At 38.2% G+C, this 72089-nt stretch overlaps 1 protein-coding gene across 1 annotated transcript; it reads right to left on the minus strand.

Moving 5' to 3' along the window:
- Positions 1 to 1120: 1120 nt before the first annotated feature.
- ASB4 (ankyrin repeat and SOCS box containing 4) lies at positions 1121 to 54251 on the minus strand. Its single transcript, XM_025380118.1, has 5 exons — positions 54000 to 54251; positions 44478 to 44777; positions 12765 to 13255; positions 4780 to 4893; positions 1121 to 3762 (listed from the first exon to the last, which is right to left on the minus strand). The coding sequence occupies exons 1-5, from the start codon at positions 54184 to 54186 to the stop codon at positions 3574 to 3576; spliced, it is 1281 nt and encodes a 426-aa protein (XP_025235903.1). The 5' UTR covers positions 54187 to 54251; the 3' UTR covers positions 1121 to 3573.
- Between the last annotated feature and the right edge of the window lie 17838 nt (positions 54252 to 72089).

Raw genomic sequence — 72089 nt, forward strand, 5'->3', positions numbered from 1 at the left:
AGGACATGAGTAGTAATAAAATGCTACTGAGTGTCATGGTCTGCTCTACATGTTTTAATCTGTTAATTAACTTAACCTTCAAAACAATCCTACAAAAGTCCTATGAAGTAGGCACCATGACTATTCTCATTTTACAAATGAGAAAACCCAGGCATGGAGCAGGTATGTCATTTTCCATATATTATGAGTCAGATAAAGACGGGACCCAGACAGATAGCATCGGAGCCAAACCTCTGAACGTCTAACTGTAATGCATCTACTTTATCCTCCTAAAGAAAGTAACAGGAATTCCTTCCAGATACTAGCTGCGGTGTTTGTGTTTCAAAGAAAATGAGTGAGTAGTTGAATTCATTTGTAAAAGTTTTGAAAGTGTACCAACTTAGAATTTTGTGAGTTCTTCACAATCAGATAAGTAATAAAAACATAAGGCTCAGCTGTCTTTTCCAACATTGATAACCCACTGCAAATGGTTTGTTACTTTTCTTATCCCTACAATCATCGTTCGACTACTGTGTTTTTATCAGAACCCACTGGGTTTAGAATGGAAGGACGAAGTAGAGACATAACACTCGGTGATTAAAAAATAGAACACAAGTGTGTCTAGTTCCTAAGAAGCAGAGAAAACCAGATAGGTGGTCTTTCCCTCATATCTAAGATTCTTCCTCTCATGTAAGTTTCAGAAGAGAGATAGTTTTTTCTTCAAGATAGTAGATCCTATTTACAGAAAGTTTTCTAAGAAAGTAACAAAGGCATCAGGAGGATATAATTTCCTCTGTGGCTTTGCCCAGGTTTAGTGGACAGTGAGAATGAAGGAAAATGAAAAACCCCAGGAAGACAGATATGGTGAGAGGCAGAGGAGAATGATTCAGTACAATTTCTTTATTATTATTAAAACACCCTGTTCTTATAGCAAGAGTCTGCATTGTATTTGTGTTTTGGTCACCCTTTACTTTCTTTTGAAAACATTATTTTTTTACAGGCACAATCCCTGATTCTCTTTTTCTTTCTAACTGTTGATAAAAGCAATGAAATGTATAGAGTTCTTCAGTGCCATTGCTGAAAAGTCAAAGTTGGGTTAGGGAAAAGAGTCTTATTGGTAAGTAAACAACTTACAAAGATGAAAGGAGACAGAAGAGCTTTATTTAAGTTCTCTAAATAGAAGTTCAAAGTTAAGGAAAAATCACTTTAATTCCACCAATAAAAAAATTACAAACAAGTAGCCATGTATTCTACACTAGAGGAACATGAGTGTTTAAGCACAAGCAAGGTGAATAAGAAAAGTTTTCATTTCCCTCGGCGAGGAACATCTTCTCCTTTGTCCTCAGCATCAGTTTTACCTGCCCCAAGTCAGTGCATCACAAGCTTTTCTGTTAGAATACTCCTTAAGATGCAGGGCAGCAAGCAATCCTCCAATTGCTTCAGGGTATGATCTTGTTTTACTTTTTAAATTACTACTATTTTAAGATTGCAATAGTTTTGGTGGTCCAGGTGGTTTTTGGTTACACAGATAAATTCTTTAGTGGTGAATTTTGAGATTTTAGTGCACCCATCACTGGAGCAGTGTCCCAATATGTAGTCTTTTATCCCTCACCCCGCTCTCAGGCTTCCCCTTGCAAGTCCCCATAGTCCATTATATCACTCTCTATGTCTTTGCATCCTCATCCCTTAGCTCACACTTATAAGTGAGAACATATGGTATTTCACTTTCCATTCCCGAGTTACTTCACTTAGAATAATGGCCTCCAGCTCCATTCAAGTTGCTGCAAAAGACATCATTTCATTCTGTTCTAGGATGTGTTCTAATACCAGTTGCTATCAGCAAACTATTTTTTGAAGGATCAAGCTTTATATGAATAATTCATACAAATTCAGCATTCTATTCCATGATATAGATCTTGTTTTAGTACAAAATATCTCTACCAAAATACCTGAGTAAAACTGATACTTAAAAGAGATTACTGTATCCACCTATGACTTTTCCTACACAGCCCTGGGAGTAAGACAATCCCAGTTGAGAAGCACAGTCTCAACTGGGATTAACCAGTTAGGTGATTGCCAGTTACATTAAATGATAGCCTATTGGAATATCTGACATCATCTCTATTCAACACTCCAGCATCCAAAGTTAAATATGACGGAGAACCACACACATAAAAGAAACCTGCTCACAACTGACAGATTTGTTTGCAATTTACTTCTGCTTTAACCTCTAAAAAATGATGCTAAGAGGCAATGAGCTTATCTAAAAGTGATTAGCAATAACAAAAAAAGTGAAGCAAAATTGACCTCATAAACCACAAAGCCCAGAGCTTAATCGCCTACATTTCTCTTCCTGCAATCCACTAACTAGCTAGCCTGACTGACACATTTATCTTCCCACGTTTCTCAAACTTTTACCATTTTCAAAAAGTCTCTCTATTTACTTTTTGTAGCCCACTGTCACTAGCAAAGTGCTCCTTATCTCTTAGCTACAATGCTATGAAATGTCAGTCTGCTACATAAAAAGACCAAAGTAATCAACTAAGTCCCCTCACACACTTTCTTTCCCCCATTTTCCTATGCTTCCTTTCCACATGCACTGGAGCCATTGAGTGTGCAATATTTTACTCAAGGAGTCTGAGAAAGTGTTAATACTAACAAAGAAACCATACCAAAATGACACACTATCTAGAAAAAACCTTTAAAATACCCTAACAAGAGCAAGAGATCCCTCTACTTTACATAACCCCTTCACTCTTTATCTTCATGCTTAAAAGAAAAATCACACTTCATGTCAGAAACACAACTTTGAAAGACAAGCGTTAAAAATGAGTCTGCACCTGTACTCTTGCCCCGTCACTTTATATTGCAATTAGCTGTGTATATGTCTGGATCCTCTGCTAAATGGTGAGAACCTGGAGGGCAGGAGTCACATGGGACTCATCTTTGCATCTCCAGTCTCTGGCTCAATGATGTCCGTTCAAATGTCCATTCTTGACTATTAACTGGACTGATGTTTCTTTCTCATTTCTAATTTGACTCCAAGATCTCCTTGTTTTGACTATGCTCATATGCTTTCATCACTGAAATAAATTCGAGTAGCTTGGTTTGGGGGGCAGGAGTTTGCAAAACCAGCGACAGTAATTACTGCTAAGGGGTAATGGGGGAAGACATCAAGTTTAAGAGGCCAATTGCAAAGCCTACTATATGGCCATTAGAATGAGAATGTAAACATATTACTGATAAGGCACAGAATTAGATTGGTTGGAAGAAAACCTGGGTCCCATTTCAGATGAGATAAGATATGAGAAGTTTTACAAAAATATTTCAGGTACTTAGAGCACTATACGTATTAGTTATTACTGTCATATCAGTGCATTCTGAATACATCCTTGTCTTTGAAAATTCCTTAACTTTACTTCTTGTTTATTTCCCCATACCATGATATTCTAGGATTAATGACAGTGTTTGTAAAGTGTTTTGAAATCCCTGAAGTGTTATAATCAACCCAAGTACCATTTTATTTATGCAAACTGTGTCTACGCAGCGAGTCCACTTAAATACCTAGGATTGGGAACTGCTGTCTCATAAGGCTTAATAAATAATTCCCTCTGGCTCTAAAAGCAAGTACTTTTTCAATGACAATGGGAGGGAAAGCAAAGGAATTGCTTTATGGCATCTGTTGTGTAACGTTCTTCTAATGGCACATCTCGATAAATGCATGAGAGTCCTTGGAGAGTTACAGCACACAGTAAAGAGAGAGTGGTAAAAATCCCAGTATTTCTGAAAAGGAAGGCAAGACAAATTAAAGTTAGCAAGTCCCCACAGTTTACATCAATAAAAATCAACAAACTAACCTCTACTTTACACATAATGGCAGCTTCCTAGGGTCTCTATTGGTGAGGCAAAAATTAAACGCAATATTGAAATGGGAGCAGTGAGGCGGTGGTATACAAGGAAAGGGGAGGGGAAATAACACTCTACAATTCAGAACCCAGGAGATAAGATAAGATATGCATGTGTGAACTGCCTGGACCAATCTAAACCAAAATAGCAATGTTAAACACATTATATGCTTGGTGTGATGCATATATTCAGATATTTAATGGAAGTGAAGGATTAATGCAGCTCACTCAAGTTAGGTGACTTAAAAAAGTAACACAGCTAATAAGTAGCAGAATAAGATTATACCTAAGCCACAGACCTCCAAGCCCAGTGAACTCTGCACCCTGTGCCTGATACCTTTCATGTGTTAGAGACAGACTTTGACTTCTAAAACCAAGAACCAAGGATGTTCAGTGGGAAGGACTGGTATACATAGGTAGCGAAGTCTGAAAGTCTGCAAGTGAGAACTTGACTCTGCCAATGGCTTTCTGTAGGACCCAAGACAGGGTTTTTAAAACTCTTTCCTGCCTAATAGTCACTTCACAATATTTAAAAGTAAATGAAATAATCTACACAAAACGCTTTAATATTCCAGTAAAAATACTATATGAGTAATCCCAAATGCCATCATTTAACTCATCTAAATTAATCAGAAGAAAGGAAAGCTGCTCCCTTTATATACTTAATTCAACTTGCCCTTAAATGGAGGAATTCCCCAAAACACTCCTTAATGCCACATATTTGATGGAAATATTAACTCTCAAACTCGTATTTTATAACCCTTTGTCTCACTGCATTTGAATAGGCTGTAAAGGCATTCTCAAAACCAACTGTTTTATTAGAATTTTGCGTACTTCTAGAGCAGTCTGGAAGTACTCGATAGTGAAAATTATAGGAAAGGAATCAATTATTTACCTCCAGGTCATCATTGGGGATAGCTCTTCTCCACTTTGTGTTCCATCTGATGTGTTCATAGGCATTGACTACAACTTCAATTGCTTTAGGACAAGAATGGCAGGCCTGTATCACCTGCAGAGGAAGCACAGAGTTTCATTAGCTTGATGCACATATATGGTTCATTCTTTTTGCTCACAGAGACATCAAGAGTTCACAGACCAGTGGGCATGGTAGCATGTTCCTGTAATCCCAGCTACTTGGGAGACTGAGGCAGGAGGATTGCTTGAGCCTAAGAGTTCAAAGCTATCTTGGGCATCATAGCAAGACCCTATCTGTAAGAATAAAAAAACAAAAAACAAAAAACAAAAAAAACCCAGAACCCACAGACTAATTAAGCTCCCTGTATTGCTAAAATGATTTTAAGAAGTCTCATGCCTTTAAGTATTCCAGTACACTGCCACCATGGCAGATAGGCAGATTAATAAAAATCAGATCAATTTCTTTCACCTTCCACGAGCAAGTGAAAAAGAGTCACTAACAAAGAAGATGAGAACCGAAGAATTACTTTGCCTTTGTACATAACTGAAGCAATTTTGAGACAGACTGGACACAGAATACGTTTCCAGCTGCCTGGGAAACTCTTCCAGCTCTACAGAACATTTTATCAAAAAATTCTATGTTAATCAATCAACTTAGATTCGCTGGTGACCATGAGGTAAAGTAAACTACAGAGTAACATGCAAGTTGAGCCTCGTTATCTTCCCAGTTGAATACCTGCAGAGGACTGGTGTCATGTACTAAACCACACTTATTGGTGTTTTACCTTTCATCAACAAATAAAAGACGACATGAAATTCAGTTCGCTCTTAGCACACTCTGCTTAACAGTTTATTGACCAACCAAAAATACTCGAAAGCTGAGTCAAAGTGGCCAGAATTTCCTTCAGGAGACAGAAAGATTTAAGTTTAACATTTAGATCAAACTAGATGGATGTTTATACACTTAACCAACTTTTGGTGTGGCCAGGAAAAGGCACTCCTGAGTCCTAGTTTAATCATCTTTCTTTCCATTGCCACCAGACAAGCAGCTCCAGCCACAGACCTGCTCTTCTAAATTTTCTCATCATGAGTTTCATATCAGTCCCATTTTTCCCTTGAAACTTTGGAAAACATAAATCAACTTCTCCAAGGGGTCCTCCTAAAGCCCCTTTCACTTCATGTTAGGTGAGGAGGAAGCCCATCCTTCACCATTAGAAGAGAGGCATGCCTCTGCACTTAAACAACTTTCTCCAAAGACATTTCTTCCTAATTTCCCAGACCATCTCAACCTCAACTTATTATTGTTGAGCAAAAGATCATAAAACCGACTTTCCTTCCATAGGGAAATGTGATGCTTGACAACCTTCCTCATAGGTGGTCTAGCATTGCCTTTTTCAGTGTAGGGTGGTAAAGACCTAATGTCTTGGGATCGCAGATAAAACACAGACAGAAAGGCTATGATCTTAATACCCAACTAAGTAAGAGTGTGTGCATGTGTGTGTGTGTGTGAGTGTGTCTGTGTGTGTTGACAGTAAAGAGGCCAACCTGGATGGAGTCAGGGAAGGGCTAAAGGTCAGAGCTGGTAAGATGAAGCCAGCTGGCAGCACACCTGGAAGCCAGTCTGAAGAGCTTGGGATTGACTTGACAGAGAACAAGAGGCTATTATACACTCTTAACAAGAAGAGGTGATATTCAACCTATCCATTCTTTAGGAAGCCTTTATTGAGCACAGGTGTAGTACTATGACAGTAATTCTGGGACATTTATGACCTGTTTTTTGTCTTTAAGGAGTTTACAACCTAGTTGAAGAGAAAAGACACAAATAATTTCAAAGAGTTAGAGAGCAATATAAGTCAGTAAGCAATAAAAGACTTACTTAAAGATCATCAAGTGCTGCTTGAGCACCATCAGCAACGCACAGAGGAGAAGACCAGTGCATCAAGGGCAGAGAGTGGAGGGGAGGCTGATGGGAAGTACACCAACCGGCTCCTAGGCTGGCGTCAGCGCTAGTGCTGGGAAGGAAGGGTGGCTGAAGCTGAGAGAAGGAACAAGTCTAGGGCTTAATATTAATCAGATAGGAGGAGGAAAGAATACAACTTGGAAGCCAGAGATATAGGACAAACAGAGTTGCCACTGATTGACAGAAATGAGGAACATACTAATCTGGGATGGACAGATAATGAGGAGAAGGATAGTTTTGTTTTTTTGTTTTGTTTTTGTTTTTGTTTTGAGGCAGAATTTTACTCTTTTAGCCCAGGGTGGAGTGCAATGGCACAATCTTGGCTCACTGCAACCTCCACCTCCTGGGTTCAAGCAATTCTCCTTCCTCACCTCCCAAGTAGCTGGAATTACAGATCATGCCACCACTCCCGACTAATTTTTGCATTTTTAGCAGAGACGAGGTTTCACCATGTTAGTCAGGCTGGTGTTGAACTCCTGACCTCCAGTAATCTGCCCGCCTAGGCATCCCAAAGTGCTGGGATTACAGGCGTGAGCCACCGCACCCAGCCATTCATATCAGCCAAAAATGTACACAATAGCGGCTCCCATGAGAAGGCTAATATATAGTTATTATGTGTCAACAAAGTATGTGCTGGCTAAAGCCATGAAGTTCAGCGACACTCTAAATGGGTATAAATGGAAAAGATAGAGGATCATTACCTACAGCTTCAGAAATCCTAGTAGGCATGAGAGAGGAAGAAAGGAAAATAACAGCTACCATTTTTTGAGGACTTACTATGTGCAAGAGACTGTGCTAAATCTTCATATACTTTAACTTGCTTAACCATTCAACAATCCTATGAGATTGGTCCTATAATCATCCCCATTTCGGAGATTGAAGGCCAAAGGCTGAGAAAATTTAACCTCTGGGTCTTTTAGCTAGGAAATGGTAGAGTCAGGATTTAAACTCAAGTCTGCATGACTCCAAAGTCAAAAGAAAACCAGACACGTCAGAGTAAAAGACACCAAATGAAGAAAGCATTCAAAGTGAGGTTATCACGGGGGTCGTGAAGATCAAGAGATGAAGACAGATTAAATACTAGCAGATTGAATTAGAAGGTTAAGTCACTGGGAGTTGAGTGGACTGAAACAGGTAGGGAACAGATTATGGGGGATAAATAAAGGATAAACGAAAAGTTGTAGCTAGGGCTGGCCTGTCCTCATCTTTAAGACCCTTGGTGTCATAGCATGCAGAGTATTAGAGGCCCAATAAATAATTTTCCCTTCTTAGTGTAGGACCCATTAAAAAATGAAATGAAGATGACAATCAGAGATCAGAATATCATCTTTATTACTGATAAAATAGATTACATATGTTTAGTTAGGGGCCATACACAGATTCTAACACTCTGCCCCTAAACTGAATTTATGCCCCCCAAATTGCAGGCCTCTCCCTGCCAGACCGAGTTTATTATTGGAAGCTTGCCACATGAATGAACAAAGAATTCAAAGATCCTCTAGACCCAAGGTTAAGCAAGCTAACTCAACTCCGCCTCCCAACTCATCAATCTGTTAAGTGAAGTGAGAAGGTTGGGGACAGAGATTAGTGGGGGTTTTATTTTAGTAGCATTTTCCTCATGAAAACATGAGACAAAGGAAACATGAGACAGCAGACTGGTGTGGACCCCAAAGGGAGAAACCACAGCCTCCTTTTGGCCTTCCCAGCCCAGAAAACAGAAGATGCTCAGTAAGCTTCACCTTCATGAGTCTCTGGCGTCTCTATTCTCCCTTCATGGAGGAACAATTAGACAAAAAGAAAAAAAGCTATTTCTACTGTGGTGACTACTGGAGAGAGATTTAGATACCTCACCTCATCATCCAACCCCAAAATCATGGATTAATACATAATCTATTAAAAAAGAGATTCAAGGTAAGTCTCCCTGCCTCTCTTCTCATCCAAACATCATCTGTAAGTCACTTCAGCATAAACATTCTCAAGCCACTTGCACTCTTATATATTGATATATATGTGTTCAGAAAGGTACTTAATGATCAAAGAGAACTGCCTAGCTTCATACACAGCATTGTTCAATGGCAGAAATCATCCTCACCTCCCCCAAACCCTCATGTTACCTTTCCTCCTGTAGAAAAATGTCTTTCTTGCCCTACAAGAAAACCCAATCTTGGCTCCCTGGGGTGTCACTTTCTTCTGAATTATGCTGGGAGGAAAAAAAAAAATCAAACGTCCTTTTGTACCCTGGAAAGCAATCGCAGACCCTATAGTTCTTTTTTCTCCCGCTTATGTAATTTACACATTGGCTTTCAGTGAAATACACCCTCTACAAATTTGCTTTGTGTTTGGAAGAAAGCATCTTCAGCTCTGACCTTGTTCCTTGTAAATAAGGAAACTGAATTCCCCATCCACACAAGAATGAATCACTTTATCTTCTGGATAAATGAGTCAGTCACTTACTTGTCATAAAGATGACTTTCTCTTTGGAAAGTCAGACTGTGGAGTAGTTGTTCTAAATCACTTTGAAGCATCTACATAGTAAATTGAATAGTTTTTCTTTGCTTTTCCTTTGGAAGGGGTCCAGCTCTCCTACACAGTCTGTTGAGTAGCAACGAAAATGTTTGTTTGTAATACCAGCCATCTACCAGTAGCCAACTCTTACCTTAATCTCTTTAGCATACAGCCAAACTAAAGGAACTCAAAGGAACAAAATAACTGAATAAGAAAATGCTAACCATGGACAAAGTTGATTGGAACACACAATTGTATGCCTACTTTACAGGCTGGTGGAGCCATCAAGAAAAGCCAGCAGGGGAGATGCCTATGCTGGACCAAGAGCACATGTTGAGAGGAGGAGAAAAGGAAACACCAGGGTTGAATGCCACTACTGGAGTCCACAGCAAGTTTCAGAATACAACTCAACATTTAGTCTCTGGGCAGGGACTCACACACATACTGTCGCTCCTGGTTGGGAAGATTGCTACAGTAAACCAGGCCCAGGAGCACCAATTCTCCTGCTCAACACATGTGTAAGAATAATAATAGTCATATCCATCATTTGTTTAATGGTTACCATGCCCATGGCACCGTGCTAACCACTTCTCAAATACTATCTCATTTAATTCTCGAAACAACCTTACAAGAAGGCTATTACTAATCATGGATAAAGTGATAGAGTATGTTTCTCTGGCACCTTCATGCCCTGTGTCCCTGTCCATCCTTTTCCCTGGAAGGAAAGTAGTCTTTGAACGACAATATGCAGAAAATCATGCTTTGTGAAGTGAGCTGTATTACAGAGGTAGATGTTTTTGTCTTCTAGAGGTAACATCACGAAGAATGACCAGCCCTTAGCAAGATGTAAGTAAGAAAAAAAGATGGAAGTAAACAAAGATAGAGATGTTTATAGATGCAGGATAAGACTGAAGGGAGGAACTGGGAAAGAGACTCTGCAAGGACTGAAAGAAGTCCAAGAGAAAGAGGAAAGAAATGTTTGGCACCATCCTCTGGGCTTTGAGCATATTTGTGATGTGCTATGAGTAGGAATAACTTCCTTCTGGGGAAGGATTCAGTCTGCATATTATCGCCAAGGCATAAATTCAGCGTATACTCATTCAACAGGGGAAGAAACTGGGACCCAGAAACTTTCAGCAGTTTATTTAGTCACACTCTTAGGTAAGTGACAGAAATCAAGTTTGACCCCAAAGTCTGTGCTTCTCACCACCCTCACTATTTCCGCTGTGAGTCTAAGCTACCCTCATCTCTCATCTAAATTATTACAACTTTGCTGGCCCCCACTCAGAGTTATTCTCTTAAAGGCAGTCTAAAGGATCATTTTAGAATATAAATCAGATTTTTATTTTTCCCAACTCAAAATCTTTCAGTGACTTCCTCTCCCATGCGGAGTAAAACACCAAGAACATTCCCACAGCTTACAAGGCCACATATATGGTCTGCAGACAACCCACATATATACCTCTTGGATTTATCTTCCCCTTGCTCACTCCACTTCAGCCACTGTGGCTTCCTTGCTCTCCTTCAAACATGCTTAGCCCTCTCCTACCTCAGGACCCTCTCACCTGCTTTTCCTTAGGCCTGGAATGCTCTCCACACCTCCCCATCAGGTGTTTGCATGGCTTGTTCCTCCACATCCTTATTTTTTCTAATCAACTTAAAGTAGCACACAAAATCTGGCATTCTCTCTCTTTTTTTTTTTTTTTACCCTGATTTTTCTCCAAGTACCTAACATATCAGAGTATATTTATTTGGTTTTGTTTTGTTTGTTTTCTGTCTCCCACTAGAAAGTATCTTTCATGAAGGCCTTTGGTTCATTGCTCTACCTCCAGCAAATAAAACAGTGCTCGACACTTTGGAGGTGTCTAGTAAATATTTGTTAAATAAACAAATGAGTGAATTTGACACTTACTCTGTGTGACTTGATGAAAATATATTAAGACTATTAGCTTTAGCTTAATCGCCTTTTAAATGTGAATAATGCCAGTGCCTACCTCAGAGTCAATTATAAAAATAAAACGAAATAATCTGTATAAAACCTATTTAGAGCTCAACACAGGACAGTTATGGTAACATTCTTCTTACTCTATTCCTCGTCTTAATCATTTATAGTTCTCTAAGAAAGTTTTGTAAAAATTCATGACATTCTGGGTTTTACATACAATTTAAAAAAAAGAATTAGTTAATCTTCCATCAACATCCTGATAACCAAGAGAAAATTCCTTACTGAGATCACAGGAATTGCTGAATCCATCAAATCTTCATTTGAAAGTTCTCTGGTTTGTCCATCTGGAATTTGTCCTGACTGAATGAACTACCCTTAAATTCTCTAGTAGAACTTTTCTTCTAACTGAGCCTCACACTGCAGGACTTCAGACGAGTCCCTGACATTTTACCCAGGTAAGAAGTAGAACTTAAGCTGTGAATTCAGAAAAACATCTGTTAATTTGCTTTCTGTGGCCTACTTAGTCAGCTGTTGTATACTTCAAACTCTTCTTCTTGTTAGTTAAATTTTTAGAGTAAGGGAGAATCCTAAGTATAGTACTATTTGATTTATTTTCAGATAAAATGCATTTTGGCCTCCAAATTACCAGCAAAAAAACTATGCAAAATTCGCTCTCTTCCATATTTCTGTAGCACTCATTATTCTTCTACCTTATCATTTATCACAGCCTATTAAAATTACCCCTTTATCTGTTTGTCTCATCTGCTAGATTCTAAGCTTCTTGAGGATAGGTCCCATGTCTTAGTCATATCAATACTGTTAGCAACTGGTCCCTACGAGTCTGTTTGAGATTACGACTGTTATTAAGAAAAACTGTGCAGTGTGATATCATAAGAATAGATGCTGGAACCAAAATATCTAAGGTTGAATCCTGGCACTGGCACTGTGGAAGCTCAGGTAATCCACTTAACTGTGCCTCAGTTTCCTCCTCTGTAGAATAGGGGCAATAATAATATATACCTTGTATGATTATTGTAAGAATTAAGAGATACAAAATTCTTGTAACAGTGTGTTTATTTATTATATATAATAAATATAATTTTTAGTACTTAATAAATGTCAGCTTTCATTAAACTGGAAAATCGGGTGGCCCTTTCATGGCTACAAGCTAATTTCAAAGCAGACTGAGTCATCTTTAGATCAGTCATTCTGTTTAAAAGATGGCAAATGTATGCCTGTCTAACACTATTCACCTTTCTGGCAGACTTACCTCAGTCCCCCAGGAAGCCACCAGTGCATTGGTGTTCACACAAGGTATAAAAAATTATTTGCTACTCTTGTTCTCATTCTAGCTGTCACACCCAATTTCAAGCAAACCTAGACTAGGATGAGATGAGGAGACAGCTAGGATTAGGTATGTAATGGAAGGTCAAAGAGGATCAGAAGTAGTTAGCCCAGGACTCAAGCCTCAAACAAGCTTCAGTTACTTGGAGATTTCAGACAGGGCCGCCATTTGAATCTCCCTCAACCTCCTGACCACTGGGCAGAGCCTCACCTTGTGGAACTGGGGAGGGTATATTCGGGCGGCACCATGGTTCAACAGGAGCTGGTAACAGATTTCAGGCTGGGCAGCAGGGCGCACGGAGGTGACCTTCAGCACGTACTGGATGGCAGCACAGCCGTTGATATCCATGAGATTGGCTTCGGCGCCAGCTTCCAGCATCATGTGCATGAGCACGTGGTCACAGTTCCAGGCTGCCTTGTGGAGGGGAGATTTAAAGTCGTCATCCCGGGCATTGACTTCGGCTTTGTAGTCAAGCAGCATGCGGCAGACCAGGTGGTGCTCTGTGCTGTACTCCTGCTCCTTAAAGCGGAGGGCCCAGTAGGCGGCGATGGCCAGGGGGGTCTCCATGTGGGCATTCACACTGTCCACTATGGCCCCGTGTTCCACGTAAAAGGCCACCAGCTCTGAAAGGCCGAAGTGGGCAGCCGTGTGCAAGGGCGTCTCCTCATCTTGGTTGTTGGTCTTCATGTTCACATTCGCCCCTATAAAGGGAAATTGAGGAAGACAATTATTTAAACGGGTTTTGTCATTATTCCTAAGGTTCATTAAATAAGACTTTTCTCACTGTTTCTCTTTTAACTTCTGACTGCCATATAGTATCCCCAGCCCTCAACCCCTTTGTCCCCAGGCTCCCTTCCTGGGCCTGGTGGAAGCCATTCCCTTGAAGCAACATTGCCATCTCCTGGACAACCAGCAAAGGTACCCATGGGAGGAGAAGGAAGGATTTGTGCCAGAATGCTGGAGCCTTGCTGAATTTTGCTTCTTACTCCCAGGTGGACTTGGAAAAACCAAGAGATTTCTATAACTAAGTCGTTTTTATCAATATAACAATGATATTTGCTAATATCATTAAAAGTAAATGTTATATCACAAACTTTGACTCTTTAAAAATCAACCGTTTTGAATATTCCACAAAATAATACTTTTCTTCTCTTTCATAGCAGATGAACCTAAAAGTTTGATGCAAGTAAACTTCAGTGGTATGGAAATTTCCTATCCCTTTGACTGAAATTACAGTATTAGGGCTGCCCAAGTCTGTGAGGCTTTCTTGGAACACAGTACCACCACCACCAAATATGCATGTGCATGCACACACACACATACACACACACACGACTTTAGTCCCCAAACTAGCCTAAAGGTTCTACTTTTCATCAAAAGGTGTAGAAGCTGGTATAGTAGAAATACTCACTGAAAGACAGAAAATGATTCAGAGACTGTAAAATGTTTGATTTATGGTTGACAAAGGATGTTAGAAATATGAACTTTTTGTGCTTGGAAAACTCCTTAGAATTACTTAATCCAACCCACTTATTTAACGGACTACAAAACTTAAGTGAATTTTGTTTTTCTAATTCGAAATGTTAAGTGTGAGAGCGGTCAACTCAAGAAGCTGAAATTTTCCTTCTCTGCCTAATTTAATGAGGTGAACCAAATGACCTCTAGGGGGCCAACTCTAATTAATCAACTCTCCTGGAATTTTTTATAGCTACTTCAAGTCTGTAGAGACTTATTATTATTATTATTATTATTACTATTACTATGCTAGTAACTAGTATTTATTAAACTCTTAACCATGTGCAACATTCTGGGCTAAATGCTTTTCATATACTGCTTCATTGAATCTTCCAAGTAATCCTTTGCAGTAGGTGCAGTTTTTATCCTAATTTGACAGATGAAGAAATTTGTACTCAGAGAGTTTAATAATTGGCCAAAAGTACAACCAGCTAGTTGTCACAGGTGCAACTAGCTGGGGTCAGTGTCACAGGTGGTAAAGTAATTTACCAAGACAGTTCTAGGTAAAGAAAGGCAGTTTTATTAGAGAAGTATGAAAATACATTGCAAGGTTGCAACCGGCAGCACAGCAGAGAAGAGACTGGGTAGAGGCACGGTGCAACTGCAGCGAAGTTTTATAGGGTTGTGCTGGAGGGAGCTGCTGTGCTGAAGGAGGTCATTGTGCCCACAGAACAAGGTCATTGTGCCAGGAAGAAGTCATTGTGATTTCCCATTTCTCAGAACAATTGTTCATTGTTCTTCCCCACCTGGGGCTCTCGCCCACCAGGGACCCCTTCCTCGTTGTTGAACCAAGGTTTGAAAACAGATAGCCTGGCTTGGAAATTCCTTATCACTGTTCTATTTTACCTCATATTACTTTTCTGAAGGAAAATTTTTCTGTAGTTTACTCTCTTTTACTGTATGAAAACCAGAAAGTAGTAAAAAGATAACATTACATTTTGTTAGCTTTAAAAAAATCCGTTCACCATGTATTGTTCCTTTATGCCCTTATTTATGGCATCTGCTGATCATATGGAACATATTTGAGAAAGCCAAAACTCCTACAAGCATGCTCAATATCCTATACAAAATCAGTCCCCAAGGAAGGTACCCAAGAGTACATTGCTCTGTAAACTCTGAGACTGTATTCGTAACTTGTAGAAGGCAGAACTGTAACCAAAGATGGTGTTTCATGAAGCCATCTGTGTTTATCAGTATTCTGCCCTAGAGAAGTTATGGGTCAGGTCTTATTTCAGGTCAGCTCATCTTTGCTCTAGAGTGAAATGGAATGAATGAGAATGTCTTCCCAGAAGCCATGTGCAGGGTCACTTCAGACGCTGGAGAATTTCCAGTAAGGAAGAGAATCAAAGGGTCAGGATGAAATTCTTACAGGCCATCTTGGAACAAACCATATCCTTTACTTTTTAATGCAGTTGGACATTTACAATTGATCTTTGACCTGTTGGTACAACTAGATGTGCTACATGGTTTCCTTTTCTGAATAGGAGTTCCTTATTTTTATACTTGAATTATGTCGCCAGTGTAACTTTTCCAGGAAATATACAAAGTACAATGATTTGACTACTTTTTTATTTTAGATTTTGTGATTTATTCAATAAATTAGAGATCAGAAACATAAATTCCTGGGAGCTTTGAATATATTTTTAATGTGAAAATACAATGTATTAGTTTCCAAGAGCTGCCCTAACAAAATACCACACACTGGGTACTTAAAACAACAGAAATTTATTCTCCTACACCTCTGGAGACTAGAAGTCCAAAATTAAAGTGTCTAGTGTCGGTTTCTTCCAAATACTTTGAAGGAGAATCTGCCTCAGAGCTCTCTCCTACCTTCTGTTGATGGCTGGCAGTCCTTGGCTTGTAGACCTATCACTCTAGTCTCTGCCTTCACCGTCACATGGCATTCTCTCTGTGTCTCTGTGTTGTAGGAAAATCCGGGTTCCTGTCACATGACCAGGTTAATTTGGCATGCAGACACTTTGAAGGATGAGTGGTTACAGACTTTATTCAACAAAAAGGAAAAAGACTCTCAGCAAAGTGAGAGGGGTTCCTGTTAACAGGCCCCATCTCACAGACTGAATCCCAGGTTACCACCCAGGAACAGGAGAGGCCAGGCTGCTCTCCACTGCAAACGGCAGGAACTTCCATAGCTCCATCCCATTCTCCCAGTGTGCAGGTTGGTTGGAGGGTCTCTGGGGACCCCATTATACTTGGCTGTCTCATTTGTGTCTCCACATGGTCATCTTCTTATAAGAACACCAGTCATACTGCAATAAGGAAAAACCTTACTCTACCATGATTTTAACATAACTTAATTACACCTGCAGCAACCCTATTTCCAAATAAATTCACATGCTGAGGTATTGGAGATTAGAACTTGAACGTATCTTTGTGTGTGTGTGTTTTGGGGAGTGGCACACAATTTGACCGATGACACATAACATACATTACACAGTATATAAAAATAAGTATGCACAGTTTTTTAAAATTATTATAAAGCCATCACCATCTAATTACATCCTTGGTCAAGAAATCAGACACTCTTAGACCCAGAAAATCCTTCCATTTTTCAATTTTTGAATTTTGAATAAATGGAATCATAAACACAAATTCTTTTGCTTCTTTCACTCAACATTGTATTGGTGAAAACAATGTACCTTGTGAGGTTTAGTTCTCATTTGTTCATTTTATTATATCTGTCTTTTAGCAAAATTTATCCATTCAACTGGAGGTGGGCATTACCCGTGTCAGGCTATCCCAAGCACTGATGCCATGGGCATTCTTGCACATTCTTGTACTCTGGTGCTCACGTGCAGGGGTTTCTCTGGGCTCTACATCTATGAGTGGAATTGCTGGGTCACTGCGTATGCATATCTTCAACTTCATTAAGTACTGTCAGATAAGCAGTTGTACCAGCTTACACTCTGATAAGCCATGCATGAGGGTTTCTCATTGTACTACAACCTTATCAACATTGGTATTTTCCGTCTATTTAATTTTAGCCAATTTGTTCGTTGTAGAGTGATATCTCATTTCATCTGAATGGTTTCCCTAATTACCAATGAAGTTAGACATGTTAATATTTTTACTGACCAACAGTGCTTTTATGTTACTCTTAGAAGCACTTCCATGTTATCGTATAGACATTTTAAACATAATATAAAATAACTACATACTCCTTAGAGTAAGTTTACCCCACTGTGTTGATTTTTTCCAAACTTTTGATCTTAAAATTAATGCTACAATTAATAATTTTGTATGTGGTTTTAGGATTATTTCCTTGGAATAAATTCCCCAAAATAGAATTATTAAGCTGAAACATTTGAACTATGTTAAGGGTCTTTATTAATAACTACCAAAAGTTACATTTTTATCTCTCTCTGTGATGCATAAGACTACTTACTTCACTAACCAGTATATTACACATTTAAAGAGAAATTCTTGCTAGTTTGGTAGCAAAAATAAAGTCTTATTTTTTTGAAATCCAAATTCATTTGACTATTAGAGTTTAGACACTTTATCTGTAATTATTAACTAGTGGTATTTCTTTTTTAGTTAATTGTCCAAATTTAGTTCTCACATCTTTATTAGTTGAAATTGTTCTGCTTTCTTTGCACTTTTATGAGCTCTTCATCAAGATATAAGCTTATGCTCTCATAATTGCTATAAACATTGTAACCAGTTTGATTTTTCCTAAATACAGTGATGTTAACTTTCGATTGTCAAGTTTTCCCTTGCCTTTTCCTTTGTACCAGAATGTCCTACTCCTTTCATAAGTTGCATAACAATCTCAATTAATTATAATCTAGTTTTTATAAATGTTAAAAAAATGTTTAGCGTTTGATTCGCCTGGATTTTATTTTGGTGTACATATCAATTTAGGAAGAATTGCCATTCTTACAGTAGGGAGTCCTTCCATGCAGACATACTTTCTCTAAAAAGTTTTCTTTACATTTCTATAAACTATACCCTATAAAATTTGCAGCAGTTTTCATTCTAGATGGGCAGAGTACATTGTTTCTTGGGGAGATAAAGTGACTTTTAATGGGAGAAGTTCCTTCATGAATCTTTTAATTTTTGCAAGAGGGTCTCCAGAACTAGTCTAGAATGATAGCAAATGAGACAGATAAAAATTTAAATTTTCTCTGCATGATAAAGAAGAAGGAATTTTCAGATTTCATCTGTAGGCAAAAGAAACACTGGTTTGTGTGCACTGAGAATGGGATGAAGAGCAGAGACAGGATAAGAATTTCAGCAGAGAAAATGGAGACCTCTTCCGGTCCTGATGGTCTTGATTCCTTGAAGAGCCTTTGTGTGGTACTAAATGGGAGGACCAACTCAGATAAGTGCTTCCCAACCCTTCCAGACACTTCCTATGCTGCAGTGCATGCCATAGAAAGCAACATCTACCTTCACACATAATCTTTTAAAAATAAATATAATGCCCTGGCTAACATGTAGAGGTAAACTCATGATTGTTACAAATAGAATAAATAAACTATAGTGATGTAGTGTGAAATTCAATATGTTAATATTTAGGAAAGATTATCCTAAGTGAGATAATGAAATATGATTTGCTCGAACCCATGCATAGAATCCAAACAGCTACATATTCAAACTGATAGAGGTGTTTTATATTGTAATTCAAACACCACGAGCATCATTGCCATCATGAATGGTATTCTAAAATAAGAAAAATTATTGGTAAAGTTCTGAATAAATCAAAGTTCAGCCTCACCTTGATTTATACCATAGCTGCATTTCTAGAAACCTCTATAGTTATTTAAAAATTCAAAATTATTTTGTGTTTATATATAAAAGAGAGAAGTCTGCTGTGTTACTGCATCTAAATATCTATGATTACATCAGCACTAAATCTAAGTCTTTAATGAATTATGAAATAGTCAAACACAGGGAAAATTCCAGAAAATATTGACACCTGTATACCATACCCATATTTGACTGAATTTTATTATTGCCATATTTGCTGTAGTTCTCTTTTGTCCTGTGAATTTTACAGAAAGCCCTAGCCCTTTTCTTTCTTCTCTCCTCCCATGTTTTTTTTCCTCCACAGAGATTACTACTGTTCTAAAACTGATGCTTGTCATTGCTTGGTAAATTTTTGTTCTTTTTACTATTTGTATGTGTATCCATTTAAAAAATATACTATTATTTTGTGTTTTAAAAAACTACATACATTGTGTCTCACTTTTGCAACCAGTTTTTATCCATCACAATATAATCACAATATATCTTTGAATAGAGAACTGATTTTTTTTTTTTTATTTCAACTGCTGAACAGAATTCCCTTGTATAAACCATAGTTTAGCTATTCCTTTACGAAGGTAAAGTTGTTTTAGCTTTTTCCCAATAATAAGTATCTTTCAAATTGTGCAGTAGTTACTTGAGAGGAAGAAATAGAATTACCGGGAAGCAATGTATGAACATTTTCAACCATATTAAATTATATTCATCAGTGTATATATCAATCTGTATGTCCATCAGTAGAGTTTAAAGGTTCAAAATCATTTTCAACATTTGATACTCTCAAACTTCTTAGTGTTTGCCAATTAAATGGTATTTTGATTTAATTTGCATTCTCCTGATTACCAGTAAAGTATATTCTTATATGTATACAGGCCACAGAATCTCACTTGTAAGAATTGTCTCTTCATAGCTTCTGCCCATTTTTCGTTGGGTTGTGCTTTTCTTATTTATTTTTCATAATAAAGGTCATATTCAAAAAGGAAACATTTCTTTATGTATTGAAAACATAATCAGAATATATAAAGATCTACTATGAAGGAAATGATAAAATTTTTATTGAAGGCAAAAGACAATAAATGGAAAGTTTTACTAAGTTCATAAATAGAAAGACTCATTATTGTAAAGATGGCAATTCTTTCAGAATTAGTCTATAAATTCAATGCAATTTGAACATTTTTCCCCACAAAATTTGCAGGGTAAAGAGCAAAAACAACATACCAATTTTGGGAAAGTGAAGTAAAAAGAATGAGAAAGAAATTTTTTTTTAATTAAAAAAGAATAAGATGGAAAGAAAAGACAGTGAATAAGGGTACTTACCCCACCAAATATTAAAGCAAACTAATTAAAATACTGTGGTGCTGATGCATAAAGAGAAAACTGGACCAATGAAATAGAATGTAAAGCCTAGAAACAGACCTACCTACAGAAAACATTTGTAATGACAGGTGTGGCAGTGGATAAATAATGGACTATTAATATAGGTATTGGAATCAAAGACAATCAAAGTTGTAAAAGCACAGATTTCATCTCTAGTGTGTGTGGATGGGAATGGGGGGTGGGGAGTGGGAGTGCGTGTTTAATTTCAGATAAATTAAAAGTAAATGAAAAGCTAAATAATAAGCTTCTAAGATAAAGATATAGAAGTAGGGATTGGAAAAGAATGAGCAATACTCTGTATTCAGTCACTATGTTTCCAGAATACCCTCTCAGCTTATTTACTTTTGATGGGTGCATTTTAAGCCAAGTCTTCTATTAGATCTGAAACAACAGAGCATTATTTTTTTTTTTATTCTTCCACCAGTTGAGCTTGTTTGAATACTTTCCAATAAACCTGAGTTTGTAGACAGAGTGTTAATTGTTTTCATTTTGTTCAGTCTCTTAGCTGGCTGGAAGAGGTGGAGAGATCAGCCGAACAACTGTTAATGATATATTTTGTTTCTGCTCCCTTTGTCCATAACTTCCTTAAAGATCCTGCAGTGCAGTACCCACCACCGTGTCAGAGGCACATGTGCCCCTGTTGGGGGACATTCTCAAAATTCAGAATTCAAATTATTCCTTAACTCAGGGCTATAACATGTTATTGAATATAATGCCCCAGCACTGAAATTTAATATTTTATTAAAGGTTTTTCTGGGTTTAGATGTTTTCATTAATTTTACCAAAACTGAACCTACCCATTTCATCTCTAAACAAAGGCATGTTTCTTAGATGAAGGTTTTTTTTCTTCTACTCTGTTTCGATACATTGTTCATATTCAAAAAGAAAACACTTCTTTATGTATTGAAAACTATAAAACCATTTTTGCTTAAAATATTCACCACCCACCAATTATCAAGTAAGTTATAGTCAATGAAAAAAAAATCCCCTCTCACAATTTTTAACTCCAGTCCTCAAATGCATGACTTCAAACTTAATAAATCACTAATGCCTGCCTTTTTAACATCACCTTAAAAAATTACACTTTTCTTAGAAAAGGGATTAAGACAAATCAGAAAGACCATGGAGAAAATATTATCATGGTTTATTAGTAAGGATTTGAGAAGGAATTTGGTTCCATTTACTATAACTTCAGGTAGAAGTTCAGAATGCTTATTAGTTGTTTATTTTATGTGAGATGTTTGATCCTTGTTGGTTTACACTTGTTCTCATCACCTTGATCTGCACCTGCCTCAGTACAAAACCCTGCTGGGCTGGTATAGGCTTCTGTGCAAATAAAGAACAGCACATTTGTCCTGCGTTCTTTTATGAAAATATTAATTGTGTCTGCTATTTTTTGAGCACTCACCAAGAGTTTTACATATATCATCTTGCTTATTTTTCATAGCACAAATTATTTAGAAACATCTATTGTTCAAAGGTTAGATCCCTTTTATTCTATTCAGGACTTTTCATTTTCTGTGTGTTCTGGAATTATTTCTCAAGTCTGCTTCTTTTTCAAGGATGCAATTTTGTACAGTGTCGAGTATGTTATGAACTGTCACCAAAGCATATTTTCAGTTGGCTGCTTTGTTCTAGTTTCAATTTTGCCCTTTCAGTCTACATTCTATGGCAAATATATTCTGTTGTGTCTTCCATAGTCTTGTCTCAAATGAAATCTTAAATGAAATACTATTTTCCTTAAGTTCTCATTTATCTAATACTCACATTCTCTAGAGTCTGGGGTTGAGAACTACCTTCTTCTAGAGCAACAGGAGCCATTAATTCCTCACCTGTGCACCTCATTCTTTAAGATTTATGTCATCCAGTGAAATTACCCTTTATTTCTTCTTATCTATAATCTTACAAACTCCCAGTGACTCTCCCATTTTCCCTGAAGGCATAGGTATCTGGCTCAAGTCTTCCTTTTATCTCTGTCCTGACGTCACCCTCAGAAACCTTTATGGATGCCCATTCAACACACTTGCACTCACAATTCTAAACCTTCTGGGGCAAACTGTATGGCAATGATAAAAAATCTCATTGGTCATTCCTGCAGTGGACTTCCTGTTAAAGATTTGTACATCATCTTGTTGGACTCAGTTTGAGTTAGTGGTTCCAGTTGCCCAGTTTCATCTCTATCTTACCCTTATTTAGATATCTAGGTCATTCGACTCTTTCTTGAGTGCCAGTATAGTTTATTTTTTTCCCTTAGGTTAGGATTTAACCAGAATAACCTTAATTATGCTGTTGTAAAGACACTCATATTTCAGTGGCTTAGAGCAACAGAGGTTTATTTCTCGCTGTCACATAGTGCACTGCAGTTCCAAGGGGCAATTCAGAATCAAGGCCCTCCATTTGACTTCTCAGGGCTCCGAGCTGCCTCGGTCTTATGGCTTCACCATCTCTACCTGAGGCTTGCCCCACTGTCACAATGCCATGGGGAGAAGAAGGCTTTAAAAATCCCTCATGGACTTTTCATTGTCTAAGCCTGGAAGCCACTCTCATTTCTTTTGTTCACATGTCATTAGCTAGAAGAGACATATGCCTGCTGAACTTCAAGGGGACTAGAAAATGTGGTCTTCCATGAACCTGGAGTGGAAGATAACTAGATATTGGTGATAGTTATTTCTACCATAGCTGAATTGAGTTTCTGTGGGTTTTGGTAAAACAAACAAAAAATGCTGACTAATTCAGCATCTTTACCTTCTCTTTATATTTTAGGGTAAGTGAGATCTCTCCTCCAATTTAAGACCAACACCTTCCTCTTTGCAATGGATCATACACCCAGCAGTACAATGTTGCTCTACAAGTAACTTATCTGTATTATTTACCCAACATCTCCACTTACATGGACTCTTTGCCCTCATTTTCTAAGCATACTTAAGCTTTTGCAACTCTTTTCTCCCGTTTAGCTAACCTCCAATTTCTTTCTGTTGCTTTTTGTTTGAAATCCTGGAAAGGACAGTCTCTGTTTTCTGCATCCACTGTCTCACCATCCATACACTCCTCAGTCCAACAAACCCTGCCTCTGTCCCCACATTCCACTGGAACTGTTCAGACGAAGATCACTAGTGGCGTGTAATTGATTATCTATATTTTTCAACCTTCCAGTTACCACACTTCTCTACTACATCTAATGGTATTGATGACTCATTTCTTGAAATTCTCTTCTGTTTTTTTTTTTTTTTTTTTCAGTTTTCTTGGGTGTGCTTTCTTCTCCCTCTCTGAAAACAAAATCCGAGATGATTTTTCTGTTATTTCTTTCTTCCCACTCCCTAAATTTTTGCTTCACTTTGGGTGTCATCATTTGCTCCTTGCACTTCCTATTATGCACAACTTCCTTGAGCAATCAAAACTACAATTTTCTCTTTATCTGTGAAGACAGCTCCCCAAATTATATCATCATATATATAAGAAAAGACTTGTGTCTAGAATACATAAAGAGCTATTAAAACTAGACCTGGCATGGTAGCTCACATCTGTAGTCCCAGCATTTGGGGAGTCTGAGGCAGGAGGATCGCCTGAGCCCAGTAATTTGAGGTTAGAGTGAGCTATGATGGCTCCACTGCACCTCAGCCTGGGCAACAGTGAGAACCTGTCTCCAACAATAACAACAAAAAATAGAACTATTACAACTCAATAGAAAAAGCCAAATAACCCAATTTAAAAATGGACAAAGTATATAAACAGACATTTCTACAAGAACAAACCACGCAAATGATCATTAACACAGGGATAGGAAACACCTTCATTCTGGACATGGAAAGCTTGAGAGGATAACTAAACGTCCAGTGGAGACAGATTATATACAGTTGGATAGATGAGTCTGGAGTTCAGAGCAGAGGCTCAAGCCAGAGATACCAAGCTGGTGAACACCATTTGATGACATTTGAAGTCATAGGAGCAGATGGGATCACACAGGCTTGAGTTCAGATGGAGAAAAGGGCCTCTTAGACTGAGCCTAGGACATGCAAACATTTAAACATAGAAAAGAGTAACGGATCCGGCAAATAAGACTGAACAAACACCACTGAAGGAATAGGAAAACAGCTCGGCTTTATAAATGCTTATTAAACCAAACTATTTGACACTTGGTCTGTTCTCATAACGAGTTTCTTCTTCTTTAACAGCTACTTGTATTTTTTAAGCCATATTGAAAACAGGAAGCAAATATCACAAACTATTTCCCCTGTCTCCTGAAGCAAATCTTTTTCATATCAAAGCTTACTGCCAACTCCTCAGAATATTGCTTCTCATCCTTTGGGAGACACATTTTTTTCATTGAACCCATGTTTATTTATCATTTTGTTTATTTTTAATTTACTCAACCTTAAAGAAAAGATCTCTTTCTAGACGTGCTGTTGGAGAATAACCAAGATGCAGACACTGAGCTCAGTCACCCTGCATTTATTTTATTTTTTATCTTTTTAATTCCAAAAAACTATTGATTAAAATTTTGCAAAGTAACCATAGATAAGACTGAATAACTCAGACTTTGGAATATGTACCATTACTATATTATTTTGCACTAATCTGTTGAGCTCATGAAATCAGACCATATATTATCATTGGAGAGATGTTTTCACTGAAGGAAATTAATGCTGCTATTATCATTCAACTGAAAAAGAGGTTAATCCTGAGGAAGATTGATTGTTTTCAGAGGGTACAAGTTTGGATAAAGTGATAAGGACTTCTTCCCCCACTCAGGGACAAAATTCTGTCTGTTCTGGACTCAAAGGCAAGAGGAGGCCTGGACCAGCCCTAGGGGTAGAGGTGAATGGCCCTGGCTCATGGAGGTGGACTGGAGTGAAACAGGGAGATGATATGGCATGAAGGAGAGTGGTACCAATGGGGCATTGGGTTATCAGAAGCCACTTGTATGAGAAGGAATTCGTCAAGCAACAGTGAGCCTACATTTTTGAGTGGCAGTAACAGCAGCAAAAGCAAGGGTGATGATGCCCATCTCTGGAGCAGCCAGCATCTTTGATAACAAGAAAGGAGTCCTTTAGTCCAGGGGGAATACCAGGGTTTATTCTACAACCAGTGCCTTACATAAAGAGCAACTGCAGCCAGGCACAGTGGCTCATGCCTGTAGTCCCAGCATTTTGGGAGGCCAAGGTTGGGGGGGTCACAAGGTCAAGAGATTGATATCATCCTGTCCAACACGGTGAAACCCCATCTCTACAAAAAATACAAAAATTAGCTGGGCTTGGTGGCACATGCCTATAGTCCCAGCTACTCAGAAGGCTGAGGCAGAAGAATTGCTTGAACACAGGATGCGGAGGTTGCAGTGAGCCGAGATCACACCACTGCACTCCAGCCTGGTGACAGAATGAGACTCTGTCGAAAGGAAGAAAGAAAGAGAGAAAGAAAGAAAGAAAGAGAGAGAGAGAAAGGAAGGAAGGAAGGAAGGAAGGAAGGAAGGAAGGAAGGAAGGAAGGAAGGAAGGAAGGAAGGAAGAGAAAAAAGAAAGGAAGAACAATTACTTGGACAGCGGTTGCCTCTGCTGGGAATTCATATCAGGAAGGAGTACCTTGAAGAAACAACATTCCTTGCTAACACAGTATGTGGAGGACCACAGCTGTTAAACACAGGGGTACCTAGGTGTGATACCGTCTACTTCACCAGCTGGTGAAACTAGGGCTATGGCTATATAAAGGTTTAAGAACAGCCCCTTAGGTGAATGGAAGAGGGAAGTTTTTTTTTCTCCAGCTCCCTTTGCATTTCTGCCTTTATTTCAGTCCATCGTCTCCTTAGGTCTCATAGAGGCCAAGTCCCCTTCACACTTTGGATGGAATTAAGCAAAAGCCTTCACAATTTTTGTCTGTTTCTTGCAGAAAGACCATTTCAGAATTATCTTCCCCTGCATAGTCAGGGTAAGGCTCCCTCTTTGCTGGGCCGGAATATTTTCGTGGACTCCAGGTTGCGCTTCTTTGTACCGTCTTCATCACTGAGAAATGGGTAAGACAGGCAGTGACTAATCATCTGAGAGTGTCTCTTTGAATACCTGACAGGTTGCATGCCTGTCAGAATGATGAATTTAAGGGGAGGGAGAATTTGTGTACCCTGAAGCCAGACACTGAACCTGTCAGTCAACCTCTTCCTCTAACTCTTGGGGGCGTTGTCTGTCCATTTTGTTTAAGAGGGACATCCAAATTAATTCCCTTTTATGATGTAATGAATAGAAATTTCACCATTCTTTGGTTTATACTTTGTTCATATATTTAGTTTACATAGCTATTGCTAAAGGGCTTTGTTTGGTAAGTTTTTCTGTATTTTTATAGATGATTTAATAGTAGGCAAGAAGCGGTGTATTAGAGGTGTATATGGTCTGTGCTAATCTAGAAGGATTGTACTGTGGCAAAGTGATAGTATCGGTGAGACAGTAATTCAAGTAATCAACAAAGGAAGCCCAGACTGAGTGGAGAAAGAAATGAAATTAAGAGAGGGTGAGAGACCTGTATACAAAAAGGGGCAAGGAACTGGAGTCATGAAGACATTAAAGAATTGGTGCGGTGTAACTGAGAGAGAATGATGGAAAGATAAGAAGAGAAAATACTGGAGCGACATAAAAGGGCCAAGGATGAGATCATGTGAGTGGACAGCTGACCTGGAGTGAAATGCAGGTTGTTAGAATTGTGGAGGTCCAGGAGTTGTGAGGGTGATTTTGGACTGGTAATTTATGTCAGCATCAAAATCCTTTGTGGATGATGGCAGAATTAAAGAAATGAACCAGAACTGAGAGACAGATGACCAAGTCCTCAAAAGGAAGTCACTTACATTATAGCAGATAGTAATGCCTAGGATGCCTAGGGTGCCTAGGATGGGTAGGTGAGAGTCCTAGCTTCTTATTGCTTCTGTCACAAGTTACCACAAACTGGGCAGCTGAAAACAACACAAATTGATTATTTATAGTTATGCAGGTCAGAAGTCTGACACAAGTCTCAGTGGATGTAATGGTTAATTTTATGTATCAACTTGACTGGGCCATGCTGCTTAGCTATTTGGTCAAACAATATTCTGGATGTTTCTGTGATGCTGTTTTTCTGGATGAGATTCACATGTAAATCAGCAAAGTTTGAGTTAAAAACAGATTGTTCTCCTTAATGTGGGTGGGCCTCATCCACTCAGTTGAAAGTCTTAGTAGAACAAAGACTGACCTCTCATAAGCAAGGAAGGGCTCTGGCAACAGACTGTATCTCTTTCCTAGCTCTCCAGCCTACTGGTCTTCTCTTCAGATTTCAGACTTGTACCTTCACACTGCGTGAGCCAATTCCTTAAAATAAATCATTCCCTCTCTGAACATACACACACACACACACACACACACACACATACATACACATACATTCTATTGGCTTGATTTCTTAAAAAAAAAAAAAAAAAACTCTGACAGTGGGCTAAGATCGAGGTCAAACAGAATATATAGAGGAGTCTATTTCCTCACCTTTTCCAGCTTCTAGAGGCTTCCCACATTTCGTGACCATGATCTCCTTCCTCCTTCTTCAAAGCTAACAATGGTGGGTAGAATCCCTTACACATCCTATCTCTCTGACCCTCCTTCTATAGTCACATTTCCTCTAACTATAGCCAAAAAAGGTCCTCTGATTTTAAAGAGACAGGACCAACATGGATAATCCAAGATAATCTCCCCATCTCAAAGTTATTAATTTAATCACATCCGCAAAGTGCTTTTTTGCCATATAAAGTAACATATAATCACAGGCCCCAGGGATACGGACTTAGACATCTTTGGGGGTCATTTTTTCTGCCTAACACAATGATAGAATCTGCCCTCAGAAGAGGAGCTGGAAAGAAGACTGATGTACACAGGGCTAAATGGAGTTCTTGCTGCACCAAATATGAGTTCCCCTTCTAGCTACAGGCCCTAATTTCATTCTTCTAAGCCAGCATTACCCAAAGTGTGCTTTGTGGCATATTAGTATTGCAAGATGCATTAAAAACAAAAGCGCTGTGGTTAAATAAATGTGTAGATTCTATGTACCTTTGTATCTTTACAATTCACATTAGCATATGAAGGATTCTGAGAAGTTTATGATGAGGAAGTCTGTCCCGTTTAACATGGGTTTTCCAGGACTTATTTTTCCAGGGAATTCTCTTTTTGAAACACCTATTAACAGCTCCAGAATCATTGTTTAATACAGTGGACTTTGGGAAATGCATTTCTAGACAACACAAAGATACTTTCACAGGTCCAGGGATGGGGGAAAAGAGCCTTACATAATCCGTAAAGCCTTGCTGGAGTTCCCTAGAATCAACTTGAATTATCCATAGCCCCATTTAGTAGGTGAGGGATAAGATTCAAAGAAGTTAAATTTTGCCCTCATGAGTGGAAGAGTCAAAGTCTGAACCCAGTGTGTCTTACTCCAGAACCTTCAGTTTTAAGCACTGTACTTGAGTTCCTTTTTTCATATTAAGCCATGTCCAAGCCTCCTAACCAGCCCTTGGTTGAACACCACCCCTTGTCTAATAGGCTACAGCATGGAAGGATCAAGTGTTACAGAAGATAGCACCTGTGCTTCCCCTTCATCAGGGACTGTGAGCAAGGCAGTTATAGAAGAAGCTGAGGGAGTGGCAGGTTTGCTGACTGACATATACAGTCTACAGTGGAGATGAGATTCACAGAATAAGGCAACAACAGCAAAGTCCCCTAAGGCAGTCCCAAGACTAAGTTACATTACCAGCAGGACTCTAAGCAGCAAAGGGAAGGCAGCACCACCTAGTGGACAAAACGAGAGCTCTGCAGTAAGGTCACTGCGGTCAAAACCTGATTTCACTATTAAGCAATTTGTCTCAAGCTCAGTGTTTTAATCCGCAAATTAGGATAACAGTCTTAACATTAGAGGATAGTTGTGAGGATTAGTGAAAGCATAGACAAAGTGCCAAGCGTGCAAAATAAATGCCATATCCAGCTGTTGTTATTATTATCTTTGCTTTGCTTTGCTTTGCTTTGCTTTGCTTTTTTTGAGACGGAGTTTTTGCTCTTGTTGCCCAGGCTGGAGCGCAATGGCGCAATCTCGGTTCACGGCAACCTCGGCCTCCCGGGTTCAAGCGATTCTCCTGCCTCAGCCTCCCTAGAAGCTGTGATTACAGGGTTATTATTAATTATTAAGTCCAAGCCGATCTTTCTTCATGGCTCTTCCTCCTGGCCCCACCCAGGTTAATTCAACTATGCTTGCAAGAAGTGCGTGTACTTCCTCCTCTTACCACCCAGGGCTTTGGTTGGTGTGGCCCTCTTAATTGAAGAGTGTTGCTGAGGGCTGCGAGAATTCTGAGGCCTCAAGAAAACAAAGCAAAAGGGGCTGGAGTGATTTGCTTTCAGCGGACTCCCTAACTGGGCCTTCCCTGCAGCGTTCACTTCTTTGTAGCTCTTGGTGGGGGCTGGCTGCCAGCAAAATGTTTTGTCTTGAAAAAGAGAGGGGTCCACCGTTATTCTGTCTCCATTAGCTTTCTAATTAGTAAAAACTTCAAGAAGCTGGCATGTGCTTGATTCTTAGCATCCAATTCTGAGCTTTCATCATTTCCCCTATTTGTATGTTTTCTTGGTTAGCTTAATGGAAAAACCTTCTAAAATTCTTTAGATTATCTTCCATAAGTTATTATTTACAGAGATGACAAAGAAAACACTTGCATTTCTGTTTTTAAGTCTGATATCTTTTGCTAAATGGGTATTTTAAATGTTCAGAAGATAATAAGATCCAGGCTCCCCTAAGTAAGAAACAAATTAAAGAAAAAGTGCTGATAGAAAATAAATAAAGAAGTACAGGCCCACGGAAATTTCATCCTTTAATTTCCGGTTTCAGATGCTTCCAGTTATAAAACAAAGATAATACACCCAGACTGAAAACTCAGAACAGAAGACACATATGGTTTTTGATTGTAGAATTTAAAGAGAGTCGGTCAGAGAAGGAGACCTATAATGCTAACAGGTGGGAAAGAAGGCTGTGATTACTACTTCTCCTCTGAAAATGCACTTGGGAATCACCTGGCTGCAGTAAGCAACCCAAACTTGAAAAAAATTGACCTAAAATTGTCGTATAGGTGAGACCAAAACAATTAGTGTTTGGAGAAAAAAAGAAAAATGCTAACATCTAAGGTTAGTGACAGGGATATTTAACATACACCTAGTTATTTCTATTATTTTAAACCTTGCTATATTACATTGTTGGAGGTAGAAATTAGAAATTGATCAAAGTGTTGCTTTTAATTAAAGAGTTTAATTTTAAGGAAAATGAATTAATGGATTTTCGATATATCTTTTTCAACCACTTATCTACACCTTTGTTGGAGCAAGTCCAGAAACCAAAATAAAGGCATGATACTTAAAAGGAAAGGATCAGTGTCTGTGTTGAGAGTGTGCTTTGCAACTCCAATTCTTCATGTGAGAAAACGATAGAATGAGGATAAACAATTGCCTTGGTGGGACTCATTTCAGAAGAAACATCGACAGTTTTTCATGTCTTTTAATTAAACACACTTCGAATATACCCAGCTGTCTTTTTTATTTTTTTAAGAAAAGCCTTTTAAAAATCTTAGGATAGTTGATTTTTTTAAGCTAATAGAATTCTGATATAGCATTTAAGTTTCTCTTTTAGATAGTGTTAGCTTAGCACAGTCTTTCCTCCTAATTTTTTAATTAGCCAAATGTCCCAGAAGGATAAGCATTATACAATTTCCAGCAAGACACAGTGGGAGCATCACAGACCCAAAACAAATAAAATTTGATCGGCTCGAATCTGACAAGCTTTGTGAACTGAGGCCTGATTCAACTTATCTGAGTCTGTGATTCCTCATTTTTCAAATAAGGAGAACAATGTGCAACCTCACATGGTTGTTGCAAGGATTAAATGAAACATTTTATTTTCAAGTACCTGACATAGCCACATCATAGATGCTTAATACACGTTATTTTCCTTTCAATTTTCCCCTTCATATGCATATATACTGGCAACATCAATTTCCTTTATATGTAGCCCCGATGCTGTTAACTTTATTAAGCTAGATTTTCCATTAAGCATTTATCCTTATTCATTAGCTAGGAGGACTGACGCACAAAGATATTAAATTATTTACTCAAGTTTAATGAATGAAATTGAAAACCCTTTTCCTCTGCTTAACATGAATGTGCCCTTTTCAGTATGCAGAGCTTTGTTGCATTTATTCAGAAGCTATTGCTAAGTGCTTAGTTTGGAACATAGGATTAATGAGCCCGGAGACATGGCATTGGTCACCATGGCAACCAAACTAGCTTTGCTGTGTTCCAAGCTCAAACAACGGATGTGGGATGCTTAACTCTGGCCTGCGGTATATAGCTGGGTGTTCTTTTTCATATGTCTGACTCCCCATTGCTCCTTCCAATTACTCCCTAATTCTCGTGGAAAGATAAATAAAAAGAACACCCCTACTTCTTTAGGGCTTTGCTTTTTCAGCTATACCACCTAATCTCCTTCCCTAATATAATTATCTTCCCATCTGTTTCTTAAGATTTTGGCACCTACCTCACATTACTCCTCTCCTCAAAAATTCCTGACGTTATTCTGGGGGTCTTTAATACTGCATGAATGACCCACCCAATCTCCTGGTCTCCCCGTTTCTGAATTTCATTCCCTTCAGTGACTTTCTTCTACTCTGACTTGATGACTCCAACCCACAGTCAAACCTGGACTGAGTCATTACCTGAAATTTATCTGTCTCCAGAAATCACTGATTCACATATGCAATCCTCTGCCCACAATCTTCTATCTATGCATCTTGCTTGTTCAGTGTCCACTATAACCATTCTTGGACTCCATCAGATCCCTCTCTGTGTTCTCTTTGTCCATTAAATGTTCCTTTCTTCTCTCCTTCTCTATCCAGCTTAGTTCCATGTTTTATCATTTTAATAACTCTTTTGCTGAAACTTTAAATTCCCTTCATCTCTTCATAGCATCTACCTGGGGCCATTATGAGTGACCCTAACCCTGCGTGAGCCCAATTGTCTGCTGTCTCAGCATCTGCACCCAAGCAGCTGAGTGCTGTGTGGCAAAAAACACCTGTGCCACCTGTGCAAGACCAGTACCATCATAAAGTCAAACATCAGAACTCAGCTGGACCCTCCAGACTGCTCAGAAACCCAGTGTTTCTCTGTTTTACTTAGTTTCCCATTCTCTGTAATTCCCTATAATAATTATTCTCTATAATTACAGAAAATATAATATATTCTCTGTAACAATTATTTCAAACCTCTTTTTGCCTCGAATCTTTTATACTTCTTCTCTTTTCACTCTCAACTCTCTTCACTTCTTACTTTACATAAAAAATGCCCTTCGAAGGGAAGCTTCCTTAAAGCCTTCCCACCACACATATCAACTCTCATTCTCTCCTTTTCTGCTTCTGGCTATGATAGAACAAAGTTTTTCCTCTCCAAAGTCAATCCCTTTACCTGCTCTGGATCTCATTTCCCAAACTTCTCAGAATCCTCACACCAAAAATTATCCCTCCTCTCTTCTTTGTCTTCAGTCTATGCCCTACTGGTGGATTTTTCCATCAGCTTTTTAAATGCTCAGGTTTCTACCATCTAAAAAAAAAAAAGTTCAAACCCATTTTCCTCTTCATCTACTTCTCGTCTTCTCTTCACAAATACTCCTTAAAAGGCTTGTTCACACTTTCAGACACCCTCCTTTTTAGTTCTCAATCGCCCCCGCTCTGATTTCTGCATCCATCGCTCAACTGATTGGTATAATCTTCAGTTCCATCCATGTCACTAAATCCAATAGCAGCTGTTTAACTCTCAACTTACTGGATCTCTCCATAGTATTTAACACTTCTGATTTCTCCCTCCTTCCTGACATACTCTCTTCATATGGGAAAGAAGCAATGTGTACAACTGAGCATGATTTTACCGGTAATGATCATGAAATTGCTCTGGTTCAATCGCACTCTTTTCGCTAGTGCTAGAACTTGTTGTCAATTAAGCATTCAATAAATTTTTAACAATCAACACCCAATATGTACTATGCACTGGGCTCTGCCAAGCAAAATGGTCTCTGCTTTCATGAAACTTATGGTTTAGTGAAGGAGGCAGATACTAATCAAAGAATTCAACAAATAAAATATAAGTACCACAAAGGAAAGCTACAATGAGATATGAGAATACAGAACATAGCATAGTGTCCTAATTGAGTTTAAAAGAATGAAGGAAGACTGATCCTCAGAAGTGAAGTCTGAACTAACACCTTGCATAGGAGTTGAAGTTTGCTCAGCAAAGAAGAGGGACAGGGCATTCTAGATAGCAGATATGCTATATTTGCATCCCCAGCCTTTTCCCCTAAGTTAGCACCTGGAATAATGGCAATTAGGTCTTGATTCTCTAGAAAAAAAAAAAAACAGATTTTTCTTCAGAGAATCTGACTAATTCATAAGAGACTATGTCAGAGATTCCTCAGATGAAATGTCCAGCCAGATACTGTACAGCAAAAAAAAAAAAAAAAAAAAAAAAAACCACTCTCCCTAGATAATTAGATTCTGAATCAGCTTTTAGTGACTCGATCTTAAATATAGGCAGACAGCCAAGGATAATAAGACATCTAAGGAAAACCTCTAATATACTTGACGGAGGCAATAAAAACAGAGAAAAACAACCTAGAAAAGATCTCCCAGAAAGCAGAGAGTAAAGAAACGTAAAATGGGAGAGATGATACAAGACAATTTAGAGAAACAGTCCAGGGAGGGTCAATATCCAAATAATAGTAATTCAAGAAAGATAGCATATAGAAAGCAGAAGAAAAGAACTCATGCAGGAAACAATTCAGGAACATTTCTCAGAACTGATAGACAAGCATTGTGGAATTGAATGGACTCAGTACAAAGGATGAAGATAAACCTACCAAGGCAGTTCATTGTGAAATTTTAGAACATCAAAGACCAAAAAAAAAAAAAAAAAAAAAAATCTAAATTCCCCAGAGAGGAAGATAATAAGTCCCATAAAAAAAACAAAGAAGTAAATGGCTTTCAATTTTCCAGCTGCAGTACTGGAAACTAGAAGGCAATGGGGCAATGCCTTCACCATGCTAAAAGAAAATGTTTATGAATCAAGAACTCTACGCTAAGTCGTGGGGTAGAATTCATGCACTGGGGTGCATGTATAGTCTCATGCACCCTTTCTCAGAAAGCTACCAGAGGATTTATCTAACCCAAACAGGCAAGACACCAAGATTTAGGAAGACTTGTGGTCCAGGAAACAGGGGAGAGGAAAAGGGTGTTCCTGGGATGGTAGGGAATGGAGATCCCAGGATGACAGCGGTTCACCAGATGCACATCAACCTGAACCTAGTTGGAGCAGGTCTGAAGACTCCAGAAGGAACTTTTTCAAGAAAATAAAATTGATAAAATACCCACTAAGTTTAAATATTTCAGAAAAGATTAAAACTATTGTCTGACCAGGCACAATGCCTCACACCTATAATTCCAGCACTTTGTAGACATAAGCAGGAGGATCACTTGAGGCCAGGAGTTGGAGACTAGCCTCATCAAAATAGCAAGACCCTGTCTCTACTAAAAATAATCTTTTAAAAATTAGCCAGTCACGGCCCATGCGCCTGTAGTCTCAGCTACTTGGGAGGCTGAGGTGGGGGGATTGCTTGAGCCTGGGAAGTCAAACCTGCAGTGAGCCATGGTCATGCTACTGCATTCTAGCTTGGGTGACAGAGTGAAACCCTGTCTCTAAAAATAAATAAAATAAAATAAAATAAAATAAAACTATTGGCAAAAGCTTTGAGGTTAAATAGCAATGAGTATGTAGAAAATTAAGCCAAAGAATGAAATAAGACAATTTTCTACAGAGATAACAAACATTGCACAAAAAAAGAAGCTATCATAGTTGACCACAAGCCTCATAGTTATAATGTAACTCCATCATAAGGGACAGGAAATGAAGAAGTACTTGGGGAGAGGGACACGGAGAGCGGAAAAGGAGCCAGATCCTCATTTTCCATTAGAATCAATCAATAGATTCTCATAAAGCTGCTTCTATTGCTACTTATTCTTTTCCACTTTTATGGATAAATAAGTGGTATTTATTTAGTAATTTGGAGTGAAATATCAAACTAATCAGCTCAAGGAAGTAAAAGTGGTTGCCTCTGAAGAAGGAATAATCTGGTACTACATATTTCATAATAAACCTTGAATATGGTATCTTCTTAATGTCTTTTAAACAATGTTCATATTTCTTCCACCTCTTTTGCTAAATATATTTTCTAGGCCTCTTAAATTTCTTGTGATATTATAAATATATCCTTTCTTACATTACAATTTCTAGCTGCTTATTTCTGGTATACAGAAATGTAATTGATTTTTATATATTGATCTTAAATGCACTACCTCTGCAACTCAATTACTAGTTGTAACCATTTAATTGTAGATTTTCTTGGATTTTCTATGTAGACAAACATCCTGTTTTAAATAATGGCCATTTTGCTTCCTCTTTTCAATCGTCATACATTATTTATTTTTCTCTTCTCTTTGTGCCAGTTAGGACCTCCAGGACAGGGCTGAAGAGACTGTGATGAGAGCAGAAAAGTTGTTTCATTCCTGATTCTAAAGAGATGCTTCTACAATCTCAGCACTAAATAGACTATCAACTTGAAAGCACTGCTTAAGGTTGTGTTCCCCGAAGTGTGGTATGATTTTTCGTGGAACATTCTTTACGGGACTGGAGTAACTGCTGACTGACCGGGTGTGAGATAGGGACTGCAAACTCATTTCAAGTTAACTCACTCAGAGCAGAATGATTGGAGGCAAAGCTTCTGGAAAAAGCAGTGACCAGAAGACACAGCTTTTTAGAGTCATTTTCTGCCATCCGAGAACAGAGGGTCTCTGAGCAGACAGAGGTCAAGAATTTAATTGCCTTTTATTTACTGTTACTGTTACCCTCAATGTATGTCAAGGGATTTTGGGTTTCGATTTTTTATAGTAATATCAGATTTCCTTTAAAATTGAATTTAATAAGTAATATCAATTTGATGAGAACATTAAATTCATATTGTACAGGTGGTACTCGCAATACAGCAGATGTGGCAAAAATCCTGAGGGTGGTTTGCAAATGACTGGTCAGATTTATGCTATTACAATGTATAACTTAGAAGATGAAAAGATGGAAGGCGATGAGGTGGTAAAAGCCGTGTCTGTCCAGCAGGCATATCTATTTCGGATTAAAATGAAGGCCAGTGACATCTTGCCTTACCAAGTTACACTTCATTGACCAGGGAATTTCCTAACATGTGGGTGAGTTGTGTCACTGTCACATAAAGTAGCAGGGAACAGTCTTTTAAAAGGCATGGTCCCCTTTACATTGCCCCCATGCTACATTCTGCTAAGGAACATTTGAATTTTTATGGCTTTCCTGCAGTAACAAATTTTTCTCCTACTGTCAGGATTTGCTTCATGCAGAGTAAAGCAGGCAGCTTTCATTTTCCTCTTACGAATGGAATAGGTAGCAATAATATGCTGCTTGGCAGCCACCTAAACCTGCCCTGACTCTCTTTATTCATAGGGAAATGCAGGATTCAAGGAGAGGACGTTTTTCACCAAGGTAAATAAGCCTTCTCAACTGATGAACACTATTATACTAACACCAAAGGAAACAAAGGCCAGGAGATGGGGGCATTAAGTAGAAAGGCAAACAGAAAAATAGCAGACAAAATCCAGCATGGGGACAAAGCAGGCTCTGCAACACTGAAAAAACAGGGAAAAATCCTTTAAGAGAAAATTGGATGCAATTTTTTGGCCTCAATTAGCCTTTTCCACAAAGAGCACTTTTCCACAAAGAGCCCATTAAATAGCAAATGAAATTACATCGGTTTTCAGTTGCCATGGCATTGGTTCTTCCTCTAATGGACTTCTCTGGTCCTGAGCTTAATGTTAGCCTGACTTATTTTCCTTGTCTGTATGTTGTCTCAATTTCCTCTGTCCTGCTACAAAATGATGTATTTGAGTTCTCCCCCAGAGTACCTATGATATAATCTAAGAGAGAGAAAATTTAGCCTTTGGCTATATCTCTAGAGACTGAGAGGGTAAAACTGATGAAGAGCAGCATTTCATTAACCATGAACCACGCAGTTTTCATTTATTAGGTGGCAGTGGGTCCCCATCCATGCACTCAGGGCTTCTGGAGCCATTCCCAGATCTGTCAGTAACTTCAGTAACTATTTATTGAGCACTTTCTATGTGCCAAGCACTGTCCAAGAAGCTGAGGCATAAAAATGCAAAGGAAAGAAGACAAGATGCTCACAGTCTTTTAGTTTCCAGGTTAGAAGACCCACCTGCAAAACACTTACTTTCTCCTTCTATTTCCTCATCCATAAGATGGGTTGAAATTGTCCCCAATGATATGATACACAGGTTTGTTTTCTTATTTATATACCTGCCAGCTGCCACACTTTAAAAAATTATTCTAACAGCAAGGATCTGAAATAATACATTAGCCCTTTTGAAATTGCTTAGCTACAGTTAAGCATTAGCTATGATATCAAGTTTGACTCTGACATTTTAAATATTATTTTGATATGCATAGTCACATACAATGTTTTAAAAAATACATCTATACAGTCCATACTGTCCTATAAGCTGCTTTTTACAACCTTCCCATGTGAACGGACATTCTTTTAAACATCGTTTTAAATATCTGCACAGCGTGGTGGTAACAACATGAAATTTTCTATTAGATATGTAAGTGTTTTTCAGTTTTTCAGTAATATAAATGACTCTCTGAGGGCAAATAGGACTCAAGCAATTTTTTGAGACTCTAAATACATTTAAAAATTAAAAGTGCCTATCTATATATTTTCAATTGCAGTACATTTTAAATGATTTTCTTAACCAATCAAAACTTCTAAGACAAAAATATAAGGTAAAATAAGTAAAATATACTCTAACTGCATTATTCTGAAAACTTACAGAAGTAGGAGAAAGTCTCTAATTTCTAGTGTACTGCAGGTCACGTGACCACGCACAATTCTAAGTTACATGATCAGTGTCTCTTTTTCTGTCTCCTCAGTTATCTCTTTGACTTTAGGTAAAACCTAGTTCAGAGATAACATCTCAAGTCTGAATTTGAGGTCCTAAGTAAATGATAGCCCTGGGTAAAAAGGTCCCCTGCCTAGAATTGGTCCCTAATCCTAGAGGTGAAATTTCTAAGTTAAAAGAAAGTTTTCAGCTTTTGATATGTGTTATCAATTTGCCACCCAGGCTTGTACCTATTTCCTTTCTATTAAGAGTGTGTGAGAGCACTTCCCTAAGTGTTTGTCATATATGTATTATCTTTCATATGCTTATTAATGTAATAAACAACAACAAAATATCTCATTGTTATTTTAATTGACATGTTACTGATTACCAATAAATGCTATCATTATGTCATACATTTATTTGCTATTTATATGATTATTCCTTTTTTTCCCTTAAATATTCCTGTTCTTGGTCCTTTTGTTCTTTTTCTTTTTCTTTTTTACCTCTTTCTCTCTTCTTTTATTTTTTAGTTGTTAGCCTCGTTACTTTAATTGAAAAACTTCTGTATATAGTAAGCCCTTTGTCATATAGTCTCAAATATTTTTCCCACTTTTATGATTGCCTTTTAATTTTATGATGTTTGCCCTACTGAAGTTGAACATTTTTGCTTTCTCTAATTTATCTTTATTTTCTATGTGAATTCAGCCTTTGATGACATGGCTTGAAAGAGTAAGTGGATCTTTAATGGACTTCCATTCTCTCTCCTTGACTGTTGTAAGCCTAATTCATTAGTGTCAGCCTACAAGCATTGCCCAAGCTTCCCCCTACCTCTTTCTTCCTTCTCATCTCTAGGTAGTCTCCCTCTGTTGACAGGAACAAAAGAGATGGGGAATAACTGTACCAGCTGGGAAAGGTGACGCCTCTAGGGAGTGAAAGATTTGGCCACTCTGTCAGTTTGTGGTTGATGAAGTCACATAAAAAGGTGACAATATAAAAAGTTAACAAAGTTTCAGTTATGTGGAATGAATAAGTTCTAAAGATCTAATGTACAGCAGGATGACTATAGTTAGTAACACTGCATCATTTACTGGAAATCTATTGAAAGTAGATATTAAATGTGATTATTGCAAAGTAAGACAAAAAATGTTTTAATTAAAAAGTTAATAAATTAATACATAATTTCCAAAATTCCTAAAACTCTTAAAAATAAAAGCTTGCATGTTTAAACTAATTAAATTTAAAAATCAATAAAGATAAAAACTAAATGTAAACATAAATGAATGAGTAAATGTGAAGAGTGGTGATGGCCACACATAGAAAATGTGGGTAAGCTCCAAATGATGCCTAACCTTGTCCCTGTAGCTTCCTTCCTAAGGGGGAGGTTGCAAAAGCAAACATAAGAAGAGCATGATTGCGGGAGGGAGGTCACAGACCAGTATTATCTACAGTTGGAGATCACAGAAAAACCTTGTGTGCCAAAGGAAATGATTCATAGGAAGAAAACAGTTGAAGATGCATGAGACAGGATAACTGAAAGGTTCCAGTCTTTCAGAAGTTGAGATGAGATGAAATCCAGAGAATATGGGATACACCCTCATTTTTAACAGGTGAACCAAAGAAGAAGGAGAATAAGCGGGGCTGAATTTTTTCTTCCCCTTCATTTCCACAGGTTGAAAAGATCATGGTTTTGTTTCTTTTTTGTTTTTTGTTTTTTTTTTGAGACAGATCTTGCTCTGTCACACAGGCTGGTGTGCAGTGGTCCAATGATAGCTCACAGCAGCCAGCCTCAAACTCCTGATCTCAAGCAATTCTCCTGCCTCAGTCTCCTGAGTAGCTAGAACTACAGATGCACCACCATGCCTGGTTAATTTATTTTTCCTTTAGTAAAGATGTGGTCTCATTATGTTGCCCAGTCTGATCTCAAACTCCTGGCCTCAAATGGTCCTCCTGCCTCAGCCTCCCCAAAGTTCTGGGATTACAAGCATAAGCCACGGCTCCTAGCCACACGGCATCTTGTATAAGTCCAGTAATCGTACTACATTTCTTTAGTAAGCTTCTTCTCTCGTTTTTTTTTTTTTTTTCCTCCGGAACTTCCCATTCCTTCTCCATTCTTGTGAAAATGTCCACACTTCCTGCTCTCCTCTCATTTTTTGGCTGATGACTGCCCGACACATTGTTGAGGGGAAAAGCCATCAGAACTCCCTCATCTTAGCGTCATCAAATCTACAAACATTCTGGCATTTAAAACCATCTTTTACTTTGTCCCACTTCTTAAAAATGAGGATGTTCACAGCTACTCGGGAGGCTGAGGCAGGAGAATGGCGTGAACCAGGGAGGCAGAGCTTGCAGTGAGCCGAGATCGCGCCACTGCACTCCAGCCTGGGCGACAACGCGAGACCATGTCTCAAAAAAAAAAAAAAAAGAAAAAGAAAAGAAAAGAGGATGTATCCCATAGTCTCTGGATTTAATCTCACCTCAACTTCTGAAAGACTTTCAGTTATCTTGTCTTGTGCATCTTCAACTGTTTTCTTTCTATGAATCATTTCCTTTGGCACACAAGCTTTTTCTTCGATCTCCAACTGTAGGTAATACTTTCCTGTGACCTCCCTCCAGCCCCTCCAGCAATCATGCTCTTTTTATGTTCACTTCTGCAACCTCACTTCCTTTCAACAACTGTTTACCTGTGACATCTCTGGTTTCTAACCACCCATTTGCACTTTATACCATTCAAATCTGACTTTTAACACTGTTTCACCGAAACTATTTTTGTCAGTGATAACTCTGTCACCTAATCTAATGAACATCTAATTAACCCTGTGTGCTATCACTATAGCTGGCCACTCTCTGCTTCTGGAACCTACTACCTCTTTGTTAGTCCTTGTGTTGCCAAAATACTCTTGGTTTTCTCCAACTTTACTTATCAGTATATCGTACTCTCCTTTATTGGCTTCTCACTATCCTTCTAACATTGAAATGTTAGAATTCATTGGGGCTTATTCATAGATTCACTTTTCTCTGTATATACTCTTTATCCAGGTGATTCCATTGATTTCCTTGGCTTCAAATACAATCAACAGGCTGACAATTCTGAAATTATAGCTTTAGTCCAGGGCTCTGTTCTGAAATCTATACTTTTATATAAAGTGCATCCTTGACATTTTCACCGAAGTCTCAAAGAGAGATGAAAACTGTCATACTTAAAACAGATCTAGGAGGACTTACTCTATCTGATTTCAAGACTTGATACAAACCTATGGCAACCAAGTCAGTGGAGCATTAGGAAAATGAAAAGATATATAGGTCAATGGAATAGGCTGGAGTCCAGAAAGAAACCCAAACATATATTGCCAATTGATTTTTGACAGAAACACTAAGGCAATTCAATGGTGAAAGAATATTCTTTTCAACAAACGGTGCTGAAACAATTGGGCATCCATATCAAAAAAGACAAACCTAACCCATAACTTATACCATATTTTAAAAATTAACTCAAAATGAATCCTAGACCTAAAAGTAAAATCTGAAATGACAAAACCTCTAGAAATAAACATAGGAAACAAATTTTGTTGCTAGAAGGAAAAAAATTTATAAATTGAATTTATCAGAATTAAATACTTCTCTTTGAAAGATACTGTTAGGAAAATGAAAAGCCACAGAATGAAGAAAAGTATGTGCAAACCATGTATCTGATAGCACTAGTGTTCAGAATATATATAAAGAACTCTCTCAAATCAATAAGAATACAGGCAACCCATTTTTTTAAAGGAGTAAAATTTACAGACATTTACCAAAGTAAATAATATACAGATGGCAAATCAATACATGAAAACATGTTCAACATCCTTAGGCATCAGGGAAATTCAAATTAAAACAATGAGATACCATTACAAACATATTAGAAGAGCTAACATTCTAATGATCTACCCCCAGTAGAGGGACATTTAGAATGTTAGCTAATATGTTAGCCATTCTAATACGTTTGTAATTATTGCAAACTGATGTTGCCCATGCTGACCTCAAACTCATAGACTCAAGCAGATCTCCCATCTTGGCCTCCCAAAACACTGACACTATAGGTGTGAGCCACCATGCCCAGCCTAATTTGTTTTTTATCTCACATTATCAAGTTCTGCCAAGCAATTGGAATTCTCATACAGTGCTGACAGAAATACAAAATGATAGAACTACTTTGGAAAACAGTGTTGCAGTCTTGTAAATTAACCACATAGCCATCATCCCACTCCTAGGTATTCACATAAGAGAAATAAAAACATCCACATAAAAACCTGCATGCAAATGTTTATGTCAGCTTTTCTTTCAAAATTGACAAAAACTAAGGACATTCCAAATGTCCCTCTACTGGGGGTAGATCAATTTTGTTATGTGTATACAATGGAATACTACTCAGCAATAAAAAGGTCGAATTTATTGGTCCATGCAACCACATGGATGGATCTCAAATGCATTATGCTAAGTGGGAGAAACCAGATTCAAAAGCCTACATATTTTATAATTTAATGTATATGACATTCTGAAAACAGGCAAAATTATAGGGACGGAAAACATCAGTGGGTTGTCAGTAGATGTAGAAGGGGAGAGGACTAACTACAAAGGGTGTCAGGAAACTTTTTAAGATGATTGGCATGATGGTTTCACAAACATAGTATTTCTCAAAATGTTAAATTGTACTGTTAATTTTGCTGCATGGTAATTATACATCCATAAACTGACTTTTTAAAAAATGGATTTAATTATTATCCCTACATAGGTGCTTCTTCCTCAAGTTTCTTTATCTCAAAAAATGGCATCACTATCTGCTTATTTTCTAAAACCTGAAACCTGGCAATGATACTTGGGACTTCCTTTTTCCCTCACACCCCACCCACATCCAATCCATCTCCAAATCCCAACAATTCTACTTCCAAAATGTATTGCAAACCCATCTCCTAAACTCCCTATCTAAACTTGCCCCTAGTGCAAGCCACCATCTTCTCTCACCTAGACTATTAAAATAGCTTCCCTACTGGTCTCCCTGCTTCCATTCTTGTCCACCTCCAATCTGTTTTCTGCCTAACTCCAGAATAATGACTTTAAAGGAAAATGAAATCATGTCACTGTCTTACTGAAAACTTTCTTGTGGCTCTATTTCAGAGCCCTACACTTTCACCTTCGAAGGCCCTGCAGGATCTAACACATCCAATGTCATCTTGTGACTCTCTCCTCTACCCTCTTGTCCTTCCCACCATACCCCACACCCATGATACTCTGATCATAGTAGCCCTCTTCTATCCGTTTAATATTCCAAGTTTTATTGCTCTCTTAGCAACTTTGCTCAAGTTGTTTCCTATAGCTAGACCCCTCTTCCTCTCGGCTTTCTTTTTTAATGGCTGTCTCCTTCCCATTTGATTTTTGTTTGTTTGTTTTTGCTTTTTGTTTTTTTGTTTTGAGACAGGGTTTCACTCTGTCAGTCAGGCTGGAGTGCAGTGGCATAATCACAAGTCACTGCAGCCTTGACCTCTTGGGATCGAGTGACCCTCCTGCCTCAGTCTCCTGAGTAGCTGGGACCATAGGTGCATGCCACCATGCCTGGCTAATTTTTTTTACTTTTTGTAGAGATGGGGCCTCCCTATGTTGCCCAGACTGGTCTCGAACTCCTGGGCTCAAGTGATCCTCCCACCTTAGCCTCCAAAGATTCTGGTACCACAAGCATGAGCCACTGCACCTGGCCCTCCTTTTCATTCTTAAAGTTTCAGCCTACCTAGCATAATATCCTTAGAGAAGCCTTTACACATTTTATAGTAATTCACTTCTGACATTCTCATTCATAACTCTGTTTTCTCCTTCACAACACTTTCCCAATTTATAATTATATATTTATGAATTTATTTTGCTAATATTTACCTCCCCTGTTAGAATATACTTTCTTTGAGGGAAGGTGTATTTTCTCTTTTTCATTTACTTAGTGCATTACCTGATGCATAATGGGAGCTAAATAAATATTTGTTAAGTAAATGAATGAACTTCCTGCTACTAAATAATAATAATAAGATTCCAATGTGATCATCACTAAATTACCTGGATCAACAGAACTATGTATTTTTAGGGCCTTCTGTACTAGGTGTAATTGCATCTGTATGCTTACTACCTCACAGGGTCACAAAGTCTTGAAACCATGAGTATACAAGCAGACAACAATGTTGGCCACCCAGAAAGGCTTACCTTTCCAAACCAATTGCTTGGCACAGAGAATGGAACTTGGAGTTGTACAAAAGTGCAAAGCTGTATGTCCACTTAAGGAGTAGCAATTGAGCTTTGCCCCACGATCACAGAGGATCTTAACACAATCCGCATTGGCCATTTCACAAGCCACGTGAAGAGGGGTTTTCCCATTGGGTCTACAGTTGATTGTAGCATTGTGGTCCAGTAGCACCAGAAGGCATTCCACATGACCAAACAAGACAGAGAGATGCAGGCCTGTGGCCCAGGAAGACTTCAATTTATAGCTAGGCAACCAATAACCTGAAGAAAAAAAAAAAAGAAAAAAGAAAAAAGGAAAGAAAGTTTAACTTCTTGACCTAGGCTTTCTCCCTGTTTTATGCGGATTTTTACAAGGTATTTTATTTTGGTCACATTTACAAAAGTGGAGTGGAGAGGGGATGACAGAGGTTTTAAAGTAACAGCTAGTGGGTCTGCAGGCATTTTGTTTAATAGGGTATTCTGATGTTCATCAGGGGAACAGGCTTTCTCAAGCTCTCACTGTCTCTACTATTTCTTATTACTGCGTCTTGTTCCTTTATTTACTTTACCTTTCTAGGTCTTACAAGCATTTAATTTTGGGATTTTCATTTAGGTAATTGTATTTTATTTTGCATGGTGAGTTACTTGAGATGCTTCAAGGATATTTTTTAAAGCTGTCAATCATTGAGAGTTTGTCTTGAATGATTCCAAGGCTGTTAGTTGCAAGCTTATAATTTTTATTCTATCCAAAATCTGTTTTCCTATAATTGTTGTCAATCGAACATATGAATGTGTTTAATCTTTTTTAAAAATTATCACTCCAAAATTTTATTTGCCTGCCTGTTGATTTATGCAATATCTCTTTCCAAAGACGAATTTAAGGCAACTCTCAACTTTCACACACCTTAAGATTTTTAAAACGATTTAGAAAATAAGGGCAAAATAAAAAAGTAGGAAAATTAAAATGTCAAAAGTAAGATAAATACATACACAAAATATAAACTCTATCCTGTACACTAGAATGGCATTGCAAATTTGCCTTTGAATTTCCTAGCAGCCAAAATAAACAGGAAAATAAGATATGTTGCATAATTAATGATGTCTACAGCCCTACATAAATGAATTGGGCAGGAGAAGTGTAGATGCGCCTAGAACTGAGATCTTTGATAATTTTTCCCATTGGTTTTTGGAAATGTGCATTCTCTCTCTCAGCCTCTCTCTCTCTCTTCTCCCTCTGATCTCTGACTTCTATATGCTGAGCTGGTCTTTTTTCTATAAGTCTCCAACTATTGCCACGTTTGACAAGCTATAACTATGATGACTTTATAAACTTCCTTTCTATGTCAATGTCAATAGCCATAGCATTTAAGCTTTTATGAGTGGAGAATGGAAAATAGGTACAGAAAGAAATACTGAGGGCAAGAAGATGAAGAGATAGTTATTCAACAACCACAGCATAGAAGTTACTTTAGGTCTGAAACAACAAAATAGATTTTAACATGAGTAAATCAAAAGTTTGCTTATAGGTTATAAAAATTCCACTTATAAGTACAAGGTAAGCAGAATATGATTTAATGGTCATTTATTTGAGAAACAACCTAGGGATTTGAGCTGTAATCTCAAAATAAGCCAACAGTGGGATGGTGCTGCCAAAAAACTAATACAATCTGAAACTACATCAATAAAAGTGTAGTGCCCAGAACAAGAGAAGCAAACATTGTATTCTTCACTGATTAGATAAGACCAGAAGAAATCTAGAATATTACGATTACTTCTGGGCATTGCCCCTTACAAGAAATGATGAACTACTAGAGGGTGCTCTGAAGATGATGACCACATTAAAAGTGGGTCTGGTGATCAGGTATTAAATTTCTCTCATTTAAGTGAAAAACACTAGAGACATGCCACTCCTGTGGATTTGCTATAAGCATAAACACCCATGTGAAACATCCTAAAGGACCACTGTATTGCACAACTCCACAAAGAACACCATTTGTATTGTACTCTGTGAAACATGCTCCCGCACTTAGGAATCTTGACAACCTGGTCTACATATAAGAACATGCACTACACTACAGAATTCTTTGAATGGTTAAACAACCTCCATGTCAATTGATAGGAGACTTCTTAAATAAATTATGATACATCCATCCAATCAAATATTATACAACCATTTAAAAAAATGGGGCAGTTCTGTATAGATTGAAATGGAAAGATCTCAAGATATATTACTGAGTGAGACGAGCAGGGAGCCAAACAGTATACAGACTATGCTATCATAAGCAATTATATTTGTAAACACCGAGAACAAGAAACTGGTTATAGTGGTGGCCTCCAAGAAGAACTGGAGGGTTAGTGGATCAGGACAGACATGCGCTTGTTCTTGAATACCCCCTTAGTAACTTTTAAATGTAGTATCCTGTGCATGTATTGCTTTTTAACAAAAATAAATAAAATTAAAATAAGCTACTGTCTCTCTGTCCGGAGGGGAAAGAATAATTAAATTTGAATAAGCTCTTTACAAGGTTGTGCACAGTGATTAATCCCACAGGAATGAATGAACTCAACCAGAAGTTTGTCTTTCTGCAATGTATCCTCCAACATAGCTTCACACACAGACACACACACACACACACACACAACTTTAATCCCTTTTTTACTCCATTCAGAATTCTAGAGCCATCTTGCTTTCTCTCCCTCCCACCTTTCCCTTTATCCAAATCTACTCTTTAAAAAGAAATCCAGTTATTTCACATTAAGGTCTAATGGACTGAGGATTGTTTAAAGTGTGATCACTCTCAGGATTATCTGAATTTATGGAAAAATCTATATTCAGCTAATAGAATTAAATTCTAAGGTATTAATTTGAGATTCCAGACACTGGGAAGAGATGGTGTTGGATTATATGGACTTTCCGTGGCAGAACTAAGTAATGTCATAGATGGTCTGAGCTGGGGAGTATCAACTCCACGCCTCGTGTGTATGTGTATGCAAACTGATATGCACACACTATGTATGTGCATATAGATTCATTTATACATTTCTACTGAGTTATGTACGTTGAATCTCTGTTCCAAGCAGAGTTCTTAAGCTGTATGTTATGCAGCTTGCTTTTGATGATGAATGAATCATATTAACATCAATACTTAATCAGTCATTTTAATACTCAAATTTCCTCAAAAAGCAATTGGCAAAAACAGTCTTTTCTAACTGCCTAAGAAGTTGGTTCCAGGTCTGAAAACCAGGGTGTGTTTTGCCTGCTGATTAACAGCAAAAATTAGGCAGCTCTCTGTGACAACTGATTGGGAACTTGCGCCTGCTTCTGCAATGGGAAGAAAAATGATCCCAGAAAGGAAGCAGCAGAGAGCTGATTAAGAAAACACCATTTTGATGTAAAATCAAAGAAACACAGAATGTCAGCACTGGAGGGAAGATTATCCAGTCCAAGCCTTTCATTTTCCAGATGAGAAAACTGCCACTTTTTCATCCTGCTAGAGCCATGAGTTGCCTGCCTCAATCCAAACTCATAGACTCAGAATACCCGCAATGCAGAATTTCTATCTGTCTTTGTCTTTGTCTTTGTGGAAGCAGAATAGAATTACCTCCAAGCCTGCTTCGCAAATCACAAGGAAAGGAAGAAAATCCACAATTCATCTGTAATATTTCACATCTCTGATGTGGAAATGCATTTGCTAGTTGAATTTTTTTCCTCCTCCTACCTTGCCAGTAGCACCTAAAGAATCTCTCCTGCCCATGTATTACGTGAATCAGTCATCCTTGGCCTCTCAGTCAGTTTTTTCTGCATCTCCTGTAATCGTAAACATTAACTGGTCAATCAGGCTCACAGACTACCAAGTCCTGGAAATCAGCCAACTCCCAGAATGGAGTTGTGGCTACAACTCACCTCTCCTAAGATAGGAGTGTGTGTAGGTAGGTGGCAACAAGACACCTTGGCTGCTGCCCCTGGGGAGCTGAAGTGGAGAAATGGGAAGAGGACAGATTGCAGGCTATGGTTTAGGGTGTACTGAAGTGTATCTGGAGGCTGTGTTGCAAAACTTTGGTAGTAATGTGGGGGGAGGGATTGTTGAATAATTCAGCCCCGAGCATATCAGGAAAGCCTGCTGCTTTGAGCAGAGAAAAGAGCAGCCCCTGGCAAAAGGGACATGAACGTACAATCATAACTTTAAAATGAGGTGGGGCCTACAGGTCGTTGTGTAGTAAGTGTGGAAGTAAAACACACTTACTGTCATGGAGGGCCAAACCACAGGTAAAACTATCTTCAAAAATCACAGAGGAGGCTGTGCCTGTTCACAATCTTGTGCTGATGCTGATATGTCAAGAGATCAGAATTCGTCCCCCAAAATATAATCACCAATGATCACAGCATGCTAGAAACACAATTAACTGATCAGGCAGATTCATTTTTTACACACTCCCTTCTTCCCACAGCAAAATTTTCCCAGGACTTCGGAACCTAGAATGTGATTTATTCCTAGTATTTGTCTTTCAAAGCCCCTCTCTGTTCACCTCTGCAGATTTCAGGTTGCCCTTTTACTATGTGTTTAGACTGCGCAAAGGACAGAGGTGAGGCAGAACCAGGAGACCAAGCCCATGGGAGCTGGGGATGGGAGGTGAAGGAGCGGCTGCCTCCCTCTAATGTAAACCACTCACACACTACCCCATGTCTACAGTCTGTGTGCAGTGACAGCTCCTTGCAGAAGAGTTCTGTTTGAGTAAGAAGCTCACTAAAAAGAAAAGAAAAATACAGATTATTTCCCCTATGTACAAACCCCACAGGAACTCCCAAATACAGGCCATGCTCATGTGGCTTTGACCATGATACATAATCTGTTTACACAGCTTCACCTGCATAATATGATTAATTATCTGTATGCAGGAATCTGAACTTAGAGAGGGTCTTGTCAAAGTTTCCATTTTACAAACGAAGATAATTAGTCTGGAAGAGGTTAAGTAGTATAAAGTGTCCATGTTCATATAACAAGTACTGACAGAATCAACTCGAACTCTCAAACTCCATTGCCCCCAAATCTTTAAATAGCCATCTATGATCCAAAGGCTTCATGCAGTTTACCTCCAAACTGATATCACTTGTAGCTAAAAGTTCTAAAGGAATTTTAGAAGTTTTATCCCTGGAAAAAAAATATGCAGACTAATCCTGTGTGTGTGTATGTGTGTGTGTGTGCACGCACGCGTGTGTGTGTGCTTAATTTAAATCTGAAACCAAAGAGATATGCCCCAATAGCTGGGTAGAAAGCTGCCTAGAAATATAGCAAGGAGCAAAGTGTTTGGGCCTTCTTTTGGAAGAGGGGCTTGGTTCTGCTCCAGCGTCTGGAGAGGATGTACACATTTCTGGTAAACCTTCAGCTAAGCCTGGGCTCTGCAACAGTTATCAGCTATAATGTTATCTGAGTCAAAAGAACCCCACACACGAGAAGCCTCTGTTATTACAGCCAAAGGTTACATGCACTGCTCGTGGCTGGATTAGCAGACATTTGCTCTGCCTGTGTCCACGTATTTACACAGTCCTGAAGGATTACAGACTGAAGCACAATTCTTGGCTATTTTTTAATAGCTAATATTTTCCAGATAACTCCAAGTTCCCCTGAGAAGCAGGGGGAAAAAGCAAGTTTGAAGTGTAAAATGTAAAAGAAAAAAGTTTGAACATCGAAGAAAGGAAAAGAACCCTAGGATGGAAATGGGAAAGCAGGAGAGTGAATTTCTGGCAAAGAGGAAAATTAGGTGATAAAGAAATTATTCATTCGGAGAGTGGAAATAAGAGCTTTCACAATATTTGGATGTAAGTTACTACTTAGTAAAGTAGATAGAGTACCTGCCAGAAAGTTTTCAAGTGAAATCATTCATTGGTTATTTTAATTAAAAATATGACCACCAACCAAGGAATCAGTGCCTATGGGCCATAAACGAAGTACTTAAAGTGCATTACCCTGATTAATAAAAGGACTCCGATGAACCTTGCTGACTAGGGAGTTTCCTACCAAAGAGATAAGTATGAAATTTTGCCCGTATCATTTATGAGCCACAGCTCATACATCTGAAGGAAGATCAAGCTGTGTAGTTGGTAAAGCCTTTGACAACAATTTTATGGACAGTCCTTCATGTTTCCAGTATGGAGTTCACCAGTGAAAACCAATAGAAGGGACCTTTGTGTTTTCTTTAAAGATTTATTTTATGCTTGGCTCATAATAAATTTTATATCACTGACATCCCTTGACTTTCAATGACGTATCGCATTTGGTAGTTAGAAAGTTGTTCTTTACATTTTCTTTGTATCATTTTTATTTTAAAGTGATCACCTGGTAAACACAATTTTTGCTTACTTGTTTTTGCTTTTAAGACCCATTCTCTCCGCCACTCCCAGGGAAGTCTCTCAAATGCCAACCAGTACATTTTAAATGTTTGCTTTACAAAATGTGAGGAAAATTTCTTTAAATTAATAAAACATGATTTCATCTGAAGATTTTATTATGAAGCTTAAAATAACTTAGAAAAGTAAAGTGAGAACTCTCTAACTTTAAGTATCATGATTAGGTACTGGAGAAAGATAGTATCCACAGTTTGAACACGAACTCTGTTTTCTGTCAAACTGGAAAGAGAAGATACTCAATGAGATGGGCCCAGTGCTACAGAGGAAAGCAGAAATGAGCTTCCAGACTTATTTGTACTCCAATAGCTTTATTCGGTCTTCCTCACAAAATCCACATTTCATATTTGCTTATGAGCTCAACTTTTGATTGCTGGTGTGCCAACTAGATTGTAAATTTGGGGAGCACTATTTAGATTTTAGGTGATTTATTTGCCAGCAGAATTCTGAGTTCCTTTTTCAAAAATTATACACTGACTTTCATATAGCCTTAGATGGACTATATTTCGGGATAAAATTTAGTTAATTTTTAAATCGTATAAAAATGCTGTATGTTCTAAATAAATAAGAATGATTTAGAATTGATTGTACTACTTTTCATTTTCTATAGGACTATCAAATGTTGAATACAGAATTTTAGTATTGATTACACAAGGAAATTTAAGAGTAGCATGAGATTTGTTATAGGTTTTGCACATTGTCTTTCTTATTAAGCCAAAAATAACTGAAACCTGAAGATTCCCACACTTTAAAAGTAAACAGGAATGTTCTGTTTCCTCATCTGGATGTTGGCTAGATAGGTTTGTTATTTTGTGAAAAGTAATCAAGTTGCACGCTTATTCATGCACTTCTGTGTAGAGCTTTTCAAAAGTGCTTTAAAAACAATCAAAGAGCAGTATGTAGCAGTTCAACAGCGTCCAATGGCCAAAACTTCTCCTTTGATTTAATAAAGTCTCACAAACTTTAATCCAGCCACATACCCTTTAAAACCACATAGAAATGGGTCCTGTTCCTTTGAACTATTTAGAAAATAACTAACTAACCACTGTAGACTGCTCAGCTCCAGGCTGTTGCCTGACAATGACTTTATGACTTAAGAAATTGATATAACCACTTAGATCTCTAGCAGCTAGGATTCTATTTATCATTTCCATTCCTAACTTTCCATTCCTAAGTTTAAAAGGATCGATGATAAGCTGGAAGCATGTGAAAAAAAATTGAAGAAACTTTTAAGATGAGGTCTTAACCTGGATTTAAGACTAAAGAGACAGGTCCTTATGCCCATACTCATATTAAACAGAGTAGTGTGTTTCTTTCTACACCTGAATGCACAGACACAAATTTCCTGCATAAACCCTAAAAGTAAGACCACAAATTTTACTAGTTCTGTGCAAACATCCACCTGGCATACGTAAGAATGGAACTATTCTTTTCCTTTTCCAGAGGGTGTAATTTGCTATCTCCTTAATTGAAAGCCACATCCCACAGTCCTAACACTATGAAAACACCTCAATTCCTGTGAATGAAAATTTAGCTCTATGAGGACTGTAGGAGTCAACTCACATTGACAAGAATAATTTAAAATGTATTTTCTTTTCCTTCAAGGGTGATGACACCGGTGGAAGCAGGAGAACCGACCCCCCCACTCCCCTCCACTTCCCTAGAGCCTGCACCTAAAACTTCGTTTCTTATATCCTCAGAAACTTTGCACAATCTGTGCAACTTGACTTGCTCAGGAGATGAGAGTAGACAGTCTTTGCAATTCACGGTCAAATAACTTACCCACTGACTTGAACCTGAGTTATTTCGCCCTAGGCAGAATTATAAGCTTTTTAAAAACATCTTTAAAATTAGTTTAGCATTCAGACACTCTATCACTGAACAAAGTTACAAGATGAAAGCAATCTAATTAAATAGTATATACAAATTTTCTTTCTAACAGAGACCCCATAAACTTTTTAAAAAATAGATCCCTTCTTTGTCTTCCCATCAATATATTAATGCCACTAATGTGAAAATATTATAAAGCCTTTGAGTAAAAGTCTTAAACACAGGAAGTAGCTTCAACTCTTCTATACTTCCCTCAGAACTGACAGAGGACAGTAAATTAATGAAGAAATAGATAATGTACCATTAGCATTTGTATTTGGAAATGGATTATAATGATGATTTATATATGACCCGAAATAATCTTTAAACATGAAAATAATGACTGTCTCTAAATGCTATACACAAGACCTTAGCATCTATCTTGTATTAAACATTAGTGATGTTGAGCAGCGTGTTTGCAGTATGCTCACCAGATGATCTAACTGCTCACGTTCCCCTCCATTAGCCAGTTGATTTGGGAAATCAGAATCAGTGGAACTCTAATTTATTTCTGATTTATTAAGCATGGGTTCCAGAAAATTTCTTGGTAAAAAAAAGTTCTAATTTTTGTTTTCCTTAGGTCTTTATAAGGCAGGTAGTCTGTATTAAGCATATCTACAATTTTGAACAATTATTGTAGTCCAGGAAAAAAGTTAACTTTTTGGTTTTGCTGAATTCAGCTTTTGTGCCTGAACTGAAAACTCATTAAAATGATGAAGACCATCAAGGTGCCTATGACACTGCTTTATCCATTTATTAACCCTCCAAATGCTGGGGAGAGTCCTCTTTTTCATCCACATGGACATAGAGAGGATATATCTTTAAGTGGCTGTTAATGGAGAATTAGCAGCCTGTTCTTAAACCAGGTACATTGTCTAAGATAGGGTTTCAACAATCTGCTTAGCCATAATCTAGAAATGTTTTCTTCCTTCTATATCATCATAGTCAGAAGAAAAGTTAAAAACAGAGAGTGCGTTGCTAAAAATGATTGTCTGACATTTCAAGTCCTAGGCCCAAGGGTGGGAAAAGAAAAGGAGAGACACAACTTATACATATATATCAGTCTACCATGTGTTTTAGTTTAAAAAGAAAGAAAATATCAATTTAGAAATATTTTTAAAATGAATACTTAAAGAAACAATACAAGCTACTGTTTAGAGTGGATAACTGACACTGCATTTAAAAAAAAATCATTTTCTACCAGTTTTACAATAACACCTATATGTTTTTACCTTGTTTATAAGATGCCAAAACCATATTCTCATCTTCGACTTCAAAAACAGTGTCCACATCTATTTGCCTTTGGATTAAAATAGCCTTCAATTTTCCGAAGTCATTGGACTTTAGAGCCTCAAGGAAATTTCTCTTAACTAACTTGGCAGCTCCAGATTTAGTAACAGGGGCAGTGGTGCCGTCCATCCTTCCTCTCCTTCTGGAAGCTTTGTTGTGATTTATCAAGAGAACAGCACCAAGCAAACAGGCGCATGCTGGAGAGTCCACAAACTGTCGGCTAATTTTATCCCAAAGTTATGCTGATCCGTTCTATTTATATAGGGATCATTTCAAACTTCAAAATATCCTTCTTGGCTGTCACTACATTTTCAGGTCCTTTAAACTGGTTATATATTAACTGATCCATTCAGTAATATATAGTGTCAATATGAAGGAAAGCCCCCGCGATACATTTCCAAGCACGAAATGTCACAATTATTTCTTATATGATCAAAGTAATAACATAAGATTTAAAAGCTCTTAATGCTCTTTTTTTTCCCCTCAATAAAAACATCTGGTGCCTGGCTGGAGATCCAGTGTCTTGCTCTGACTAACCAATATCCAAAAATGAAAATCTGTTACAGTTGGTGATACATGTGCTTCTAAAAACCTGTAATAATTTTACAGTATGAGCTTGTAAAATCAACCACGGTCATACATATTTGAAGACAAACAGGAGGTTTTCGAGCGACCTAGACTTGAAAAATTTTAATATCATGAAAAGCTGGGTGCAGGGGGATGGTCAGGGGCAGAGACTATTTTAGGTAAAAAAGAAACTGAAGAGATAAAACAGCTAAATGCAACATGTGAATGAACTTTATTGAATCCTGTTTTTTAATCAGCTAGAAAAGACAGTATTGGGACAATTGTGGAACTATAAACGTGGACTAGATATTACTTGACAATATAGAAGTGTAATGATAAATGTGTTGTGGTTATGTCAAAAAATATTCTTACCCTTAAGTGATACACTAAGGGATAAATTGTCATGATGTCTAAAACTTCTTTAAAAGTAGCTCGGAAATGCAGATAGATAGATGTGTGTGTGTATATATATTCTATTTACACATGCGTGTGTATGTATATATGTATATGTATACGTATATATGTATATGTACTAAATATATATATGTATATGTACTAAATATACATATATACGTATACATATACGCACGCATGTGTAATATATATACACACGTGTATATATACATATACATATATATACACGTATGTATAAATAGAAACAGAGAATAGCAAGTGTGGCAAAAACTTAAAGAGTTGGTGAATCTAATAAGGGATATATTGGTGTCCATTACACTATTCTTTCAGCTTTTCTGTAAGTTTGAAATTTTTCAAATAAAAAGTTGGAGAGAAAAGTATATACTTAATTTTTCTTACATAAAATCATTAAAAATTAGGAAAATTATAATGGCAAGTACTAAAGAGAATGCAAATAAATTGCATTTTATGTTGTTTGTGGAAGTCAAAACTAGTGCAAACTTTCTGCAGAATAATTAAGAACATGACTTTTAAAAAAACTTACAATGATGCTATTTGATTCTTAGAATTTACTTAAGTATGTAAATGATGTTTTTTTAACTTGTTTTATTGATGTGTAATATAAATTCAAGAAATTGACAAGTTATAGGTATACAGCTTGTCAAATTTTGAGTGAACACACTCGTGTAATCAACAATGAGGTTAAATCATAGACTAGTTCAAGTTTACCTGAAGCCCCTTTTATGTCCTCTTCTAATCAAAACACCTGCCTCACAGAGATAACAATAAGCCTTAACTTCTAATACTGTAGATTAGTTTTGTTTGTTATTTTATTTTGAGACAGGGTCTCACTCTGTCGCCCAGACTGGAATGGAGTGGTGCAATCTGGGCTCACTGCAACCTTTGCCTCTTAGGCTCAAGCCATCCTCCCACCTCAGCCTCTGGAGTAGTTAGGACTACAGGCATGCAACCGATACACCTGGCTAAATTTCGTATGTTTTTTTGAAGAGATAGGATTTTGCCATGTTGCCCAGGCTGATCTCCAACTCCTAAGTTTAAGCGAACCTCCTGCCTCGGCCATCCAAAGTGCTAGGATTACAGGCATGAGCCACTGTGGCCTGCCAATTTTTTTTTCTATTTTTTAATGTTAAACATTTTACAATTTTTGAAGATTTTAAATTACATAATTTTTGAAAAATAGCAATAACAAAAAGAGCCATATCTGGAAATACTTCCTCAACCAAGGGATTGGCTCCCAACTCTCTGTGACACACTGCTTTTGTTGAAATTGTATTGGCATTCTTAGAGAGCACTTTGCAAGTCTGTTTTATGCTATTGTTATGATTCTTTCCACATATACTCACCGAGTATATATTTGCCAGACACTTATTCTGGGCACTGCAGATACAGCAGTGAACAAACACAAAAATCCCTGCCCATGTGTAACTTAGCTCACTAACAGATGTAAGTGGCAATGGGAATCCCTAGATCGTCTCCATTTCCTATACACTAGAATTTGTCACAAAGTTGCAAATATACTGAATTTCATACAAAAATAATACAGTTTGTTTATATCTAATCATTTGATCTGATCCCCATTATGGGTCTCCACACCTAACTTAGTGGCAAAAAGAAGGACAATTTAATTTTGGTCCAACCTGAGGTGTTAATCTGATCCAAATATTTAGCAGTCTCTTTAGGTAAATGACCAGTCTCTTTGAATAAAATTCTCTGTGTTTGAGAGTTCAGGCTTTCCCCCTAAGAGAGTTTCAGGGAATATGGGATACATGGAGGAACAATATTCACAATGCTAATATTTAACAACTGGTATTAATTGGAAGAGACTTTTGTCATAAATTACCAGCATGGCCAGACCACGTGTATCAAGTGAATAGCAGTCAGCAGTAAGAATGCACCTTACAAAACTTCATGGTGACTGAAAGGCAAAGGGGTCCTCAGACGGACTCATTGTCCTCTGGACCCTCCCTGATATCCCCGTGGCAGAATGAGTCCTCACTAACTTGGTCTTATCTGGCTACTGGAGTGTGTGATTCTGGTTATTTGACTACAGTTTTGATGTCCTCAAACACTGCAGCCCATTGGCTGACAAGGACGATGAAGAACAAGTCATCTTCTATTGTGCCACCTTCTTGCCATCTTCTTAGGGCCAGAATAGACATAGACCTAAGCTAAGGAATGAAGTTTCCAAGGGGTCTACATTCTCTCTAATGCTGAGCCGCTAACCTCAGTGGCCTCGAAATTCCTCAGGCATATCTGATTGTTTCTAAACCATCCTCCATCCCATCAAAGTTCAACCTTGGAAGAAGTGTGTGAGGAGGGCTGAGTACATGCCATCTGACCCCTGGGTGAGCCTATATATCCTCTCACAATCCATCAAGGCTTCTAGCCTTCCTAGCTACAAGGGTCCAGCTGGACTATTTACTGCCTCTCTAGCTTTTCCTTTGCTCCCTATGTCAGCAAGCCTATTGATCTCCCTCCAGAGGTGGAATGGTTATCATCTTTGCCTTGTGAAAGAAAGCCTATGACGCGAGTCCTTCAGGCATGGTCCTTGAAGTGCTAAATAAGGAGATAAGGTGATTTAGAAATATCCTCGTTTTCCTAATGCTTGAGTCTCACAACGGCTATCTTTCTAAGTGTCTGCATTGAGACTTAAACCTGATCAATGCACAGATGGTCCTTACTCAGGTTGGCAAACTTCAAAACTTGGCCCTCAAGGTCGAAGGCCGCAGGGAACATGACTTCAGAATGAAATTTTAAAGCATTGCTTTAATATCTGGATACAACTTTAAAATTTTAGCCTAAAGAGATGGCTATAATTTTTCCCACCGAAACTATTTCAGTCTTGTCCCATAGCTATATAAATAAATCCTAGATCTAAACTTGGTGGAATAATCCAAGAAAACAAAGCAAATTTTCATTTAAAAAAATGTATCAAGTTGAAAATATTATCTATGTAATTCTGCTAAAAATCAATTGATTGATTTACCTGAGCAGCAAAGGATACAACTTACAGATTATTTGCACCTACAAAGCAAATAGCAGCTTAATTAAATTGCCCATCAAAATCCTTCTCACATAGGAAGCAATGCCACCAATGCTAATAGCAGGTTTGAGACCTGCCTCCACTATCCAAGCCACTGCTTCAAGTCACCTCAGGAGGTCAAATTACACAGTGGTCATGTTTCACACTGTCTAGTCAGGCTTGTCAGAAATTCCTGTCTCCTCAGCTCTTAAAAATGAAAACTCTCCATCCTATAAGATGAGCTTTTTATTACTGTTTCATGACATGTCCAGAACAGTGTCCTTTGCTCTTGAAATAGTATGAAGACCTTTCTGACAAGGCAATGATGTTGAGGCAAGTGGCCCTTAAGACCCTGGTGTACTCTCTGGGGACCCATGGCTGAGACAGCAGGCACGAAGTCCCAGCTGCTTGTCTGTGTACAACATAATCTGTCTACTTGGAGTATCTTCTCTGGAACACAAATGGCTCCTTGGTTTATCATAGCATTTAAACATGAATTTGATGCTACTAAGCCACAATCACTTATCAAATGCAACTATAGGGAAGAAATTTGAAGCCAGTTAGAATTGGAAACTAGAATTTCTGTGGCAACAGAACCCCTTGGGCCTCCTGACTTTCCCAGCAGCTGAATTAGGATGTCCTTGCTATTACAGAAATGGATGATGGTAGGTGTCTGACATCCCTTTCTTCTTATCTGTTATACTTCTCTAATATGTAGCATCTTACTCATTACACGTCATCGGGTTGGGTTTTTTCTTTTTTCTTTTTTCTTTTTTTTTGCTATTCTTTTATATGTTAGTGTTAGTGCTTAGTATAAAGATGCCTTTGTTTGTAAGTAACACTAGCAACTGGAACTGATTTAAACAGTAAAGATTTATTGGTTTCTATAATGGAAAATTCCAGTTGTAGTGTTTGGGTTTCAGCGGAGGTCTGATCCAGAAGTTCACAATGTCAACAAGGCTCCTCAAGGCAGCAGGTATTATTTGTGATGTAATTTTAATTGTTATTATTATTTCTAGTTTACGGATCAGGGGAACTAAGAATCAAAGACTATAAATGAATTATACAAGGTCAAATAGCAAATAAGCAGCAGATATAACACTCAAGCCTAGATCTTGAGACTCCAAACCAATGTTCTATTGCTTAAATGGATTTTTATATGGTTTTATTCAGGTTAATTAGATATTCTATTTGATCACTGAGTAATCTTGTAAGAAATTGACTCACATTTATCCCTTCATTCAATAAATATTTATTGGGAACTTACTATGAGCCAGACACTGTATTAGTCATCTTTTGCTGCATAGCAAATAACCTCAAAATGTATTGGCTTAAAGCAACAGTCATCATTTATTATCTCTCATGGTTTCTGTGGATCAGGACATAGTGGGAAAGGCTTGTCTCTGCTCTATGATGTCTGAGGCCTCAAACCAAAGACACAAAGGTAGGGGGTTAGACAATCCCCTTTAAAAGTGGCTCAGTCACTTAGCTAACAAGTTGATACTGGTTATGTGGTTTGTGTCCATGTAGTTCTCTCCATCGGCTGCTTGAGTATCCTCACAACATGGCAGCTTGTTTCTCCCAGAAAGAAAGATCCAGGAGAGCCAGTTGGAAGCTGCAACATCTTTTATGACCTAACCTAGTAAGTCATACACCACGATGTCTATCATATCCTATGGTCACACTGACTAACTCTGATTCAGTGTGAGAGAGGATTTTGTTAAAGGTGTGAAAACCAGGAAGTGAGAATCAATGGGGTCCATCTTAGCTACCACCAGTACTTTTTCTAAGTACTGCAGATACGCAAAGAAAACATGTTAAAATCTTTACCTTTATGGAGCTTTTATACTAGTGGAGGGGCTGCAAGGGAGCAGACAAAAAAACAGACAGTAAGATATATAGTTTGTCACATGGTAATATGTGCTACCAAGAAAAGTAAACTGGTAAGGTCTAGGATTGCAGCCACACCATAAGCCACCCTTGTATAGATCAGAACAAGGTGTGCTCCTGTGGACCCACAAGTAAGAAAAGTCTCCTCCACTTCCACATCTTGATTTGGGGGCATGGCCACAATATTATAATAAAGAGCCAGCAAGCTAGTACAATTAAAACTATACTTTTATAACAATACAGATCAATTCTGTGGACTAAGCATGTTATTTCATAAGAATAATTACCAGGGTTGTAAAAATCACGTGAAACAATGTATATAAACGTGCTTTGCATATTGTGAAGCATTATAGGAAAGTTACAAATTATTACTGTTGTTCGTATCAGTGGACTGACAGAACATCACAATTTTTCCTGAGAAATACTAAGTGGTGTTACGGTGAAAGACCGTCAGACTGAGACACCTGGATCGTGTTCCCAGCTCTGGTGGTCATAGCTGTTATGTTTCCAATAATTCAAAATATCTCTCAGTGACTTCTTTTCCTGTAAGTAAAATGAGACCTACTAGACCCAATCCTCAGCCTTTAGGGCTTTTTTCTCCCTTATGGAACACAGTGTCCTGGACATTGGCAAAGATTAACACTATTTTGCAAGGGCAGAAGACCTTGCTGAAGTTTTTTGAAAGTGTTCCCTGTGGAAGCCATGTTATGGGCTGCCCTTGTCCACAGACTGATTCAGGTTCTGTCTTCAAGCAGTGGGGGGCGCTGGAAGAACTGCTAACATACTTCAGCTCTAAAGTTCGGCGTATTTATTCTCAATCTTACATACTGGGAACATGTGTGTTTAGCCTAAAATCTGTTCAACAATCCCCACAAATGGCAGAAATGATTGCTTGGTAAACGGGAGGGTCCAAAGTCCTACGCAAGCACATCTTCGCTTGGAACTCTATTTGTGGCCTGGCATCCCTCTCTGTGGAATGCTGAAGCGATTATTTAGCCGCTACTGCCCACTTCTTGGATCCCATATCCGCGAACAAACCAGCTGCCTTTCATGTAAGAGTATTTAAACTGAATTCGTAGCTAATTACCCTGAGTGTTTCCGGAGAATCTTGGTCAGCGGCACGATGCTAGATTGTTCCCTTTCAGCGGCTCTCTTTACAGGTGGTGGATGTCAGAATGGCTGGATTGACACAAGCAGTAACCAAGCACTGGCCCACCTGAATTTTGACAGACTATTCATTTAATGTCATCTTTGACTGTGAAAGACAAGGTTTCTTGAGATCAAACATCCCTGCCCCACAGAGGGGGCATTAGCTCTGTGTTCCAGGTCTCCTAGCAACTGACTTGCATTTACATGCCATCCAGCACAGTTTAAACATCAACACCAGTTTGTATTTCCATCCCTCACCCAGTTACACACTTCACAACATTATCTCGAGGGAATAATTTACCATGATTTTGTCGCATCAGAACATTAACCTCACAATTGTGCTCCAGGCAGCATTTGTATTCTCTTTTTACTTTTGACAAATTTATGATGCAGAGGTGCAGTAAGAGAAAAAAATCATCCTTCCCTTTCACGGGGTAAAGAAATTGGACTGTCCTCTGAATTGTCTTTTCTAACGTTCTTTTTACACCCACAGTTGTCAGAAGCCAATAAGTTGTTTACCAACTGCAAAGATTCATCAGTTTTATTTTCTAGTATGGAACTATCTAATTCATGAAAACTGAGCTGGAGTAATCCTCAACACAACGCCAAAACTATGGGACCTTGCAGGAAAAAAAAAAAAAATTGCACAACAAATTATGCAGGCAAAGCTGTAGTTAGGAATGGGAAAGAGGAGTGGAGAGAAAGGGGGCACATATTTTCAGAAAACCATAGAAAAATAGTATACCTAAAGAGAAACAACACTCTTGCTTTTTAAAAGAACTTAATTTTGCTTGTAGAGTCACAGAATTATAGCAAAAAAAGGTTCTTGTTAGGAGTATCGAACCTTCTCATTTAAGAAAAAAAGCACTGAGGCCATCTCACTTACATGTTTGCACAAAATTGCATAATTATTTAGTCACTAGTGAAGACTCCAACCTAATGTTAAGCTTCATACTTTAGTTTTTGAACTACACTATGCTGCCTCTCTGTAGTTTTCTATAGTTTTGTAACTCCCCTCCCTAAACTGACAGTGTAAAGAAAAAATAAGCAACCACACTAGTGTATATAAGAAAAGTATTCCACTCTTTTTACAGTATATAAACTTGTGAAAACTTGACAAATTTATAAAGTGAGCAATGTTCAATTATTATTTTATATATTTTTTGATGTGATAACTATATGCTTGAGAAATTCAAAAGGCGACATAGAGTTGATCCTTTGGCAGATATTTTAAGGATGCCATTTCAGAAAGGTATTAACAAACACAGCTTCAAACGACGAAGCACATTTTAAAGCCACAAACATTTTTCTAGAGCGAGAATCAAAATTAAAACCGTGCTGCTAGTTGTCTTTTAGGGACTGTGTTAACACGTCAGGCCACATGATGGCAGTGTTCCTCGATAAATGAACCCGGAAGAACAGCTGCAGTATCCTGGGGGGAAAAAAAATCTGAGGCAATGCGGATAAAGCGTGATCCAGATTAAATCACAAATATGGATTTTAAAAATTTTGTTTTAATCCACGTAAACCATATCTTCCCTGATCATATTTTCCTACAATGAATTTCTCTACTGAGAATTTGCCATGGGTTTATGATTTCATAAAATGAATTTCAATATGTATCTAACAAATACATAAATTAAACATTGTTTGGAGGAGGAGTGGGTTGTCCATTTGTTGTTTGTTTTTGCTACAATAGTATTAAAAAGAACATTCAAAATAATAAGCTAAATATGTTTTGTACCGTTTGTCTCCAGATTCTTTGCAGACTGTTGTCTTATGAGTCTCTGTCTTTGGGTATGGGAAAGCAAGACAAGCTTGCTTCTCATGCTCACAATTTTTCTCCTAGGCTGAAAATATTCCCTATAAGACCCGAGTGTGATTTCCTGAGTCCTTTCTAAAAAGGCGTGAAGCCACAGATGGAGGTTAAAGCAGCAGCTACTGTCAGTCAAGGCCCCAGGCAAGACTGTGAAATCAAAGATTTGTTCCCGTTTCCCAGCCCTGGTCTTTTCTAGTGTCTGTAGCTGCCCCTTGATTGCTCCAGGGGGTAAAAAAGCTAGGCTTGTCCTCTAGATCTTCCTTCCATTTCTTGATTTCTCATAGGTGAATTTTGTACTTTAAACGTGGGCTGTGAGCTTTCTATAAATCTTTTTTTTAAATACAAAAAAGAATGTCAGTCACCTGCAAGAGAATATTTTGGGACAAGCATGCAATATGCACCTACCTCACACAGCTAACAGCCTTGTCTGAAAGCTATCCAATGACTCTGGGCTGGGCTGGACGCCCTGCTGCTCCATACCACAATTTGAACACTGTTGACTGAGTTATTATTAGGTGTCTGACACTGTGACAGGCATAGTAGGGACCGATAGATGAGTAGGATTCAGCCCCAATCTCAAGAACTTATAGACGAATGAAATTAGACCACACCGGTTATACAATAAGGCAGACCAGAATCTACTGTGCAAGAAATATGAAACACAGGGGGCTGGCATTATAAAAAGGAACGATCACACCATTCTGTTTGAGGAATCAAGAAAGATTTCACAGAGGAAATGGTACTTGAAATAGAATCTTGGGATCTTGATACATAGAGACCAAGAAGTTCAGGTAACTTGATTTCTTTGTTTACACGGTGATGCCATTTAGGAAGGCACTCCCATAAATCTTCACTAATTAAAGGTTCTTCACAACCTTGCCAGCTCATGACAAGGATTAGAGACAGGGGAGGGAATGGCCATCCAATTTTACTAAAAGATAAAGAATATGAACAGGAAAAATAGAAGATGACACTGGAATACATGATTTGGTTTTATAAAGACAGAAGACCTTGAATGCAAGTAGAGCGATTCAGCTATTAAATAAATTCAACACCAGGTGCGGTGGCTCATGCCTGTAATCTCAGCACTTTGGGAGGCCGAGGTGGGTGGATCACCTGAGGTCAGGAGTTTGAGACCAGCCTGGCCAACATGGTGAAACCCTGTCTCTACTAAATTCAAAACTCAGCCGGGTGCGGTGCCACACACCTGTAGTCCCAGCTATTCGGGAGGCTGAGGTAGGACAATCGCTTGAACCCAGGAGGTGGAGGTTGCAGTGAGCCAAGATTGAGCCACTGCACTCCAGCCTGGGTGACAAAGTCAGCCTCCATCTCAAAAAATAAATAAATAATTAAATGCAATCTGCAATGGGGAGTCACTGACCACTGCCAATACTCTGGGTTGTGATTTTACTTCTAAATTCTATATCCAGGTGGACATGGGGAGGGACTATGTAAGGAAAGGTGGTCATTGGCTATAGTGTAGTGAGTATAAAGCATATGACCCTACTGTATTCTGTTGACAGCCTGGATTATGACAGCCCTTCTCAAATTTTTCGGTACTTCAGAGTCCTCTGGAGGGTTTGTTACAACACAGACTGCTGGGTCACACCTCACAGAGTCTGAGTGATCTGAGTTCTTGTTAAATGCCAGTGTTGCTGGTCTAGGCACAATACATAAAAAACAGCTTGTCTATAGGCTCTACAGAACATTTGCCAGGTTATAGAAAGTCACCGCGTCCTAAGGATCATACTGCAAAAGTATCTCCTGAATCCCTGCTCCTTAATTACTGTTTCTAAATCTCAATGATCAGTAATGTCAGATAATTTTTACGTTAACTACATGCCTATTTGGGGTAAAACCATTTTACCGTTGAAAACATGGTATGCGTAATGATATAAAAACTAGTTTTTAGATGAGGTATGGTAGCTCATGCCATAATTCTAGCACTTTGGAAGGCGAGGCAAGATTGCTTGAGCCCCAAGAGTTCATGACCAGCCTGGACAACTTGGTGACATCCATCTCTAAAAAAAATTTTTTTTTAATTAGCCTGATGTGGTGGCATGTGCCCATAGTTTCAGCTACTCAGGAGGCTGAGGTGGAAGGATTGCTTGAGCCCAGGAAGTTAAGGCTGCAGTGAGCCATGACTGCATCATTGCACTCCAGCCTGGATGACAGAATGAGACCCTGTCTCAAAAAGAAAAACAAAAACGGAGTTTTAAAACAGGATTTTAAACTGCACATTCTGCAATCACAACCAGGTGTCCAGTTGTTGGGGGCTAGAATAACTTAAAATGTTAAAAGATACGTACAAAAACAGAGATATAAAAAAAACCAAATGGATAAGTGAGCAAGATCCCTTTTGGTAAATTTTGTTTCTTTAAAAAATCAAAGCACACAAGTTATTATCAACTGCTACAGTCCATGTATATCCTATTTTTATATTTGACCCCCCAAAAGGAAAATATAAATAGCCAAGAAAAATAAATGTGTAAAATGGCAGAGATAATTATTAAACTGAATTTTCAAGAAAAGGAGAAGACTAAAGTTCAGCACACGTGTGCGCTAATGTGAAGTCAGAAAAGTCTTTCTACCTAATTTAACATGATCTTCATGGGATTTACGGACTGGGCCAGATCAAGCATGGGTGTGCCCAAACTTTAACAAATGCCACACGTAAAAATCTAGCTTTACAGAAAAGATTGAGATCCACTGAACGCTAAGGCTGAAAGAGTTCTGGAGGTAACTTATGGCTTTATTTTCAGTTAAGGAAAGTGAAACCTAAAGATTAAGAAATGTCCCCAAAGCCATCCAGTTCCTTCTTTCTATCCCCCTTCTGACCTAACTCCACAGCCAGTGAGTAAATCCTCTTCCCTGTTCTCATTTTCCACACCATTCATGGGTAAAGACCACAGTGCGGCATTTGCTTAAACCAGGCCTGGAGTCCCTGGCCATTGTTCCCCATCTGTTGGTTCTGTCTCTCCAACAATGATTGCAAATGCCTCAAAAACAGGAACCGCTTCTTCAATCCTCTCCTGAATTCCCTATGGATACATGAAAAGGCTGATTATTCTGTTGATAAAAAAAAAAAAAAGAATCTCCAAATTACAAAAGCATTCACAATGACATCTGTATTCTATAGGCTCTTTCAGGTTGCAAGAGCAGGGGAGACCAATCATGCTTCCCTCATTAATGGGGGTTTATTGTAAGGACAAACAGTACGAAGCCTAGCAGCTGCACACCCAGCCAGGCTCCACTGGGAACTCATCACTGCTTGTTATTGTCCTGGATAAACCTGTGGCTCTCACAGCTAGGCAGCTGCTCTCCTGACTTAACTGCTTACCCTGTCTGTGCCTTGGGTCCTTCACGTCTAAAATGGAGATGATAATAATACCTCATTGGGTTCTTGTGAGGATTAACTAAGTTGACATGTGTAAAGCCCTTACAAGGGTATCTAGGGCATAGTAAATGCTAGAAGATGTTAGCTATCATGATTAATTCAGTGCAACCCGACAGGTCTCCTTGAATGGGAAAGCTCTGACTCTTCTGACAGATAGAAGTGAGAAATTCCCTTTTTGTCTTCTTCGAGAAGTTGACTTTTTTTCTCTCCTAGTTTCTGCTCATTGGGATCATTACTTCCCTGGTGGAGAAAATCAGCTCACTGCCCTTCCCTTCAGAAAAGACATTAGGAGCTACCGACTCCATGGAAACTTGCCACTGGTGAGCAATCATTTATTCTACTGCCAAACTGCTGGAGCATCGAGAGAGGAAATAGAGGATTTAGCAGTTTGGCTTCCTTGTACTGAGACAGTTTGATTTTTCTCTACAAGTTTTGGCAAATCTTAAGTATAACATGCCTAAATTATGCAAACACCGTGGGATGAGAAGTGCACGTTTCCAGGTGGACCAGAGGTGAAATGTTATACGTAGACCTGTGTTGCTCCTGAGGAGTGCTCCTTGGGGCTAGCGCAAATCCAGCTGAGGTTAACCGTGTTTTATCATACTGCAAAGAAGCTCCCTTGTAGTTAACCCTGCTGTGGAATTCAGAGCCTGTCCTGAGCCTTTTTGCTTGAGGCTATGCACGTGGACCTTGGCAGAACATCATTAAAACCCCTATTAGTGAGAGTAGACTGCTTTTCCCTGTGAGGAAAAGTGTTATATTGCAGTAAAATGCAAATCCACCGACAGACAACTGCAGATTTATAGCACTGCAGTTCCACAGGAATCACAGGGAGACAGAACCTTGTTTCCCCCAGAAGATTGGAGCTACTAGTGTCTACAAATTGCCCAGAATACAGGTACATAATTTGCAGGGCCCAGTGCAAAATGTTCAAATATTATTGAGATTTGTTCAGATATTATTGAGATTTTCAAGATGGCGTCAACAGATCATTCGTCTAAGCATCTGGTCATTCTGAACACAGGGTCCTGTGCTACTGCCCAGATTCTATGTGTCATTGAAAAATGGCACTTTCAATTTTGGACACATCATATGGCCTTTGGGGAAAGAGTATGAGTGCAGATATAAACCTTGTTAACCCAATTCCTTCAGCCTGGGACAACCACACATTGGTAGAGAATCAAAATGGCATGAGCTACTGAGCCCCCACCTAGTGTCATTATTGATATTGTAAGTCCCCTCCCACCACCACACAAACCCATTAACCTCCCTTTGCTGTGTGAGGACACTCATACTCCTCCTCTGATCCTTATGTTTTTTTGCTTTGTATTCAGTAAGAAATGGAATAGCACAATACTTAAGAGTATAGACTCAATACTACTAGTAGTTGTGTACCCTTAAGCAAGTTATTTTACCTCTGTGTGGCTCGGTTTCTTTATCTGTTAAACAAAAAGCAGATAATAATAGTACCTGCCTAAGAAAGCATAGTGTTAGCACACGTAAAATGCTTAGCATCGTCCCTGGCACATGGCTAATGCTCTGGAGGTGTTAGCTGATATTAACCTGCTACCTTTGCCCCAGCTGCAGTCAACTCCACTGTTGCCACCACTGCTGTCCTCTAAAGTCCTAATGTTCATGTAAGGGCATTCCTTTATGAGAAAAGAGGGCATTAAGCCGAGACCTCAAGTTAGTTAAGGGCCAAAATTAGACAATTATTGTTTATTTCCAAATGAGTTTAGATACATACAGTCACAGAAGTACACTGAAAGTGTTGGAAGAGCCTCCAACTCTCATACAAATGTAATTGCTAATAAGTGTAAACATTTTAACTACAACAGAAACCTATTTTGACATGTCTTCTTTTTAAAATATACCTGGAGCCTGGAAAAGTAGAAGTGGCCTTCTTAACAGTGTGGAACGTCCCTGAAGCAACCACTCTTGATCTGCCTCAGTTTTCCTTTAGTCATAAGAGCAAGAACAGAATTCACATTGTTTTGCAAATGAGGAAGCATGCAGGAAAGAGACAGGACAATAGCAATGGCCCTGGAGCTCTGGGGAAGCAAACCTGACTCAGACACCAACTCTGTTTTCCACGGGGCAAGCCACATCATTTGAAGGGGGATGTGCGTCTTTTTTTTCTATAGAACGCCGTTCATAATGAGGGTCCTCCCTAGGTCGTGGTGCTGCTGGCAATTGTGCAGGATATGGACATTAGAAAACACACTAAGAAATGAGCCAAGGGGACAGAAAAATGAGAGACATTTTGAGGAAGCCAACAATAACGAAATCAATATGGCATCATCTAAATCATTTCAGGCATCAAGGATGACTGAAAATGGAAATATGGAATAAAGTAGGAGTTGAATTTAGGGCTCTGAAAGAAAACAAAGTAAAAGTTAAAACCTACTTTGTAAACAGGGAACCACCCTGAGAGTTATTATGTTAATGTCTTTCTCTTCTTTGGTGGTGGCTTAAAAGAGAATTTTGAATAAAACATGTAAGTATCTTTTCTAATGGGGGAAAAAAAGAAAACCCTATCTCTCGTTTCAAATGAGTTAATGGATGGGACAGTGCCTTGAAAAGTCCTATTATGAAACCAGCAGAGCATTATCAGCCTTTCTTCTTAGATTCAGTCGCACAGCTGCCAGGCCTGTCCAAACAGCAAACAGGAAATGAGAAAGGAGCTGACACCAAAGCTTCAGTGAGTTCTTACTGACCTCCTGGAGGTGTGGGGGCGGACAGGGAATCTTGAGCAAATATGAGTACTTTCTGCTTTATTGATAAAAATATACTTTTATTGCACAAGATTTATCAAAGTGGCCCTGTCTACAAGTGTTTGTTCATTCTTTTAAAACCTTTTTAATGGAAAAATTGCATTTCATTTGCTTAGATCTATGGATTAAGAGTTTTTTAAAAAATAAGAGTAAAAGTTCCTATTGCAGCAAATGATCAAAGAGAGCTAATTTCCTCCTATAGCTGTTCCTTCAGGTGTTTTTTATTCTGAAAGGTTCTTTTCCTCTTCTTTTCAAAATGGTGCTCCGAATGAAAAGGTAATCTGTATTTAAATATTTGCTTTATATTTCCTTTGTTATTCAAGAAATTATGTGTGCCCAGACATTTAGTGTTCACATTACATTTATAAGAAAACTGGAACAAGTACTCTGAAATTGTATATCTGTAATGTGGGAGAATGTGTTTAAATTAAAAAAATAAAACTTTTTCCAGGAAGAGGCTCTATGCACAGTATCAGGATGGGGCTACTCCATTCAGAATCTGTTGCCATGGTGACCGACCTGGGAGCCTCGTGGGCTCTGTACAGGAGGCATGTGTGGTAATTATATAAGCTGAAGAGCTGTTGAATAACCCCAGGAAGGCAGGACTGCCACAGTGCAATTTCTCGGAAACCACTATTTAAAAATTCATACATCATAATGCCCTCTTCTTTTATATGAAAATTCACCATTTAAGTATTTTTCTTACATCAATCTGATAAGATTGATATAACGGAAAATAGAACTTACTAAATTCTGAGCATATAAAACATGCCAAATGAGCTGCATTATATACTAACGAGTTTATTTCCAATAATTGTCTTTTTTATGAATGAACAATGAACCAACAATTAAATGCATTACTGTTGTTCTCATAATAAGCCATGTGTGACTTACTCTCTTTCTTTAATATATAGTATATAATAATTATAAAAGTATAAGTAGGCAATTGATTGAAATAATAAATCAATACCATTTTTAATTGAACAAACAAGTTAAATTGGTTAAACATGAAGTGCAATCAATACATATTTTCTGATAAAAAATGGAAAATTTTCTCATTCGTGTTCACATTTAACATTTCACATTGTGACATGTAGGTCGCAGGCCACACTTGCAGGAGATAGGTCATTACTTGACACGTAGGAAATTGGTTTCTGCTGATGATGTAATGTTATTCTTTCATTCAACAAATAGTTATTGAATGAGGAAAAATAAATGTTTGATCTTAGCAAGTCTTTTCGCCTCCTCAGGCCTTCAGTTTCCTCATCTGAGGGCCTTTTGAGCTCAAAAATTCTGTCATTCCAGAACTCACAAGATAAAATTGTCTGCATGTCAGTTGTTTTATAATTTTACTTTGAACCAACAGAACAACTGTTATGTACTGAGTGTATTCTAACACTGTGCCAGACATTTAACTTATATTACCTATAGCACTGTAAGGTAGACACTGCTTTCCCGTTTAACAAATGAAGACACAACTTATATAATTTAAATCTGCCCAGCTCCAAACAAATGGAATGAACTTTGTATTGCCCCATGCTGCCCATACACTGGTGAAGAAACTTCAACTCTCTTACAGATAAATTATTTTTTGTACTGATAAAGAAATGGAAAGTATGATTGTACAACATGTCAAAAACTCTAAGCACACTGATTTTTTAAAATTGTTAAAGAACCCTGGAATCAAAGCAACAAAAGACTAAATTGAACTGTCACAAAACAGGGATTTCCAGATTCATCCAAAGGCAATAAGATGCAGAAAAGTGGACGCTATTTATTGTAAGAACAATACTAAAAACAGGACTTGGACATGCATTTGCTGCTCATTAGTACCCACTTATGTCTAGTCATACACAAGTGATTAATCATGGCTCTATGTCTGATCAATTGAATTTTGTACAAAATTAAATGACGGTTAAAAATAATCATTGTAATGAGCACTTAAAATGACAGATACGACTTAGTGCAGGGTTTCTTCATTAACCTGAGTGTTTTTTCCTACTACTCTTCTGAAAGTGCTTTCTGTCTCCCTGTATTTGAAGATGTGGCTGATAATGCTGTTACCATTCAGGTGTCCACATTTATTTGTGAAACCATTGTGCATTCCACAAGCTCCCTCCATTACATGCATTGTCTTCTGTTCAGTGGTTTTATATACTTTTTACTGAATTAGTACTGGCCCTTTCCTATTCTGTTTATAGAAGAGGCCCCCCCCCCACACATGCTTTACAAGTCAATGAATGCAATTTCTGCCTCTTTATCTTGAAGACTTTTTTGCCTCAAGTCTCAATGTTATACCCCATCTTGGTTTTTGTTGTGTAAAAGAGTGGACTGATGACAGATTTCATTTCCCAGAATTTATTACCTATTGTGTATATTGCAGTTCATTCACAATAACCCCATCTGCATTTAGGTTGAATGGGGCCCCCCAACCCAATTTAATAAAAAAAAATGAGCCACTCAAAGCTCATAGATGTGTCAGCACTATGAAAAGGCTCTATAATCAATGCAAATGTGATGTTTTCCTGCTTTGTGGAGCACAGAGGTTTGACACCCATTTCTTTTGCTGGATCAAATCAGGCTCCTTCTTTGCTTTGAGAACCTAATGAAAGGTATGAGCTCTCTTCTTCCCTCAAAAAAAAAAATGTATGTGGCTGTATAATTTATTGAAATGTTAATTGTTGAGTTGTTTCATGCTGGATTTTTCCTCTCTCCTGCTCCAAGAATGTGGTCAAGCCTCTTGAGATGTGAATGGTGCCCCAAGGTTGTGCAGAGCCTAGGCTATCAATCCATTTATGTGAGCCCCGCTGGAAAGTTCAGGAACCTTTGTACTGCCCACAGGTGGGGTTAAGAGAGTAGCAGCGATGACTAAGCTTAGATTTTCTCCCATTCAAGACATAATGGTGGCCTGAGATCAAGTTAAATTTGATTTAAAATTTACTAAGAAATATGATGTTTTTGCACACATGTGTAGGTGTA

The sequence above is a fragment of the Theropithecus gelada genome, chromosome 3 (assembly GCF_003255815.1).
Source record: "Theropithecus gelada isolate Dixy chromosome 3, Tgel_1.0, whole genome shotgun sequence".
NCBI classification, from domain to species: domain Eukaryota; kingdom Metazoa; phylum Chordata; class Mammalia; order Primates; family Cercopithecidae; genus Theropithecus; species Theropithecus gelada.

Coding starts and splice junctions, on each gene's coding strand:
- ASB4 (XM_025380118.1), bottom strand. CDS start 54,186: ATGGACGGCACCACTGCCCCTGTTACTAAATCTGGAGCTGCCAAGTTA. Junction 4,894..12,764: donor ACCCTCCCCAGTTCCACAAG/GTGAGGCTCTGC, acceptor CTTCCTCTGCAG/GTGATACAGGCCTGCCATTC. Junction 3,763..4,779: donor TCCCCAATGATGACCTGGAG/GTAAATAATTGA, acceptor CTTCCTTTTCAG/AAATACTGGGATTTTTACCA.